At 40.4% G+C, this 72,089-nt stretch overlaps 1 protein-coding gene, 2 long non-coding RNA genes and 1 pseudogene across 5 annotated transcripts; 1 reads left to right on the top strand and 3 right to left on the bottom strand.

The window, feature by feature from the left end:
- The first annotated feature begins 41,102 nt into the window (after window positions 1-41,102).
- LOC131227263 (uncharacterized) lies at window positions 41,103-44,283 on the top strand. Its single transcript, XR_009162144.1, has 3 exons — window positions 41,103-41,567; window positions 43,248-43,515; window positions 43,662-44,283. It is a non-coding gene; the product is annotated as an uncharacterized LOC131227263 (long non-coding RNA).
- A 3,964-nt stretch (window positions 44,284-48,247) lies between these two features.
- On the bottom strand, window positions 48,248-52,482 carry LOC131227877 (uncharacterized). Of its 3 annotated transcripts, none has more exons than XR_009162559.1 (7): window positions 52,139-52,482; window positions 50,762-52,050; window positions 50,442-50,497; window positions 49,976-50,037; window positions 49,703-49,763; window positions 48,892-48,972; window positions 48,248-48,797 (listed from the first exon to the last, which is right to left on the bottom strand). It is a non-coding gene; the product is annotated as an uncharacterized LOC131227877 (long non-coding RNA). The 3 variants fall into 3 exon arrangements; XR_009162560.1 differs by having other exon boundaries at window positions 50,762-50,834; XR_009162558.1 differs by having other exon boundaries at window positions 50,762-52,482.
- Window positions 52,483-61,847: 9,365 nt separating this feature from the next.
- LOC131226854 (putative disease resistance protein RGA1) lies at window positions 61,848-63,602 on the bottom strand. The gene has a single exon (XM_058222571.1). The coding sequence runs from the start codon at window positions 63,600-63,602 to the stop codon at window positions 61,848-61,850; it is 1,755 nt and encodes a 584-aa protein (XP_058078554.1).
- Window positions 63,603-63,633: 31 nt separating this feature from the next.
- On the bottom strand, window positions 63,634-64,909 carry LOC131226853 (putative disease resistance protein RGA3; annotated as a pseudogene).
- Between the last annotated feature and the right edge of the window lie 7,180 nt (window positions 64,910-72,089).

Here is a 72,089-nt window from a genome sequence, read left to right as displayed (position 1 = left end):
TTTTTTGCATCAACAATCGTTATTTAAGAAATAAATAATTGTAGTAAAACTCTAATATTTATGTTGTAAATATTACTATTACAGGAAATTTATAATACCATATACACCTCATGCAAAACGAGAATAAACTACTCTTTGAGTTTCAAATTGGCTTGAATAAAACATCCTCTTATTGACCCATGAATCATTAAGGACTAGATTGGAAAATCAAGAATCTGACTTATCTGATCATGGCCAAACTTCTTGGACCACCCAAAAGTCTGGAACGTGTATTATTCTGATAAAACCACCTCCAACAAATCCAAAATGTCTTAAAAATCCAGATTTATCATATAAATAATATCTTTAGCAAGACTCAAAAGTGATTAAAGATTTATCATATGAATAATGTCTTTAGCAAGGCATAACAGCAGGCCCCCAGTTGAGGGGATGACAGATAGTGACGAACATTGGAAAGCCAACCTCCAGGTTTTTAGAAGAGAAGTGCGGGAAGAGATCGCAGACATGAAGCAAGGCCGTGATGCACATCCAAAAAGGCCCGAGGCAAAAGCATCTCCATTCATAGAGGAGATAATATAGGCTCGGTTACCAGAACGATTCCGTCTTCTGTAGATTACGCCCTTCACCGGCAAGACTGATCCTACCAAGCACATCGAATCCTTTCGGACATATATGGAGTTGCACGATGCCTCGGATGCTGTAATGTGCCGAGCTTTCTCCCTCACATTAGCTGACGTAGCTCGGCTTTGGTTCAAACAGTTGAAACCAAAGTCTATAAACTCGTTCACAGAGCTCAGCGATGCCTTCCTCACTAATTTCATTGGTGGGAAGAAAAAGTTGAAGCTTCCTGCGCACCTGAACAAGATAATTCAAAAGGAGGGAGAGCTACTAAAATATTATATCAAACGCTTCAATTTTGAGTCGCTCCAAGTCCAAAAATATTCAGACGAAACAGCACTCAACTCAATCATGCAAGGCGTCAGAGATAACCGTTTCTCACATCCTTGGACAAGAACCCGCCTACTACTTTGGCTGAATTCATGGCCCGGTCAGATAAGTATGCGGATGCTGAAGAAACCCAGATCATGCGTGAAGCCGCCCAAAATGTAAAAGTCCTAGTCAAAGAGTCAGCAAAAAAAGAAGTTGACTCAGTCAGTGGAAAGGATCGTAAAGAAGATCGGGCACGTGATGAGCACAGGTCGGGTAAACGACCTGACCTCAAATTTTCGACGTATACCCCGTTTAATAAACCACAAGAGAAGGTTTTGATGGAAATTAAGGGCGAAGGGTTTGTCAACTGGCCAGATAGACTCCGGAGCAATCCGAATCGACGGAGCAAGAATAAGTACTGCCATTACCATCGCAATCATGGGCATAATACGAGTGATTGCTATCACTTGAAAGAAGAAATTGAGAGACTCATCTGAGAAGGCCGTCTCAGAGAACACGTCAAAAGAACCGGTATGATGGAAGAACATCCGGGTGACAACCGACCCACGGAGGAAATCCAAACTATTGTCGGTGGTCCCTGAGGCGGGGGCGATTCAAACAATGCTCGGAAAAATCATGCAAGGAGTATCAGTCGACCTGAATTTGAGATCCTGATCTTAACTCGGCCTTCAAAAGAGAGAAACAAAGGAGAAGTACTGCATATCTTTTATCGATGAAGACGCTCGGGACATTCACCATCCTCATGATGACGCCTTAGTCGTCACCCTCACTATAGCAAACCGCAAGGTGTTCCGTATCCTCCTTGATATAGGATTGTCCACGGATGTGCTGTTTACTCAAGCATTCGACAAAATGGGCATCGAACGGTTGGCGTTATGACCAGTTCACACCCCATTGATCGGATTCTCGGGTGGACAAACCCTTCCTGAAAGGAGTCATCTCACTGCCACTCACTGCCGAAAATTCCCCACATCAGGCGATAGTAATGGTTGACTTTCTAATAGTTGACCAACCATCGGTCTACAACGCCATCCTCGGTTGACCCTCTCTATGTCTCTTCTAAGTTGTAGTGTCGACATACCATCTCTCCATGAAATTCCCGACCGAGTTAGGAATAAGAGTCATCAAAGGTGATCAATAGGATGCAAGGTGCTGCTATGCGACGGCCGTGAAAGGTCTAGCCGAGGTAACCACGATCGAATCATTGGACCCTCGGGCCAAGACCTAAAAACGAGGCCAACCGGTAGAGAATCTGATTTCAATACCTTTGGTCAGGACAGACGAGTCCAAAACGGTTCGGATTGGCTCGTCTCTGCAGTCGTCTCTGAAAGACAAGCTGGTATTCCTACTATGATGATACGCCGACGTGTTTGCATGGAGTAATGAAGATATGCTTGGGATCGATCCCTCGGTGATGACTCACGCCTCAATATCGACCCACGTACCAACTGATCCGACATAAGTGACGACCACTCGACTCCAAAAGGTACGCCATCATTGAAGAAGAGGTCAACAAGCTCCTTAAGGCTAAATTCATCGAGGAGATCTACTATCCGGAGTGGGTAGCCAATGTTGTCCTCGTGAAGAAAGCCAATGGGAAGTGGCGAGTCTGTATTGACTATACCAACTTAAACAAAGCCTGCCCAAAGGACAACTTTTCTCTTCCAAGGATCGATCAGCTGGTGGACAGCACAACGGGACATGAACTTCTTAGTTTTATGGATGTTTATTCTTGATACAATCAAATAGTAATGCATCAATCTGATAAATCTAAGACTACCTTTGTCACCAACAAAGGACTTTATTGTTACCGTGTGATGCCATTTAGTCTAAAGAATACAGGAGCGACGTACCAACGATTGGTAAATAAAATGTTCGCTCGACAAATCGGCCGAACCATGGAAGTGTATATTGATGATATGCTCGTCAAAAGTATACATGCGGTCGACCATATTGTCGACCTAGAAGAGATGTTTCTTATCCTTCGCAAATACCAGATGAAGTTGAACCCGAGCAAGTGTGCCTTCGGCATAAGCTTAGGTAAGTTTCTTGGATTCTTAGTCAGCTAGCGAGGGATTGAAGCAAATCTGAAAAAAATCAAAGCATTGCTCGACATGAAATTCCAAAAAATGATCAAGGACATACAAAGGCTGACTGGACGAGTAGCCGCACTCAATCGCTTCCTTTCCCTAGCTACCGATAAGTGCCTCCCGTTCTTCAAACAACTAAAGGGTCGAAAAACGGTAGAATGGACGGAAGAGTGTGAAGCCACGTTCCAACAGTTAAAGTCATACTTCAGATCTCCACCTGTCTTATCGAAACCCGAGCCTGGGGAAGCTTTTCTATTGTAGCTGGCGATTTCCGACGCAGCCGTAAGCTCGGGTTTGATACGTGAGCATGAAGGAAAGCAGTTGTCAGTGTATTACATTGGCAAAGTGTTATTACCGGTAGAAACAAGATATCCACCTGTAGAGAAGGTGGCCCTGGTTTTAGTTGTCTCCGCACGACGACTTCGGCCATACTTTAAAGCTCACATTATCGTCGTTATGACCGACCTCCCACTGCGTCAGACCCTTCAAAAATCGAAAGCTTCTGGCCGACTAACGAAGTGGGCAATCGAGCTTAGTAAATTCGACATTTAATACAAGCTAAGGATAGCAATTAAAGGACAGGCTGTGGCAGACTTCATAGCTGAAGTTACACGGCAAGCTGATTCACTTACCGAGTTTATAGATGAACCAACCAACCAGTCGACTGCTTCTCCCGAGTCATTGCCTGACTCAACCCCCTGGAGGCTTTATGTCGATGGCTCATCTAACTCTAAGGCAAGTGGGGCAGGAGTTGTCATGGAAACTCCTGATCAAACCTATATGCAATATGCCTTAGGAGTTGAATTTTAAGCCTCGAATAATACAACAGAATACGAATCCTTGTTGCTCGGCCTCCAATTAGCAGACAGCTTGGGTGTTACTCATCTCAACGTATTTAGCGACTCGCAGCTGGTCGTCAATCAGGTCACCAGCGTGTATCAAACACGTAAAGAGCAGCTGAAAGCCTACTTGAAGAAAGCTAAAGAGTTAATCGATGGTTTTCAACTATGTATCGTCACTCGGATCTCTCGAACAGAAAATGTCAAAGTCGACCTATTAGCGCAACTTGCCTCTATCGATGAAGATGATATACCTAAGTCCGTTCCAATCGAGTACGTCGCTAAGCCAAGTATTGGTGACTCGCTTAACTCGACTATACACTCAATCGATTTGGAACCCACTTTCAAGCTCACACTATCATCGTCGTGCCGAGGCCCGACGGTTGAAGATCCGAGCCTCTCGTTATACCATACTCAATGGGGTACTGTACAAAAAAGAATTTTTTTACTCCTTTGTTACGCTGCCTAAATCATGATCAGGCTAATTACGCACTACGAGAAATCCATGAAGGGATTTACGAAAATCACTGGGGAGGACGATCGCTTACACATAAGGTCTTACGGCAGGGGTATTACTGGCTGATAGTTTAGCACGATGCTCGCAAGCTCGTCTAGAGTTGCAACAAATGCCAATGATTCACGGCCGTTTCGAAATAGCCACCCGAAGAGCTGACCCCTATGGCTGGTCATTAGCCCTTCGCATAGTGGGGAATCGACATCATCGAGCCACTCCCTTTGGGGAAAGGCCAAACCAAATTTACCGTTATTGCAGTGGATTACTTCACGAAGTGGGCAGAAGCCAAGCCATTGGCTAAGATAACCGAATAAAAAATCACAAATTTTGTCTGAAAAAATATCATCTGCTGGTTCGGCATACTTCAGACCATCATTACTGACAACGGAAAGCAATTTGACAACATACAGTATCGAGAAATGTGCGACAATCTCGAAATAAAGAATGTCTACTCATCTCGTCATCATCCTCTAACAAATGGACAGGTTGAGGCAGTCAACAAAATCATCAAACAGCATCTCCGAACCAAACTTGACCAAGCTAAGGGAGCATGTGACGAAGAACTTTCTCAAATGCTATGGGCATATCGAACTACCGCCCGAACGACCACGACAGAGACGCCCTTCTCCCTTGCATATGGATCGGAAGCCATCACACCAATCGAGATTGGACTACCTTCAGCCCGGGGTAGCTCATTCAATGAACAAGACAACGAAGAACTGCTAGCTCTCGGACTTGACTTCTTGGAAAAATAAAGGGAAAGAGCTTGGCTGCAGATGATGGCTTGGCAACGACAGATATCTCGGTTCTACAATGCCCGAGTTAAGGTTAGACGTTTCCGAGTAGGAGACATGGTCCTTCGAAAAATGTTCATAAACACTAAGGAAGTTGATGCGGGCACATTGGGACCCCATTGGGAAGGACTCTATGTAGTCTCGAGCATCATCCGACCTGGAACGTATCGGTTGGAGGATCTAACCGGGCAGTTACTTCCCCATCCTTGGAATGCCGAGCATCTAAAAATCTATTATCCCTAAGTCAGCGGTTGAGCAATTGAAAAAATTCGATCAAGCAAAGAATAAGAAACATGTAAACTGAGTCAAATGAATAAGAAAACTGAGTATATTCATTCATCAGTATGAGTTTTACATCACATTAGTTTCTACTTTAGAATTACATGGATGAAATAACAAAGATAAAAAGAATCGGCCGCGACGTGTGATGTCCCCTCTCGATTGCAGATGCTCTCGAGCCCACTTTGAAGCTTGGTGTGCTTGAAGTGCTTGACAAGCTTTGCAATCCAAATGAAGCTCCAAGGTCCATCAGGAGCTAACATAGGAGGTAGCTCGGACTCAGCTGCTGCCGCCACTTGGAGCAACCTCTGACGCCGCCTCAGGGATAGTCTCAGAAGCGACCTCAGGATCAGTCACAGCATTAGCAAATCCCGCTGCCTCGGTCTCCGGACCTTCAGACCCAGAGGCATTTTCATCAAATCCTGAAAGGTCAAGGTAAGGGAAAGATTGCTTCATCAGTTTGATACATTTGATGTAACCATCCTGATACAAGCGATCCCGCTCCTCCAAATACTCGCGGGACTCAAGAAAGGCCTTTATGGCCTGGACTTTGGCTTATTTGAAGAAAGCCCCATTTCCGAAGAACACAGGGCCTGGCGACTCCGCTGACTCTCTTCCCATGCCTCTTGTAATTGCCAGGCCAAACGAGCACCCTCGACCCTAGCCTCCTCAACGGCCTTCCTGATAAGCCCCAAGTCGCCAGTCATTATATTGAGCTGGGTCATGGCAACAGCGAGTTGTGCTTCCGCCTCCGCTGCCCGTTTCTGAGCATTGGCCAGATCTGAGCTAGCCCTAAGCACACAAGGAGCGAACTGCAAAAGGAAAACGTAAGGTTAGATTAAGCTCGATGAAATCGACAGGACAAGTACAAAATTCAAGTGTTACCTCGAAAAGTATCTTCGCCATATGAGAGAGAGTCCGCCTCTGGGGAGCTTTGAAGAGGGCAGCGAACTCTTTTCGCTCCAATGGGAAATTGCCCAGGGGACCATGTCCAACACGGCCTGTAAGAAGAACCACTGCCAATCCTTCAAGTGGGATACCACCCCCACCTCCACGGCCTCCATTACCACCAGGTGTGCCCCCACCCCCACCTCAGCCCGGCCTTCCTGGTGGGCCACCTCGTCCACCACCCCCACCAGGAAGTCTACTAAAAGGGCCAGGTGCTGGCGAAAAAGTTCACAGGGCTCCTGAACTGGTTGAATTCTATCAGTCTTTGATGAAGCGCGAAGCAAAGAAGGAAACCCTCATCTTAGAAGGTGGACGAAGGAAGGGTCGAGCCTCAGCCATCTCTGCATCAAAAGCAAGACGAGTTAAACAAAATTCGAAGGGAATGCGACAAGAAAACCAAAAGGTACCTGTCAAGGCCGAATCCAAACCCGAGTCAAAAAGACGCTCTAGCTGGAGAAGTCTCTTCCAAGACCGCTACTTCGGACTCAACGCCTTCAGATCCTTGATCCGAGTTAAAGTGCCTGCTCCTAGTTTAGGCCTTTATTCGGGAATATCTGTGAAACGCATTCAGTCAGACTCAAAGACGTAACAGTGTGAGAAGATAAAGCAAAAAGATATGCCAAGTCACCTGCTTGGGAGAACACCCGAGGAACGCGAGATATGATGGGCCATGGCTTGGCAGTCTCCTAGCGAGCACACGCCCAGAACCATCTATCTCTATAGTGCTTGTTAGAGGTAGGTGGATCGGTTATCAAAGGTCCGCCCTTGTTACGCCAAGCACATAAAAAGTATTAACCGGGCTGCTGCGGGTTCGGCCGTACTTAAAACAGATGGAGAAATTTATCGATAGTCAGTGGGGCTGTTCTGTCTCAGTCCACAGCACCGAGCATTTGAATAAGTTCCTACACCCATTCGGAACTATCTGCCCAGGTACAATCCGGAGTCGAGAAAGCAGATCCCGAGCAATTCCTTGGAGGGGCAGATGCAAGCCGCACTGCAAAGTGATTTGAAAAATTGCGACCATCCCAGCAGGAGGATGGTCGGGTAACTCACTCGAAAGAGGAAGGCGAAGAGTGACCGAGTCCGGGACATGATATCCCGCCCTAATCCTATTCAGATCCACCTCAGTTAAAACCGAGAGAACCGGACCCTTCTGCTCATCATTGGCCTCCCCTCCCTCGGCCGCCGACTCAGTAGCCTTTGCCGATCTCCGGGTGGAGACTGATTTACTGGCCCCTTCGGTCTCCTCATCCTCTTCCTCCTCAGGAGGATTAGGTCTGTCAGGGGGTAGTCGCCGGTGACGCCCCTCCACGAGAGGGACCCGCAGAAATAGGGCGCTTCGCCAAGAACCCAGCCACCCTTAGAGTGCTGGAAAGCAGCATTGGCGCCTGTGGCCATCTCCTCCAGCAACGAAGGTGATTCCGAGACGTCCCATAGACGCCTCGCTTCACCCTCGTCATCGAAAACTCCCTCCCGAGGGCTTGAGGAGCTGTGCATTACCATTGAAATTGAAAATGAAAGGGAGGGAGAGAGTTTGAAACTCACCGAAGATAGCGAGAAGAACCAAAAAAGAGGCGAACGTGGAAGCAGAAATCAGAGAGGAAGGATGAAAATAACGAAAAATGAGAGAGCAGTGAAAACGAAAATCGGGAGGAGAAGAATGCGTACGAAAATGGGAGAGGAGCGTCCCGCTCCTCCTTTTATAGCCCTGTCATGTGGCAAGGGCATTTAAGGAGGAGTCGAATCGACTGCCTTTTCGACTCCCCCCCGACACGTAGCACATGTAGGATGACGCAGACGTTGCCTTCGCCACGCATCCAGCGCTCATAAGCTGAAAGAACACTCTGACGGCTTCTCACTCGTGCGGCCTTAATCAACGAACCGACACATGTTCTAGATGACGCATGACTTCTGCGTGCATTAAATATTTCATCATAACGTCGGCCCTAGTTCAAACCGACTAAAAAACTCTTTACTCCTTAGCCTTAATATGGTTAACCCAAGGAGTGAGGGGGCTTCATCCTGCAACAAAAATATAATTAAAATACTCCATTAAACATTATTATATACGTAAACTCAGGTACTAATTGGGGTCTGATATGTAATATTCGACCCTCATCACTCGGATTGTAAGAAATGAATCCTGACCGAGACTTACAAAGTCATGAGCCACAAGGTGGAGTATATAAGATGCATAAAGTTGACTCGATAAACGAGGCAGCAACATCCAGAAAGGTCGATTAAGGCCCGAAGCTCAGAAGCCACCTGACCGACCATAAAACCGACTCATATTTAGGTCAGTTATAGAGTTGGCTATCGGATTAAGAGAAGATATTGATTACGGATTGGTTCCATTTCATCCGACAAAAGGCAAACAGTTTCATCCTTGTAGCTATCTGAGACTCACTCATCACTAGAGTTGGTCAAGACCGAGCCAAGCAAGGAAAAGACGGTGTAAATGAAAACACCGTTCCGAAAATATAGTAAAAGGATCCCCGATCCCGAAGATCACGAGATCGGATGGAAACCAAAAACGGATTGATACCGAATCTCCGAAATATCAGGAGAAGAATCCCTGCATGACAGGACCCTCTCATTCCTATAAATACATGAGACCTTCAAGGTGAAAGGTACACAAAAACTATTCCAAACAACCCTCTCACACGATCTTATCCCTGACTTTAGCATCGGATGGTCCCCAGCTCTAACCAGGGTCTCCTTTGTCTCCTTCTTGTACAGGTGATAGGACGGAGGAGGACACGCCAGTTTTTTTGCATCAACAATGAGCACTATAGATTTCCGCGAAATGAAGCTGGGTCGCACCATATGAACGGTCACGATAATGAACACGTTTGCCCGAGTGGCACGTGAGGCGCGATTCGCTTTCAGTCCTTTCACGGATTTCCCATTACCAAACCAGCCGGACAGAGTCATGGAGAGGGAAAGGACTTTGTTTTGACTCTAGCGACAAAGGAATAACCGTGTGTCGCTGCCGGCTCGGGGCCCATATGATTCGATGGTCCGGTGATTTCAGCCGTCCGTATTATTCTCTTTACTAACATAAACAACCTATCTTCACACAATCACGTTTTAGTGATGATACCAGCCATTGATTTCTACAGTTGAATCAGAACCATCCAAAAATTTCTAATCTAAGCATCATCAAAAGTACATCCATTCGTCATAATCTTCTCACAATGGCCCATATAATATAAGATTCCATGGACGGTTCCATGTGGATCTCAGTAGACAGCGACACACCCTGGATACTTAGTCGCACTTTGGTGCACACGTAAACACAGCTTTACTCACCTTGAGATCCGAGTTGTACGAACGGCTCAAATGAGATGAATATTACACGTCTACAATGATGTATTTATTGAGATCAACATTACATGGGCCACAGTGATGTATTTATTATATCCATCATGCATATCCATTCGCAGGTGAGCATTTCCCATATATATATATATATCATATATTCTTATCTTAACTATTTACATCAATCCAAGTTGTCCAAATCGTGGGTCCCTTTGTATATGGAGCAAAGTCCCAAAAATCTATGACAAAAACCTTTTCCAAAAATCATGGCCGTTCAAGTTACCTGTCAAAGCCCTTCTCATGGAGTATATGGAGCAGAGTCAAAAAATCAAGGCCGTCCAAATCTTGGGTCTGAAACTGGCCCGAACTTAGCCCGATTGCTAACTGGGCCGGGTTCGGGTCTACGTGGATCTCAGTAGATGGTGACGCACCCTGGACACTGAGTCACAGCATAGGCAAAAGAGAGGTCGCATCTCTATAATCACACTCCAACCAAAGTGTAGTGTACCAACTTTCTTAGCTGCACGCCTACACTTTCGTGGACACGTAAACACAACTTTCTACACCTCGGTATCCGAGTTGTACGAACGGCTCAAATAATGTTTTTATTGAGATCAACATTACATGCGGCATAATCATTCTTCGTGATCACTTTAGAGCATTTAAAAATTAGATAAATCATACTTAAAACTCAAACCGATAATAGCAGCGAAGGTAATGGTTTTCGCAGTTAAAAAATTCGATCATATTATATCCGTTTTGGGTCAGGAAAACCGTGGATTACATGGAGCCAAATTGGGTTCGGGTCAGCATGCAGCTAGGCATATCTGAGCCGACCAGTGGATCCGGCCCGATCCGACTCATTTTGAACCGAACCGATGGCCTATATGGGTGCGGCCTGAGTAGGGTCAATCTGTTCCAACCTACTATCGCATCGAGTTCGGATAAATGTTAATTCGGACGAATCGGATCTGATCAGATTCAATCCGGTCCGGTCATATAGTATGAAGTTAAAACAAAGTCATTCGATGTTTGCATCACCAGCCGTTGTGAAATAAATAGCTGTGGTTAAAATAGAGCCATGGGATGTTTGTATCATTAGTACTACTTTTTTCAGTGGTACAGTCTACTTGAGCTTCGGATTTTCATAAATTTAGGTTTAACCCTTAAAATAAGGTGAAAAAAGAAATGGACGGTGTGGATCAACCACATACATTCACGGTTGGCCCACGTTCATTCAAGGTCTATCACGCGCTAACTATAATGACGCGTGGCTGGATAAACTTCAAATTGAAGGCAACTGTCACACGCAAGCTGCTCGTTGATAAGTGACAGGTTGAGTAGCCAGCGACACTACTTAATGAAGTGACGCCACAAGGTTCTGTGGGACGTAGTATGATGTATGTGTTGTATCCACACCGTCCATCAATTTGTAGAGATCATTTTAGGCCATGAGACAAAGAATGAGTCAGATCTAGATTTGGAGTGGACCCCACCACAGAAAACAGTGGGAAGAGTGACTCCTACCGTTGAAACCTTCCTAAGGTCCACTATGATGTTTATCTGAGATCCAACGTGTTCACAAGTTAAGACAGACATGAAAGAAGGGAAAACACAAATTTAAGTTTAATCGAAAACTTTTGTGGGCCTTCGAAAATTTTAATGGCGGACGTCACTCTCTCTAAAGTTTTCTGTGGTGCGGTCCATTTGAGCTTTGGATGTGACTCATTCTTTTGCTCCTGCCCTAAATTGATATGTCCAAATGAATGGACTGTGCGGATACAACACATATATCATGGCGGGTCCCACAGAACTTCGTCACGTCACTTCAGTAGGGAGTCTAGCTACTCAACCTATCAGTAGCTAATCCGCGTCCCACACACAAGCTACACAGGTGACAGGCTGTAGTAGATACGTGTCATGCAAAGACGAGAGCATATGCGCCTCGAGTGGAATTGGCGCAGATGAATCCCATCCCACCTAATCCCTTCTAATCCCACTGCCCAAACAGACCCTTAGTAATGTTAAAAATACATGAATGACGTGGAAGATGGCATATTTGTAACACACTTTCCTGTACAAAATTTAGAAGATTTTAATGGTAAGATTTCCAATCTCAATTGTTTCCCACGGTGCAGCACACTTGACCGTTGAATCGTTCTGATCTTTGCGTATCAATCCAAATATAAGGTGGGGCATCTACAGACAGTGTGGATCTTATCCATATAAAATTATAAAGTACAAAGTTACAAAAGGTAACGTTCCATCTTTACCAAAGTTACCCTGCCTTGTTCGAATATAAATTTACTACTGGGTGTAGAAAACGCAGGCTTTCACAGGAGACCACAGAAGTAATAGGCTTTCACGGACTTTCCAAATCTTTCTAAAGTGTTTGGGGGAGAAATGATCTGGTGGTCTATAGGTGTATGGAAATTTTTCCATGATCGTAGTTGCGTTTGTTCTTTTTGAAACTGTGTCACCGATCAGAACTGTACATCATGACAAATCCTTTCATAAAATGCTTCTTTTAAAAGATGATATTGATTGGATGATCCAAACCGTCTACAGAGTGGCAAGAAAACATGGATGGAAATGATTGTAAATAGAAGATAGGCCCGATCAAAGGTAGTTAGAACCATCTGATTGTTGTGATTTTTTCAAAGTAGTATAATAATAAGAGTGGACTAAACCTATTGGACAGATGGATAGGAGACATGGATGCTAAAAAATTCCAAATCAACAATGTGCATGGAACAATTCGATACACTTGGATGCACGGCACATAACTCTGGTAGGTGTGGATAGTATAGGTAGCCTTAGGTGTAGTTAGGGGGAGGATTAGGTGTTATACGCACCGTGTGAGGCTAACCTCAATGAATATATCATATATCTAGGCCGTTCAACCGTTTTTAAAGACTATTTTAGAATGTGATACCAAAATATAAGAAGATTCTGAGGTAGACCACACCACTGGAAGCAGTGGTGAAGGAACGATAATTAAAAATATTTTGTGGTGACATAAGTTTTGGAAAAAAGCTTATCCCTGTATTTTCCTTACATCCATGGTAGGCACTAGAAAGTTTTTAATGGTTGGAGCACAATTAGGACCGTTTCCTATTATGTGGTCTACCTAAGATTTAGATCAGCTTAATTTTTGGCACTCCAGCCTAAAATGGGTTGAAAAATGGATAAACGGTGTGGATATATATATATATATATATATATATATATATATATAAGGTGGGCCCGATGGGTCAAGGTAACACTAACACTTACCTTGAAGCGGATCGGCTGGTGCGCGAAGACGAGCGCTGACGCTCCTTGAACTCCCAGTTATACGAACGGTTCAAAAGAAATCAAAGTAACATGGCCCACAGTTATGTATTTATTATATCCACAACGTTCATCCATATTTCGAGATCATTTCGGAGCATTATCAAAAAAAGAAAAAAATATATCCAATGATCAACTGGACCACACCACAAAGAGTAGCGGAAAATTGATTTTCACCGTTAAAACTTTTGTAGGGCCCATCATAACATTTATTTTCCATCCAATCTATGAAGAGGAAAAACAAATTTCATAATGATCCAAAACTTGTATGACCCCTGAAAGGGTTTCAAAGGTAGATGTTCAAAGCAGAATGGTAATGGTGAAAGTTACGGTCAGAGATTTAGCTACGGATTATAACCGTAGCCATAGAGGAAAAGTCCATAGCCATAAGGGACTATCCGGGTTGGGGCTCATCGAATTAGCAGCCCCCACGCCAATTGCTTGCCTATTCGGCGAGGCCACGCCCATCTGGCGGCCACTATAGCTATGGATTATAACTGTATCCATAGACGGACTGCCGTGACAATAGTCTACGCAATTATTTTTTATTTTATTTTATTTTTACATGGACAACTTTATTCTACCTATAATTTTCTCAAACATATATTTATATAAATATGGATATATAAGCATATAAAAAAATTTTCCTCTCTTTTTTTCATTTCTTTCCTTATTCATTTAAAAAGTATATCTTCTAAACCAAAATTAGTTACTCGATGAACCCTATATGATTTTGGGGTAGGAGAAGCTACTTTAGCCAACCAACCTGATAATTTTCCAAGATTCCATCAGGTCGATGACCATGAAATGCATGGAAATGACCGTGAAGTACATGGAAATGACCGTGAAGTGAAGGGAATTGACCGTGAAATGCATGGAAATGACCGTGAAATAAAACGGAATCACCGAAAATGACTGTGAAATGCATGGAAATGACTGTGAAGTAAAGGGAGTTGACCATGAAATGCATGGAAATGATTGTGAAGTGAAACAGAATCGCAGGAAATGACCGTGAAATGAAACGGAATCGCCGGAAATGACTGTGAAGGAGAATTCCCTTTCATTTCGCAGTCATTTGCATGCATTTCACGGTCAATTCCCTTCACTTCACGGTCATTTCCATGTATTTCACAGTCAATTCACTTCACTTCACGGTCATTTCCATGCATTTCACGGTCAATCCTGGCGATTCCGTTTCATTTCACGGTCATTTCCATGTATTTCACGATCATTTCCATGCATTTCCTGGCGATTCCCAAGACCTCAACCCGAGCCCAACCTAAGTTTTTTCAGGTTGGTGTTTGTATGGCCCAACCCCAAGACCAAACCCAATACATCATGCCCAAGCCCAACCTAATGTCGGGTTGATCACAGGTTGGTCGAGTTGAACCCGCGCAACTTCAGCCCTAATTTTATATATGATACGTCAAGTAATTAATTTTAGTTTAGAAGATATTCTTGTTATATGAATAAAGAAAGAAATGAAAAAAAGGAGATAATTTATTTTTTTATGCTTATATATACATATTTATATAAATATGTATTAGAGAAAAATATAGGTAGAATAAAATTCTCCATGCAAAAATATATATATATACACACACACACACACACACACACACATAGGTAGAATGAAATGCATGGAAATGACCGTGAAATGAAACAAAATCGCCAGGATTGACCGTGAAAGCATGGAAATGACCATGAAGTAAAGGGAAATGACTGTGAAATGAAACGGAATCACCGGGATTGATCGTGAAATGCATGAAAATGACCGTGAAGTGAAGCGAATTGACCGTGAAATGCATGGAAATGACCGCGATGAATCAAACGTGAAGCGAATCGACCGTGAAATGTGTGGAAATGACCGTGAATCAAAACGGAATCAGGATTGATCGTGAAATGCATGGAAATGACTATCATTCGATGACGATTCCATTCAATTCCGTTCAATGATTCCATTTGATTCCATTTGATGTTGATTCCATTCGATTCCATTTTATGATGATTCCATGCATTTCACGGTCAATTCGCTTCACTTCATGGTCATTTCCATGCATGTCACGGTCATTTCCGGTGAATCCGTTTAGATTCACGGTCATTTCCATGCACTTCATGGTCAATTCCCTTCACTTCACAGCTATTTTCATGCATTTTACGGTCAATTCGCTTCACTTCAGGGTCATTTTCATACATTTTACGGTCATTTTCAGCGATTCCGTTTAGATTCACGGTCATTTCCATGCACTTCACGGTCAATTCCCTTCACTTCACGGTCATTTCCACGCATTTCACGGTCAATTCACTTCACTTCACAGTCATTTCCATGCATTTCACGGTCATTTCCGGTGATTCCGTTTAGATTCACGGTCATTTCCATGCACTTCACGGTCAATTCCCTTCACTTCACGGCCATTTCCATGCATTTCACGGTCATTTCGCTTCACATCACGGTCGTTTCCATGCATTTCATGGTCATTTCCAGCGATTCCGTTTAGATTCACGGTCATTTCGATGCACTTCACGGTCAATTCCCTTCACTTCACGGTCATTTCCACGCATTTCACGGTCAATTCGCTTCACTTCATGGTCATTTCCAAGCATTTCACGGTCATTTCCACACATTTCGCTGTATTTAACTCTTGCATGGTTCCCCAGGCAACTGTCGGAATCGCGTGAGATCGGCCATAGTTATCTCCCTCTTTCTAGAGAAGAATTGAGCATGGAACTTCTCTTATAATTCCTACCAACTATGTATTGAATCTGGCAATAAGTTTGAATACCATGTGAAGGTCGCAGCAGTCAATGAGTGACCGAACAACTGTAACTTATCATAGTCACTGTTAGCTAACTTACCACATTGCATGGTAAATCAGCTGACGTATTCAATAGTCGACTGACCGGGTTCACCAAAAAAATAAAGCGAAATCTGGTCGATAATTCTTCAGCAATAGATGTTGCCGATCTACCCACTTAATGTATGGTTTATGATACATAGAGATAATGTTGCGGCCCAACACTTGGCCAACAACTTCTTGAATGAGTTATATTATCTGGTCCCGATCGACTTGCTAAGGTTCTATGACTGGCAGTTGATCTGGCGCAAATCGATTAAGATTATCTTGAAATTTAGGGCCCTGCATCGGATTGAATTCAGTTGGAAGTCAATGATTTCAGTTTTTAGGTATGAAATCCTTAACCTCCCATTCAGGTCGCCTGACTTCCATAGGAGGTGGCACAATCCTGACCTCCAGAAGAGGAATCAGTTGTAGGTTATGTTATAACGGTGGCATAGGTGGCAATGAGACTACATTACTGACCGAGCTTCCGTTATGCTGCGACGCTGGCGGCGTTTGTTCTGTTATCACGGCCAATAATCATTGCATAGCTTCAGTCTAGTTGTTCATGTAACGATTGGTGCTCTCAGCCTGGATACGGAATTTCTTCGCTTGGGCCCTTACATATTCATGCATCATCAGGGTGTTCATTTGAACATCCTGAAGCACAACAAATAACTCGTCCAGGAGTACGGCTCGATATGTGGATGGTCCAACCTGATCTCTGATCGGGTTAACATTCAAATTAAATGCCTCTCTGGGTGCTTGGACCTAAACATTATCACCTGGAGGTGATGTGGTTGGCATTGAGGGTTTAGCCCTGGCAATTCAGGCACTTCTTCTCTACATTTTTGGCAACAATCAGACCGGTACTTAATAGACAAGGTTCGATTGAGCGTGCCAGAAAATTATTCGATGCTGTTTTCTTACATAGTGTATGCGAGTGTGCCTGAATTGGATTTACGACTCCAATTCGAACCAAACAACAATGACCCCAAGCGTCGAGGTAGGCAGACATGTAGTGTATGACTGAGATCTGGAGAGATCGGTCGCCTATTCAGCCATTCGCTCAATGTGTAAATTGGATCAGGCAATTTCAGAGGGTGGAGTTCGTCTTTTGATAATGGGTTACTCTTTTGCCTTCCGTACGAAAGGACTTTTCAATATCAATTATTTAAAGTAAGAAAGAAATCCTATAGTCGATCGCGAAGAGCAGTTGAAGAACTCATTTCCGATAAATGAACTGAATCCATCACATGAGTGTGAACCCAAATTACAACTAAATTTACCAGCTACTTGATTAATGCTATGGATTACACTACGGAATGTAAACAGAAAGCTCGGAAAGTAAATGATTACACTAAAGAATGTAATTTACTTGACGGAGAAGTAAACGATTACACTATGGAATGTAAATTGACAGGATAATTGAATGGATAATTGAAAGATAATGTTTTGTTTGATTGGTTTGGAATGAGATGAATTATTTTACTGCAATCTTCTTCTATCTATATCTCTAATCCAACCATTCTGGATCCTTCCCATGTTCTGACGGTTATCATAACTATTCTTCATTACTTGGCTTCTAGATGCTTCTCATGTTCTGTTCCCTTTAAGTTATCCTTATGCCAACTGTCAAACGACTGTGCAAATTCGATCGTTTAGCACCTGTCGTTTAATCATCAAAGCTCAGTCTCCTCTCCTCCCGACTGTTTTAATAACACTTAGTCGTAATTGATATGTTGCGACTCCACTTTTCAAGGCATAACCATACATATCTGCAGGAAATCCTCTGACTGCCCCATGCATATTCATACAGATCACACATAAATGACTCTGAATCCAAAGGGATGAACCTTGTACGTATTCTGAAAGTAACTAGAACTAGAACTAGAAGAACGTGTAATCTAAATCAGGAAAATTTAAGAGAATAATGGTGAATTGTTAAATTAAAACTTATAAAATTTAAAGGTGGGAAACGAGGGTGCCAAGGATCCACTTGTAGATATCAGGGAGATCTATGCTTGATTCATAAACACCACTGGAATTAGAGTCCCATCTTCATCCAATTGGAAGATATTACATTAAAATCCAAAGTTGAACATTCTTTGATCTAGTTTTTAAGAGATGATAGGTATGAGAATTAGAATTGATTCCATCACAAAACCATGCCCATGAGACAAGGCAAACAACAGAATTTACCGATTCACAACCAATTTGAGAGAACTATGAAAGTTAGGAAGGATTCCATTATCCAACCATGCTCAGGAGACGATGGTGAACAATAGAGTTCCCAAGTTCACAATCCTTATAATGAAAAGAACATACTCCAAGCTATCCCAGATTCATTGTAATTTAAGTCACAATAAACCATTAAAAACTAAAAGTATATCTTATAATCAAACTAGAATTGACAGGGTTCATCAAAGCTATAAAATACCCCATCACGCTACAAGCTTCACCTCTTATCCCTAGCTAAGAGGTTTAACTAATCACGGTCATGCTAAAACTAGGAAAAACATGAAAGGAAAGAAGAAACACACAGATGAAGGAGAACACTCGTTGAAGTCGGCCACGATCTCGCCCTCTCTCTCGTCTCCTATGCTCCACAGTCCAAGAATAGTTGTTCTCCACATCCTCCCTCTCCTTTTATAGAGCAAGAAGGGCAAGGTCGGTGGCTAAAGTCGGTGTTCTCTTACGTAGCACCGTGCGCAAGAAAGAAACGCAAGAACCTACGTTTGGATTGAGTTTCAAGATGGCACACGGCCAAGAAACCTGTTTTAGCTCCATGGTTAGGGTAAAGACCCCCTAACCGATCTTTTGGACGGTTCAGATCATCCAACCGACCACAAACGGTGGTCCACAACACCCCGCAACTCCGGACGCATCCGGACATACGTAAACCTTACGCAGATGCGCTGACATGTTCGGTGGGCCCCACAGAGATGTTTTCAGCAAAATCCACCACTCTCATTAGATTCCTAGCAAAAAAACAGTCAGAAAGGAATGGTTTTGGTCGAGTTTTTGTGCGGTCCACTGTATCAAATCAACTTCCAGTCGAACGCTGTCTACTCGCTGGATGCCCTGCGCAAGAAGGGTCGGGTCAGCCTGACTTTGATGGGCTACCCGACCGGTACACGTCCAGTGCACCCGGATTGTGTGCACGCCATGTTCAGGTGGGGTCCATCATGATACATGTTGGAAATCCGCTCCGTCCATCCATTTTGTCACTCATTTAAGGGGTTTAGACTAAAATTGAAGCATATCCAAATATCAAGGTGGGGTCCCTTGTGATGTTTATGAGAAATCCGCTCCGTCCATCCATTTTGCCACCTCATTTAAGGGGTTGAGACAAAAAGTGAAGCATATCCAGATATCAGGTAGGCCGTATATCAGTGTTTTATAGGACAATCTGTCCGTTGGACCACTTCAACAAGGATCCAATAGTTGAAATTCAACGTGTATGGTTAATTTAGGGTCCTCATGCCAGACGTAAAGTTTTGAACCAAACGGATGGTGGAAATCCTGTGATCTTGTATTCTGGACAACTTTCAGGCCTCTTTATCTTCATGACTTGGGTTCAAGATGCTTCCCACGTTCCGTTCCTTTTGTTCCTCCTTTATCCACCTGTCAAGCGACCATGCAAACTCGATCTCTTACCACCTATCATTTAATCGTTAAGGCTTGATCGCTAGTCCTCTCAACTGCTTTAATGGCGTTTAGTCATAATTGATATGTTGTGGCTCCTCTTTCTAAGAAATAACCATACATATCTGCAAGAAATCCTTAACTGCACCATGTGTATCCGTATAGATCACACATAAATGACCCTGATTGGTCGAAATAGTGCTCGGTTGGAACAGGTATGAGATGATTTTCCTTCTTGCATTCATCAATCCAATCGTTCATCTTTGCATATTGTGATGGACTCCACCTTGGATATCAATGCATGTCATTTCATTACACTAACTACGAACAAAATGAAAGGACGACATGGATGACAAATATTCATGAAGGTGGTGCCCACACAGGATGAATCCCCCATTGTTTCCATTAGGGAGTCAGACTGATGGATGACATACTTTTCTTTTCTCCTAATGAGGGTAACGCAACTATTCCATTATTCATCTTTTCTGATATGGTATGAGCTCTGAGTTTTAAATCCATCTTCCCCATGCACTTCGTTTTATTCAAGATTAACATATTATCTGTAGGATCTACTCAATTCATTTGAATGATTTATTTTTTGGTAACACGAAATACTTGTCCTTAACTGAAGAAGATGGATTTGAAATCCAACCATTGTAACCCCATCAGAAGAGCGAAGTCTTTTTTATCCATGTAAAATCTAAACTTGACAATTGCAATATCAGATACAATGGAGCAAAAAAAACTCAGCTGACATTTTTACATGCAAAGCAAAATATCTAGTGAGAGTGTTATCCCATACCTGGAAAGATTTTTCAAGGAACAATGAGAAAGGTTGAGTTTTGTCATTACCGAACGTTTCTACCGCAATAACACCCAAAAAAGAGGACATGCAACCAAAGAAAATGAGAATTTTTTAGAAATACCTATTGGCTTTACTAAGCCTTAGGGACTATACACACACCACAAATGGAAAGAGAATACTAAAACGCTATTTGTATTGAATTATCTAGTTGCTTACTTACATTCAACGTGCAACACCACAACCCTTTATATAGATCTTTGCTACTTGTAAAAAGATCAAAATGCCCTCATTCTAGATGAGTCCATGTGAGACAATGGCAATAACATTAACTACATTTTACAAAGCCAAAAAAAAAAAAAAAAAAAACCTATTTCCAAATCATTGGAAAACCAACAGCCACAATTCTTAGCTACCAGGGAGAATAGATCTAGATGAATCTAGAAAGTGACAAGGAGGATAGATCTACTGGATGAATCTCGAAAATATCCGGGTGTGTGAATCTGCTGGATCAGTTTGGTTTGGACGTTCCAACACTCCCCTTCAAACCAAAAGTGACTTCATTCCCAGCATCGACCTTAGTCGTCTAAATGCATTTATCGATAATACCTTGGTGAAAATATATGTTACTTGTTCAGTAGTATGACAGTACTCTAATTTCATCATTTTCTGCTTTAATCTCTTAGGAAGTGATACCTAGTATCAATGTGCTTGCTCCCTCTATGTTGCACCGGATTTTTGGCAAGTTCAATTGCTGACTTGTTATCCACATATATAACTATGGATTCCTCTTGTGGATGTTTCAGCTCCTTTAGTAGGTTCTTCAACTATATTGCTTCACAGATTGTGGACGATGCTGCCACATACTTTGTTTCATATGTTAACAAAGCGACCACACTTTGCTTCTTTAAGTTCCATGTGAAGGCAGTCGACCTGAGATAGAATGCATATCCCATGGCGATTTTTCTTTCACCTTGGTCACCTCCCCAATCACTGTCTGAGTATCCATAAAATTTTGCTTCATCGCTATATGAATATAATAGGCTAAATTCCATGGTTCCTTTCATGTACCTGAGGATTCTCTTAGCAGCGAGCCAATAGGATTCTTTTGATGCTTCTATGTACCTGCTTAGAATTTTAACACTGTAGACAATATCCGGCCTTGTGATTATGAAGTATCTGAGACTTCTAATCACACTCTTGAATAAAGTTGAGTCCATGTTTCTTCCTTCTCTTTCTTTTGTCAACTTCAAGCCCATTGCTACTGGCGTATTTACAGCATTGCAATTAGTCATCTTGAACTTTTTAAGAAGTTCCTTTGCATACTTCTTCTAAGATATATAGATGTCGTCGGCTTGTTGCCTCACCTCGATGCCGAGCAAAAAGGACATAAGTCTTGCATCAGTCATTTTAAATTCCTAGAACATGGCATACTTGAATTCTTGGAACATTTATTGGTTGTTTCCTGTGAACAGCATATCATCAACATATATGCATACTATGAGGATGTCACCGTGAGCATTCTTTTTCATGTAGACTACATTCTCATATGGGCATTGGGCGAAGCCATTTTCTTAAAGATAGTTGTTGATACGTGCATTCCAGGCACATGGATCTTACTTTAACCCATAGAGAGCTTTCTTCAGCCAATACACTTTGTGTTCCTCCCCTTGCACAACAAAACCTTCATGTTGATCAACATAGATCTCTTCAAGTACTCCATTTAGGAATGTGAATTTCAAATCAAGTTAGTAGATTTTCCAACTGCGATGGGATGCAAGTGAGATTATCATTCTCACAGTGTCAAGTCGAGTAATAGGATCAAAAACTTCTTCATAGTCCACACCATACTTTTGTTTGTAGCCTTTTGCTATAAGCCTTGCCTTGTAGTGATCAATCTCACCATTGGCTGTACATTTGATCTTGTACACCCATTTGACACCAATACTCCTTTGGCCTTTGGGAAGAATAGTCAAATCCCATGTATGATTCTTTTTTATGGCATGAATCTCTTCTTCCATGGCAGTTCTCCAGCATTCTTCTTTTAAGGCTTCTTAAAATGTAAGAGCCTCATGGTCTAATAAAATAATAATCATAGAGCGCATTCTCCGTTCCTGTAACGCCCTGAAAATTGAGAGTTGTGCATATACTCGACTCCCAAGTTCTCGGGTATTACTTATAATCAATTTTATTATTTTATGATTAATCAAATTTAAATGCACAGCATGTAATTACTTGAAACATGAATCACAATTCACAGCTAGTCTACTTTAATGGAAAAGGCTAAATGTTTACAAGTCTAAAAATTATAACTATGCGTCGCACAAGGTGTTGCCCAACAAAAGTACAAAAAAATGGTATATTCAAAAGAATGATTTACCAAGTCCCTTACTTAGCGATCCAAGTCCGCCCGCAAAACTAGGGTGAGCCGCCCATTAACTAGAAATAGGACAACTCGTCCTCCACATCCAGATTCGCACCGCCATGCTCCTCGTACTCTTTATCACCTGCATCTACTGAAGAGTCTGGTTGGTGTTTTAAAACACCATCCCAGAGTGGGAGTAAGTGATCAACTCAGTGGGTGCTGATAGTCCTAAGTTGTAACAAGCATCAATTATATTATGAACTTAATGAAAGGAAATCATTCACAAACACCTAACTAATCTTATTAATGCATATGCATGACAGATGATATGATGCATGCCCTCGCCACAACACTCCCTCAAGCGGCACTGTCTCACGATCGCATATGACAACACTCCCTCAATGCGACCTCAACTGCCAAGTCGCCAACCTATCTAGTGCGATGCGATGATAGTGTTAGCTAAGTTCTTAGTTAATTCCATTCATCCAGCAGGTTGAAAAAACTGATACACCCCGCATATTCAATACCCTCAACTAGTTGCGATGCCAAGACCCCTCAACGTGTCAGGCCAGGGCTCCACGATCCGTGATCCCGTCGGGTTCCCCATCCCCGACTTCAAGCACATGGGAAGTGCTAAGAAAAAGGGTCGCTCGTGGTCATTATGGGAAGGATCGTCACCCCAGCGTAGGCCGACAGCTCAGGCACAGTGTCCCATTTCACCATATCCAGCTCACGAGTTGGTGGATCAGCCTCAAGCGGTTATCAATGAGCGATAATGGTTGAAGGGTGTTTTAGGTTTCATACATATGTGAGCAAACAGGGTTAACTGACAAGGTTGGTCAGTAAGTAGACTAGACCGCACGAGTTCAGGCAAGCACTTGACAGACGACATCGGGTACGAGTGACCCATGTAGTCTAACTACTGTCGCCCACACGCACCCGCTTAAATCCATGGGTTTAGCCTCAGGATAGTCCTACCAACGGGACCGCCTTCACTCTCCTCATATTCCTGACCAACCCAAGGGTTTGATGGTAATGTGTAGAATGTCAACTGATAGAGTTATTAACTAGCACAAGTAATAGCATGCATTCATATTTTCCAACATAAATCCAAATTTTTTTACAAGAAAATGCTAACAGTGTCATGAATAAAGGTACAAGTGTTGTGTGGGTTAGTGAGGAAGGCAAGCATTTCATATATCTCCTAATACCAAAAATATACACAAGGGTTAGCGTATCAAAACATGTTATAGGGAAAACATCACACATGAATCGAGCAAGGAATATACAAGCAATCATCATTAGCATACCCAATCATAGTTGAGAAATGACAAGCATTCCATCATCAATCCACATTGATTTAGGGAGGATTTAAAGTGTAAGGTTTTATTTAGGTTTTTACTAAATTATCCAAATACATCACCCAACAAGGAAAATCATTAGTTTCATATTAAAATTGGTGCTAAGCTACCTAAGAACAATAGTCCGCACCTTAAGAGGAGATTTTCATTCTTTGAGATCTTAGGGTTTGGGGATTTGGGTAAACTGCCAATTCCTAAATCAATATCAAGAAAGACAATATTAATGCCTAGAAATCTACACTAGGTTGCTCTATTGAAGGAAAAATATACCATTCTTACCTCCGCTTCTTAGCATGGGTGGGTTTGGTGAAGGTTTTGTAGTAGTCACCGATTTGGTTGAGGAAATACCAACCCTAAAAGCATCAAGATTTTCCTCACCCACACAAACACTCTCTCCCTTCTTCTCTTCTTCCTTTCTTCTTTCTCCCTTTTCTCTCTTCTCTCTTTCCTTTCTTTAGGGCAAATTCGTATTGAGAGAGGGGTGCCCAAAAGAAGCCCCTTTTATAATGCCAATTTGGTGTAAATGGCCCCAAGTGTTGGGTTTTTACTATACTAGCCCCATGGGAGGGTCTTTTTAACCTCTAGGGCCCACTACGGGGTGTACATATTAATATACACCGTAGGATAGTTAGCCCTAATGATGATCTACGTATGGATATGATCGGTCTGCCATTTAGATGTGTCAATTAACAAACATAATTAGAAGTCTGTTTAACGGTCACCGATGGTCGATCGGGGCCACGGCTATACAGATATGAGCAGAAAAATATCCTTACTCTACATGTGAAGTTTGGTCGCAAACCGACGGTCCAAAATCCTCAATTTTTTTATGAGAGTGGACGACCCAATTCACTTAAGTTTCTGCTTATTCCTTTAGGGTATTTGCATTTCTCATGAACTCGTCCTTCGACTCAAGTTGAGCGGTTCTAAGTAGTACCTAGGTCTGACTTCCGCGATAGACGTCAAGCCCAGTAAGACGGACATTATTCTATAGTTTTGGTACTAGTGGCCCACTAACGAGCGATGTAGAGCTTGTTCGAAAAATCGGAGCATTTTTGGAATGAATTTGGTAGTGAGATTTTTCATGGGCAATGATTAGGGTTTAGATTAACTACGTTCATAGTGTGGCCTATTTATAACTAGTAAAAGTGGAGATTTGGTCATGATTACTCTAAACCATCGGTTTTAGACTAAAAGAGTAATGAGGTTTATTTGATCTATTAGTCAAGATCCGGGCCTTATTTGAATCGGCCTCGGTTAGATATTTAATTTAGTTGTGCTTGTCTTGATTAATTAGCGATGGGTCGATTAGATTTGGGCCCTATGTAAGTGAATCATGGGGCTAAACTTGATGTTCAAGTGATCGGGCGGATTCGTTGGCTTCCTACGATTGATTAAACGGACTTGTGCGGTTCTTTACTGGTACCACCCCTGTATAAACTAACATTGAATACTAATGGTCATTAATTAATATTATAAGTTAATTAAATAAAAAATTGATGGATTTTTGGAAATCCAAAACAGTGAAAAAAATCCAAGATGTTACAATTGGCCTTTGGGAAGAATAGTCAAATCCCATGTATGATTCTTTTTTATGGCATGAATCTCTTCTTCCATGGCAGTTCTCCAGCATTCTTCTTTTAAGGCTTCTTAAAATGTAAGAGCCTCATGATCTACATACATGCAGAATAGATTGACCTCTTTTGTTTGCTCATAGATATCGCTTAGACTCCTTATTTTGATAGTAGCCATGGGTGAAGGAGAGTTGGATGAAGTAGGGTTAGCCAAATTTTGAATTGATAAAGTACTTTTAGGAGAGATGGAATGTACTCTTGGACTTTTGTGCATTGCTAATGAACTAGCTCGAGTGGGTGTTATAACTGTATGCTCCTGACTTTCATGTGTCTTCTACCTTGATTTGATTTTCTTTCATTGTTCCTTCAATATCATTCCATTTTCATGCTTCTTTCTCGCTGAAGATTACATCTGTACTCATACTACTTTATTGGTTAGTGGATTATAGAGCTTAAAGGCCTTGGATTCTTCAATGTATCTGATGAAGATACATTTCTCACCACGATCATCGAGCTTTTTTCATCTTGCCTCTAGAACTTAAGTCTCGGCAACACACTCAAAGATTTTTAGGTGCGCCATACTCAGTTTGTAGCCTCTCCATGCCTCCTGTGGTGTAATGTACTTGACACTCTTGGTAGGGCACGATTGAGCAAGTAGGCTATACATGCAATTGCCTCTATCCAGAAACTCTTTGGCAGGCCTTTCTCTTTCAACATGGTCTTTGTCATGTCGAGAATGGTGAGAATTTTTCATTTCGCAATTCCATTCTACTGTGGCGTGTAGGTTGCAATATTTTGCTACTTGATGCCTTGTTCCCTGCAATAGTCTTGAGATGCATTTGAGGTGCACTCCCACCTCTGTCAGATCTGAGAACTTTGATTTTATAGTCACTTTCAACTTCAACATGAGCTTTGAAACTTTTAAAAATACCAAAGGTGGTCGATTTCTCTTTGATGCAATACACCTACAGCTTTCTACTAAAATCGTCAATGAATATAATAAAGTATTTATTACCTTCAAGAGAGGGTGTCTAAAGTGGGCCACAGATATTAGCGTGAACTAATTGCAATGATTCCTTTGCTCTTCAGGACACTCCACTTGAAAAAGAGTTCCTCTGTTGCTTTCCAAGTGTGCATGCCTCACACACATATTTTGGAGTTTCAATAGTAGGCAAATCACGTACCATGCTTGATGAGGACAATAGTTTAAGGCCATAGAAATGGAGATGCCCAAGGTAAAGATGTCATCTCCATGAATCATTCTTCATAGGTCCATAGAGGCACTTTTCAAGTCTTGTGTTAATATGGAGAGGAAACATCCGATTCTTCTCCATTTGGACTTGAGCAATTAATCTCCCGTGTGTATCTCTTATTTACAGAGAATAGTTCTCCATGTGTATGACGTACCCATTTTTTAGGATTTGTCTAATGTTGAGAATGTTACTTTTTATGTTGGGCACATAATACACATTGGAGATAAAATTATGCACACCATTCTTCTAATAAATTTTAATTTTTCATTTACCTTTCACAGAGACTTTAGATGAATCACTAAAGCTCACATTGCCTTGAACTCCTTCCATGAGTTCCACGAATAGTTCTTTGTTGTCGCACATATGGTTGCTTGCACTAGTATCAAGATACCATACGTCCGGTTGGTCACATGCCTCTTCTTATGCAAGAAGAAGTACGAAGTCTTCTTTTTCATAATTCAATGCTTCCATATAGTTAGATCATTCATCTTGATCCACTTTGCTCCAACACTATGATGCATAGTGGCTGAATATCTTATAATTGTGGCATTGAATGTTCTTCGTGTTTCAACAACCATGCATGGATTGACCATTACGTAACGCCCTGGATTTTGGGGATAGAGTAAATACTCGGCTCCCGGATTCCCAGATGCCACTCATGCCTTATGGATTCTTTTGGGTATGCATATCTTGATTGTTTCATAAGAAATAAAGAAGTTTAAGTGGACCATGCAGCATAAACCACGACTAATTACTAAACTTAAAGTGCAACTACCAACATGGAACATGTCTAGCAAAATGAGATAATATCTATAAACATACGGGACCGTGTCCCGTCAAAATATAAATATAATCCAAAATATACAAAATCCCTGCTCTAGGTCCCATCGCTAATCTTAAGGCGGTCTACGAGGATTCACCAAAGTCTGTAAGTAAGATAACTCCTCCTCGTCCACGCTCGCCCCATCAAGCGCATCAAGCTCCGTAACTCCTGCATCTAAGACAGGTTCTGGTTGGTGTTTCAAAACACCATCCTAGAGTGGGAGTGAGTGATTAACTCAATGAGTACCATTAGCTATAAGTTACACATATTATCAATTCCATAGACAAATTCAGTGAAAAACAACCAAGCACACAGCTCCTAACTACTCTTGCTAATGCATATGCATGATATTATGATATGGTACATGGCTTCGCCATCCAACACTCCCTTAATGCAACCTCGACTGCCGAGTCACCATCCTAACTAATGTGATGTAATGGTGAGCATGTTAGCCTTGTTTTTAGTTACATTCATTCGTCCAACATTTTGGAAAACTGGGACACCCTAACAGATCAATGCCCTATCCTGATCACGCGGCTCAGGTGGTCATGGCGGTCTTGCGCTTGTGATCCTTGACCCGGTTGGGTTTGTCAATCCCATTTTATACAAACGAAGGTAATTTTGTAAGATAGAAATCTTGCTTGCGGTCACTATGGGGAGGCTCGTCGCCCCAGCGTAGGTCAACAGCTCGAGCATAGTGTCATATTCCACTATGCCTAGCTCCCAATATTTGTGGATTATATTATAATGGTTATCAGTGGGCGCAATATGGACGGAGGGTGCCTCAGGTTCAAATAGGCGTGAGCATACATGGTTAACAAATATGGTCGGTCAGCTAGTGGGCCAATTTGCCCCCTCTAGACGAATTACGGAACGTATGACATTGGGAGCAAGCGTCCCACGTAGTCCAACTACTGCCGACTATCCGTATTTCGACTAACTAGCTTAAATTGGACCTTGGACGGCCCTACCGAAGGGGCTGCCTATATTGATTCGAAAGTTGTTGGCCAACCGGCAAAAGGGGCAGTGTTTTTTTTAAATATAATAAAAAATATCACAATCTACTTCTAGTTGTGAGGAATTTAGACATGAGACATGCACAACATAAGATACAATCACTTTTCATCATAAAAGATCATGAATTTCTTGATTGCAAAGGAAATCTAAATAAGTCCTAAATTACTTAAAGCCATGGGAGATCGTGTACGATTCCTAATTGTAGAAAAATTGAACATACATGGAAGAAATTTAATAATTAACCTTCTCAATTTTTATGCATAGGGGACATGCAGCAGGATTTTCCCAATTTACTTCAGAATTGGGGATGTGTCATACTTAAAATTCTCATGGTAGACAGGAAATCAGACAATGCAAGCATTAAGGTGGTTAGAGTTAAACACTACTTCCCTAAGCAGAATTAATTAAGGATAATACTTAGTATATACCATTATACCCCTTGCAAACGACATACAAAGCAAAATTTACAACCACAATCACTAAATTCAGCCTAGGTTCGATAAACGACCACCTAAGGTTAATGGTTCGCACCTAAGAATGGTTGATGGCTTGCGGAGTCGCTCTTAGGGTGCCGATCTCACGAATTGGTGCGTCGGAGCCCTGTGCCGACGGAATTTGCATGTTAGGATACATGCAAGAGGCCTAAAGTGCTATAAATTGAAAGAGGGCTAGGAGTGTACCTTCCGATCATCGACAAGACTCTTCTATGGCAGTGGAGTCATGAGTTCTGGCATGGGGTTGTGGTAGGAGAGGAAAATTTTCCAATTTCCAGCTCCTTGGGGTTTTCTTTCTCTACTTCCTCTCTAGCCTCTCCTCTCTCTCCTCACTTATAGGAAAATTCGTCTGGGAGTGTGGGAAAGAGATTTTGAGACTTTTATAATCTGAAGTTTTGTCTAATTAGAAACTCTTGTTTTAACATATATACCCCTAATGGGTAGATTTCTGATCTCTGGGGCCATCCCAGTGGCCTCTTGGCCCATCTGTGTCATGGGGCATATGCCCCATATCAGATGAAGGGTTGTTTCGAGTTTGGTGGCAAACGGATGACTCGATTGGCTGCGGGGGCCTGATTTGCGATCAACGGTCACCCATGTTCAATCAGGGTCCCAGTTATATGGATATGAGCAAGAAAATATCCCTGGCTCATGGCCCGAGTTTGAATGTAATTCAACAGTCGGAAAGTCATAACTTACTGTTCTAGTGGTGGGGCCAATTGTTTGAATATTAGGTTTTAAGTTTTAGATTCTAGAGAGTCATGCCTTTTAAGTGCTGCCTTGATGGTCCAAGTCGCGCGGCTCAAGGTACCGTTTGGGTCTACCGTCCACGATGGACCTCGAGCCTAGTGAGGCCTACAGTTTCCTATAGTTTCGGACTTATTGGACTTCCTATGGGCAACATATGGTTATTTTTGTTTGTCGTAGTGCATCGTTGGAGAAATTGGTATTTCGGTCTATTCCCGACCTGAACACGCTCAACCTCATTTGCGTTCATGACCTAATTTGTCCTAATTCATTAACAGTGGTTTTCAACGTTGCTTATCCTTAGACATTTGGGGTCTCATACATGTGCACAATGTAACTGTCAAGTATGGTCCTATGACAAATCCGCTAGTGGACACCCTAGGACGCCATAATGTTTGTCCTAGGTGTTACATATAAGCTTATTTTAACCATCAAAGGTCAGTACGTGATGGCGTAGGCTAGTTATAAAAAAATAAGGATTTTTTTATAATCCAAAATAGCAAAAATTGTGTATGACAATTCTTTTGTTCATTTATAGTCATCTTAGACTTTAAAGTTTGTTCTAGCATCATAAATCCGGCATTCTTTTACATTCGTTGCTTATGAACTTACAACAATCCCATCAACTCTTCAATGGAGAGATTTTCTGAATCTTTTGATTTTTCAATGGCCACAACCACATGCTAGAGTTTGGTTATAAGGGATCGAAGCACTTTTTCAATGACATGAATGTGATCAACCTTTTCACCATTTCTTTTCAAGTTATTAACAATAACAATTAGTCCTGAAAAATAATTTGAGATGCTCTCACCTTCCTTCATGTGAGCGGCCTCAAACTTGGCTCTAAGTTTTGTAGCCGAACTCTCTTTACACCACACCCTTGAAGATGGTGCTTAGTGCCTCCCATGCTTGCTTCCTTGATGTCGCTTCAGCGATCCTTTCAAAGGTGGATTCATCTAACCCTTGATAGAGAAGAAGCAATGCCTTCTTATCATTTTATTCTTTTATCTTTGAGGGCGGCCTTTTGCTCGACGGACTAAGTGGCTTCTTGCTCCATAATGGGCTCTATGTACCTGTCGGTGACAATCTAAGATTTTTCAAGGAACAATGAGAAAGGTTGAGTTTTGTCATTACCGAACGTTTCTACCGCAATAACACCCAAAAAAGAGGACATGCAACCAAAGAAAATGAGAATTTTTTAGAAATACCTATTGGCTTTACTAAGCCTTAGGACTATACACACACCACAAAGAGAAAGAGAAAACTATCTGTATTGAATTATTTTACTGTTTACTAACATTCAACGCGCAACACCACAACCCTTTATATAGACTTTTGCTACTATGTAAAAAGACTAAAATGCCCTCATTCTAGATTAGTCTATGTGAGACAATGGCAATAACATTAACTAGATTTTGGGACTTATATAGTTGAAGTTTTGTCTAATTGGCTCCAGAAACTCTTGTTTTAACATATATACCCTTAGTGGGTAGATTTCTGGTCTTTGGGATCTGGATGAATCTAAAAATTACCAAGGAGAATGGATTTGGATGAATTTGGACTCCATTGGTTTGGTTTGGACGTTCCAACGATACCATGGATGTATGATCACCGTGATGAGAGATCGAGGAGTATTCAATGGGGATGGCCATTACCTAAAAGTTGCCGATCTACATCCCAATTTCGATCAGACCCAGAAGTGGGCGAGAGGATGGAGGAAGAACGAGGAAAATGATTGCCTAGTTTATAATGGGAGGGAGGTGTGTGTGTAGGAACGATGTTTATCGGTAGAACTTCAGATGGGAGAAGACATCCTATCGGCTCCTATCGGCTGCAAACGTACTTACGCAGGAGATAGAGATGGAGTGTTTTTGGATTCTTAACCCTTCCCGAAGATGCTTAAGGAAATCGTAAGTGAGAATGTTTGGCATCATGCAAGGAAAATTCAAACAAATGAATTTTTGAATAATTACCATTTTCCCCTCGTTTTGCAATTAAATTGAAAAAACAAACATGCTCTAAAAGGTCATCAGAGTCCGCATAAAACTTTTTAAAAAAAAGAAAAAGGAATGAGAAAACAAGGATAGGGAGCGGCACGACCAATTATGGAGGTGGGTTGGCCCTGGGGCCTGTTCCAGTCAAAATTCATAGGTCATGCATCTCGTAGTGATGATATATGGATAAAAAGTTATAGTTGATTTACGATCCACACTTTGAATAACAAATTCTCTCGATAAAACTTGACCTGGATCTGACGAACTCCATTCCTTTCCGTTATTGCTTCTTTCGGTCTATTTATGTCAACTCTACATCACAGTTTATATACTCGAGAGTTCTTGGATCCTTACGCACGGCAGGTTGTGAAAGAGGTATATGTGAGGAGGCTTTGCTTTTATTTATTTATTTGCCCTTTTTCATTTCTTTGTTTTTTTATTTTTTACTTCTTGCGTGCGCGCAGTGGCTTTGGGATATTATTATATGAGAAATGCTCACATCCAACCAGTTGAGAATTTCCGCCCAACAGTTCCAACCTTTGATGTTATTTTTTGTAAAATCCGACCCATGCAATGTGTTGGCCACACCATAAGGATTACCTTTTGAAAAAATCAGCCCATTCCACTCATGAGGTGGGCTACACCATAAAATAAAATGGATAAACGTTGATATAATAAATAAATACTTCCGTGGGCTACTAATAGGTGGATTAGGATGATCTTTTAATAAGGAGATCATCATTATCGGTCGAACCTTTTGGACGGATTGGATGTCGACAAATATGATGTAATGAAAAATATTCGTTAATTGGATAAAAAATCAACAGTCCAACCAGTTCGGCTGTGAGCAATCTCTAGTAGCAATGCTTTGTAGTTGCATCGGTTCACATGGACAGTCCAATCGATCAATCTGAACTGTCCATGAAGCCTATAACATATTTCCATGGTCTATGATGCAAATAAATAAATAAATAAATAAAAATATATAAATAAATAAATAGAAATCGCATTGATCTGCCCAACTCATAACACAGTGCAACACAACCTGGGCTGTGGATCCAAACACGCCCTAATAGAAGTGATTCTATAGAATCATAAGCATTTGATGATGTACTCCTAACAAATGGATCAACCTTTCATTTCTTTCTCTTTTTTTGCTTTTTTGTTTTTTTCTTTTTTTGAATGATTTTGACCGTCCAAATTGAAGACGATTGATCAAACTGTTATATTTGTCAGATCAGTGCCATGTTTGCATGGTAACCCATGAAATTTGCGTTGGACCTAATGAGAAGTCCAGATCAATGGAATAGACAGTCTAAGTGTCCCAAAGCAACCAGAAGCACTATAACTTGTACTGTTCTGATATCACTGGAACATTTCTCTAACTGATTAGATTTTGTTACTTTTAACCATCCATTTAATAACCACCACTTGGATGGTTAAGATCGTTTGAAAGTTGGCCAATAATCCATCCATTGAAGGCCTTACAATTTGGACGGTCTTGATTGAGATGCGTACGTTCCATTTCTTTAGTGGTTTAGCCAACATCAGTTAAAAATAGTGGTGGACCGTCTATGTAATCTTGTCTTATATTATATCACGGTGGTCTACGGTCCATTGCAATGAACCAATACTTAATTTATCGGCCATTACTTTTGGGCTCATCCTGGATGGACCATGATAACAAAAATATGCCAAGATCGTAATCGTCTAATCATGGCCTTCAAGCTGACTATGAAAATCGAAACGGTCAATGATGCAGATTCAAAGGACATGGATCACCCGATTAGAGTGCTTAATGCACGAAAGACTAACCATTGATGGGTCGGTCTGGGAGAGAGGGACACGGTTTGGCTAGTGATGCTGCCAGCAGCCAGGGGGCTAGTGGTTGGTGCTATGTGGACTGTACCATGATGTATGTGTTTTATCCACACCGTCCATCCATTTTGAAAGATAATTTTAGGGTTTGATCCCAAACACGAGGTAGATCTAAGTTGTGATAGCATACCTCGGACAACTGAATAAGTGGGTGAAGATCCACCCATCCATTAGGCACGCTCGCCCTCGGAACCGGAAATGGATTGCCAGTGGCCCCGGGAACATATATATATATATATATATATATATATATATATATATATATATATATATATATATATATATATATAAGCTTGATCCAAAACTTTTGTGGCCCCAAGAAGTTTTAACGGTGGGCGTTCAATCACTACTGCAGGGTTCACTTGAGATTTGGATCAACCTCAATTTTGTGATTATACTATAAAATGATATGGAAGAATGGGTGGATGGCATGGATGAAACAGAGTCTGATTGCGTAGCACACAGCCCCCCAATGTAGGTACTATTTGTTACTGTAAAAGCTATGTGGACCCATCATAATGTATGTGTTTTATCGACACCGCTCGTCCATTTTTCCAGCTCATTTTCAAGCATGAGATAAAAAATGAGGCAGATAAAATCTCAGGTGGACCACACCATAGTTAACAGCTGTGATTGAATGCAAACCATTAAAAACTTCCTACTGTAATGTTTATTAGTCATCTAACCTGTTGATTGGGTCACAAAGACCTCCATAAAGGAAAAGCACAAATATCAGCCTGATACAAAACTTTTTTAGCCTCTAAGAAGTCCTTAACGCTGGGCATTCAATCACCATTGTTTCCTATGGTGCTATCCACCTTCTGCTCATGCCCTAAAATGAGCCGAAAAAAATGGATGGATGGCATGGATAAAATACAAACATAGTGGTGGGGCCCAAAGATTTTCCAGTGACAGACAGTACAGACGTCTAACATAGCTTAGGTGGCCTAATACTTCCAATCTAAGCACTCATAAGGAAGCGTTTCACTAATAAATAGCAAACTAATAAAGTCATGTCTCTTTTAGCAGTTTGATATATTTTAAATATCTATAATTATTTTCAAAAAAATAAAAAAATAAAAAATAACACTTTTATCATTACAGCTACTTTATGGACACTTTGCTAGCGAAGATGTGCCACCATCCGCAAAGGATTATTCCAAAGCTGCATCTTTGCGTGTTGTTTTATATTATATTGCACGTGTTGGTTTATATTATATTGCACGTATTGTTTTTCAGAAAAACATTCAAACATGCCTCCCTCGGACGGTGGGGCCATCGTCGTGTCTGATGGCATATGCTCATCCATCCGTCTTTGTTAGTAAAAATGTATTAAGAAAAAGAAGGTAGAAAATTCAAACCATCAAACAAGATCCAAGCATATATGAGATCAATGCCAGGTTGTTAGTGAACTGCTTTCAAAATACAATAATTCTTAATCGTTTTGTGTGAATCAATGATGAAAGGATTGTGATAAGGACTTTGGTGTGCAGTTTTATAATTTTGCCAAACTATGTATTGTGAATAGAACCCATTTGGAATGCTTAAAAGAAAATGATAGAGAACTTAACAGGAAATTTTTATCTCTTGAAAAAGCAATGCAAGAGATGATTTATCCTTGAGTTTTACTGGATTTTATAAATAATGAAAGGCTCTGTTTCTGTAAAGAAATGTTTCTTTATAGTTGTTTCTATAACTATTCAAATTGGTTGTCTATTAATGAAGAGACGTGATTTAACTTAAATAGGCTGAATCAACCATTTTCTCATGGCTGATGACGAATGTTTGAATTCTGCCAGCTGTAACTTTCCAACCATCGAAACTTTATCACGATTGATTTTTGTCAATCAATCGAGGTAATGACTATTTTTTTATCAGTAGACTTCTGCCAGTCAATCATTAAAATGGTTGACCTTATGATTGACTTACTATAGCCGAATTAAAAATGGCTTAGCCTAGTCGCACAACAACTAAGACCGAATCGGGTCAATCCGCGCTAGGTCACATGGGAGCGCCACTCATGACACGATGCGCATGTGTGAAGTATAAAGTGTACCACTAGCACCTTTACAACTACACTACTTCACAGCTCATTGTGCATTCCAATACTCCGCACTAGAACACGCAAGTTAACCTTCTTCTCTCTAAACAACGTGAGGCTAAAGATTTTTAAAGAGTTTTACTTTTGTAAACAAAGTTTTTGAGGGAAAATAAAATTCAAACACTTTTGAATAAAGGTATAGAAAAGTGCATGTGCAATGATTTTAATATTTATATTATATTATTTAACCAATCCTAATTGAGATAAAATCTCTATAATCCCCAACTTTGTTAAATAAGTATAATAGAAATTCCTACCTAAACAAATATACTATTTTTATGCATAAAAAAATATATCTTTCCATTTAAAACATTTCCTTCATGTTAGTGTCTCAAGGTCCTACCGATATCTCTGGTAGCATAGGTTTAAAACCAGTTATTCCTTAATGAGAGAGTTAGAGAAACCACATACATAATCATGTATATGTATATGAGATTCCTAATTTTATACTCGCTTAGCATTTTTAATGGCCATGTACTTATCCTGTTTCATGAGCGATTCAAATGAAACTTTTACTCTCATGAAATGTAACATCACCTCTAAGCTCACATAACTAAAGTCCTTCTAGTGTTTTCGTTACATTTTAGACACAGAACCTTAAAATTGTACTTCATAATTAAGAATTCTACGACTCAACTTTTTATCTATAATGGTCAACGCTATCTATCTTGGATGAGGTTCTTATTAATTTCAGTTTTGAAACTTACCATGTATTAGTGACTTATTTTTACCCATTGAATCTAAGAACTAGTGATTTACCAGTGTTGATTGAGTTTCTATCACTGGTAGAAATTTTAATTAAGGAGTTTCAACCCATTCATGGATGTTGTCCATATCACTTCTCTTGTTAGAGGTTTTGTAAATTGATCAGCCAAGTTATTACTTCACATGAGTGATAGTAATGATTCCATCTTGAATCTATTGTCTCGCATAATCATGTCTTTGACTAATGCGTTTTGAATTTTCATTATATATGTCGTTATAAGGCTTCGTTATCATAATAAAGTGATAAAACTAGTATAAGTTTTGAACAAAATGATATTTTTAATAGAAGATTCCTTAGCCACTCAATTTATTTGTCTGTTGCAATTAAAGATATATATAAACTCATACTCATTTGTCAAGTGTATTATGTAAGCTTGTTTCTTGGATCCCCAAGAGACTACTGCACCTCTTATGGTGAATACTCATCCTATAGTGGACTTATTATCTCCTGTACTTAATATCCAACTCGTATCGGTATATCCTTCAAATATTGTCAAAAATTCTACGTAAAATAACTCCAATCCTTTGGTTTCTTTAAGTATACTCAGAATTCTACTTTTGACCTTCTATTATTTTATACTGGAATTACTTATAAACCTACTCAGTTTACTTGGTGTGAATACTATATTGAGTCCCGTAGACTGCATTGCATATATGAGACTACCTACTCTTGAATTGACTGACTTTTTTATGGGTTAAGTTTTTGTAATTGATTTGGATTAAGCAAAATCTAGGCATAGGTATGTCTTTTTCTGGGCTTATAGACAACAGAGTTTCTCTTTTGGATGGGCAAGCTAGCTTGGCTTGGCTTGTTGAGGTCCTACACTACCTCTTCGTTGTTTCTCTGTTGCCCTTAGACTGAAAGTTGAGTGTTGAATTTATAAGAAAAAAATTTCAGTTATCTATTGGCCGACGATGGACACTTGGCAAAATTTTGTCATCCAAGATCTCTCAAAGAGCATCAAATCTAAGGTTGGCCAAAGGGGGGTGCCAGGTGCCCGTCGGCCAGTAGCTGATCGACGATTTGCTTCCCTTTATTTTGGGCCAGCGCTAGTGTTCTCCTCTTTCACCTTTTGTTCCCATAACTTTCTTTGGCTTTAGTGACTTAGGATCAAGGATCCAGTTTGTTTATCTTCTTCGGGAGAGGTTTTTTGGCTCGTGTATCTTCATTTGGCAGACTTTCCAGGGTTTTTTTTAGCAGATAGGTGCAATTTTATCTAAATGCATTGGAACCGTGAGTTCTGGAGATGGTTACTTAGGTGCTCCTACCATGAGATTGCGAGTTGGCAATCTTTAGATCGGGTCCGATAACCTTGTTAGGGACAAGCCAGGGGTTTTACCTTTAAATTTGCTTGGGCGTCTAATAATGATTGCGGATGCTAGGTGCACTTTTACGAGGGTTTGCGAGTTGGTTCAATAGTAATGTCTTTATAATTTAAGTTAGATGTTTATATATATATATATACATATATTCTTGTGGGGCCAGGTAGGTTTTAATTTTGAACAATTAACATTATTAACCACCTTATTTCTTGTAGTGTGGTCCAGTTGCCTCATTTTTAGACTCATGCCCCAAAATTAGATGATAAAACGGATAGATGGTGTGGATCATACACATATATACAACACTTTGGGACCTATAGATGTTAACGGTACCCCATCCGTGTTGGATTTCATGCACTGTGACATTATTTTTTAGGTGTAATTAGGTTTGTATTTTAATCTTAAACAAATAACCTTAAAAACTCATTATTAACAATTTACCTCATTTATACATATAATTAAAAAAAAAAAAAAAGACACCCCGTAAAAGTCCGTGGACTAGTGTATTGGTTGGCACGCTTTCTACCAGTGCGGAAACCTGATCCTTGCAGCATAAAGGACCAGAAGAGACCCCGTGGACCCTGGTTGAGTTTTGGCATCACGCAGCTTGCGTTCATCAGCATTCCTGCCGTGGACCCTAGTTGAGTTTTGATATCATGCAGCTTGAGTTCATCAACACTCCTGCGATTTTTACGAGCAAGTGTTTTGACATCACGCAGCTTGCGTTCATCAGCACTCCCCCGTTGGAGGAAATGGATTGGCTACTCCCCTGCCACCAGCCAATCACTAGTGGTAGGGGCTCTGTGGGCCTCACCATGATGTATGTGTTTCATCCTTGCTGTCCATCCATTTTTCTAGATCATTTTATTGTATAAGAACAAAAATGAGGTATATCCCAATCTCAAGTGGATTTCATTACATGAAACAGTGTTGAATGAACATCAACCATAAAAAAAATAAAATTTGGGGGCCATAAAAGTTTTGGATCAAGCTGATCTTTGATGTTTCCCTTCATCTGGGTCTACATGACATGGTCAACAGATTAGATGTCAAATAAACAGTACAGTTGGCCTTTAGAGGATTTTAATGGTGGATATCCAATCACTGTTGTTTTCCTGTGGAGTGGTACACCGGAGATTTATATCCTTCTCCGTTTTTGGGATAAAGACTTAAAATGATCTTTAAAAATGTAATTGTTTTCCGGTGGTGGGGTACACCTGAGATTTATATCCCTCTCTTTTTTGGGATAAAGACCTAAAATGATCTTTAAAAATGGATGAACGGAATGGATGAAACAAATACATCATGGTGGGGACCAGCTAACGCAGGGTGTGCGATGAGGTGTCATTTAACAGGGGTACGCTGATTGCGGGCCTACCTTGTCGTATGCGCCTTACATCCACGCTGTCGGGCTTACCTTGATGTATGCGGCTAACATCCATGCTGTCCATCCGTTTTTACAGCTCATTTGAGGGTCTGATCCCAAAAATTAAGTAGATCAAAATCCTGGATAGACCACACAAGAGGAAACAGTGGTTATTGAATATTCATCATTAAAAACTTATAGGGGAATCCGGAATGTTTATTTTCATCTAATTTGTTGATAAAGTCACAAGTACCTAGATGCAGGGCGCCCAAAAATATCAGCTTGTTCCAATATTCGAGTCGCGTCGAGCTGGGTCAAGATCAAACTCGGCTCGAACTCCTTTCGAGCTCCAAAAATCAGCTCGACTCGGTTCGAACGTAACTTCTATCCGAGTTGAGTCGAGTGAGCGAGCAACGGAGCTAACTCTGCTCCTGTACAGCACTACCAACAAAGTGCGAACAAAGTATACATGCAGAAATTCTCTACCACGTAGCTCACAAATTCATCCATCCAATAGTTCAAATAGTCGGTGTCTCACACACCAGACACATTGAATTTGGACGGTTGAGGTTTTCCTAACATCAATGGGACCGTTGTAGACGGGACCCACAGCTTTCCCGAGTTCTACTTAGGGAATATATTGCATGTGTACGCAAGTAGCACATCGCAATAATAGTCTGCCAGCGTATAAAAACCGCTCTCACATGCGGTTCGAATTTCGAGCCAAGCTTTCGAATTACAATAATACCCTGACCTTTATAAAAAATAAGTAATTATTTATCGAAGACATTTCAGGAAAATCCCCATCGCAGGACGCGGATTAGAAACCGGCAGGTTGAGTAGCGAGACTCGCTATTGAAGTGACGTCACCACGTTTGTGAGACCCACCATGGTGTATGTGTTGTATCCCCACCATCCATCCATTTGTAGAGATCATTTTAGGGCATGAGACAAACAAAGAGTAAGATCCAAATCTAGAGTGGACCCCACCACAGAAAACAGTGGGAAGAGTGACGCCCACCGTTGAAAATTTCCTAAGGCCCACCATAATATTTATTTGAAATCCAACCTATTCACGAGTTAACACAGACATGAAAGAAGGGAACAAAAATATCATCTTGATCAAAAACTTTTGCGGCACGGTGGGTGTCACCCTCTCCCCTGTTTTCTGTGGTGAGGTCCACTCAAGATTTTTATCCAATTCATTTTTTGGTTCATGCCATAAATTTATATCTTCTATTGGTTGGACGGTGTGGATACAACACATACATCATTGTGGGTCCCACAGAACTTGGTGACGTCACTTCAGTAGTCTCACTACTCAACATGTCAGTAGCTAATCCGCGTCCTCACAAAGTGCACCAGAACCCGCTTCGAATCTCGCTCTACCCTTCGTTTCTGTTTCGGAATGTATTGCCACGAAAGCTCTTTCCCTAAACAAGAAATCTGTCTTGAGCAGACTTCTCTTACAAAGCAAAGCAGGCAAGAAAACCAAAACCATCTCCCAAAATGGGTAACTTCTTTCCTCTCCAGCAACAAAAGAAAGCTTAACCGCAACAGCAGCAGCAACAACAACAATGCTTACCACTACCAAGAACTCACCTTTCTGATACATCCCTCATAAACCCTCCAACATCCTCTCACACTAGAACCATCCTCTCAAAACCCTTATATGTCAACTCCTTCACTCTCGATAGGGAATTGGGCTGCGGACAGTTCGGGGTCACCTATCTTTGTACTGAGAAGTCTACCGGCCTTAAATACGCCTGCAATTCCTTCTCCAAGCGCAAGCTTGTCCACAAGAGCAATGTAGAGGGCGTGCGTCGAGAGATCCTCATCATGCAACATCTCACTGACCAGCCCAAACATTGTCGAATTCAAGGGCGCGTATGAGGACCACCAGAGCATCCATTTAATCATGGAGCTCTGCTCTGGCGGGAATCTCTCTGATCGGATCATTGCCAAGGGTAGTTACTCGGAGCGTGCCGCTGCTGCCATCGGCCGTTCCATCGTCAATGTGGTCTACGTCTGCCATTTTATGGGGGTGATGCATCGGGATATCAAGCCGGAGAATTTCTTGCTGGTCAGTAAGGAGGACGACTCGCCGCTCAAGTCGACAGGTTTTGGTCTCTCCGTTTTCATTGAGGAGGGTAAGATGCTGATTTGTATTAGTCTGCACTTAAAAAAAATAAAAAATCTTGGTTTTTCATTTCCTGTATTTCTAGCTTGTCAGATTAGGCTGCCCCTTTTTCTTATGTATGATCTAGCATGCATTTTCATGGAGCATACTGCATACATATATTTCAATCTGGACTGTTCAAATTGTTGTCCCCATACAGGATTGTACACAACTGAAATCTGCTCCGGTAGGATAATCTAATCCCCAAAAGAAAGAAGACTACCCTTGTGTATTCCATTTGTTCAATTCCATTTTGTAAACACATGAACATACTCAATTTATTTGTCAAAATAAATCACTTCTAAATAAAAAATAAAAAAAAAATCGAAAGATGCTATGGACACTCACAAGATGATATGTGTGCATGATTTACTTGCAGATTGATTGCAATGTTCTCCTCTTGTAGACACTCTTCAAAAGACTATCCTTGTGGATTTCATTTTGAGAGCATATAATCATACTTAGTTTCTTTGTCAATGATCCAAAGCATTTAAGTATTGTCCCACTCTATGAGACTCACTTTTATTGAATCAAAGCTATCTAGGAGATAACTAATTGATGATGTCACTAGAATGCATTGATCTCATGACCACCTTTGATGTGTCATCTAGCACAAGTGGCTTTTCTCGATGGTTAGATTTGATGGTAAGACGGTAAACTATGGCGCCAGAATAGGCAATTAAGGTGAAAAGAAGCTTTTTGGATATTTCTTTGAGGTTTTGGCTTACACAGAGGAGACTTTGCCAATTGTCAAAATGTTATGTTTTCTAAAGGGTAGCATGGTAATATCACTGCTCACAGTATTAGTTTGGGTAGTTCTATAAGGGGGTGTTTGATTTTTGATTTCCCCTAGTAAATACACGGAATTACCTGATTATTGCGTACTACACCTGTTTGAAAGTTGACAGGAATTACGTTTCGAACATCGGTCCATACAAACTTGTTATTACTGATTTAAATATGTGGGACCCACCATGATATATATGAGTTATCCACACCATTCATCCTTTTAAAAAATACATTTTAAGGCATGAGCCCAAAACTAAGGAAAATAAAAAGCTCAAGTTGACCACACCCGAGGAAACAGGGATCATTAAAACATCAATGGTTGAAAGTTGTTTTCTCCCTAGGGCCCACAGTGATGTTTATTTGTCATCCAACCCGTTAATAAGGTCACACAGTCATGGATAAAGTGGAAACAAAAATATCAGTTTGATCCAAAACTTCCAGGGTCTTCAAGAAGCTTTCAATGGTAGGAGTTTAATTCCCATTGTTTCTAGTAGTGTGGTCCACTTGATCTTTGGATCTAGATATTTTTTTGTCTCATGCCCTAAAATGACTTGGATAAAGGGATGGACGGTGTGGATAATACAAAAACATCAAGGTGGGCCCCACAATTTAACCTTTTTTTTTCCATCGGGTGACGTGAGAAGTGCTATAAATGAAATGTGGCGGTCAAATCACTTTGGAAAATCAACCGGAAACACATTGGTATATAATTATTACCCATTTACCTAGAATTACCTCTGTAATTCGAAAATCAAACAGACCCTAAATGTTAGAGAATATATTTTGTATTTTCAGTGCTCCCTTGGGTGTTGGGACATCATATTTTTCTGTATCCTCTCTGAAACTATATGTGCTTAGTTAGCCTTGTAAAGAGCAATCAGAAGCTCAGATGGAGTTGCAGAGGGAATTGGCTCAGAAAGAAAAGAATAATTGTCCTATTTTGGCACTGAGGTGCTAGAGAGGTGGTGGTTGATCATCTTTGAAGACTTCTCTCTTTCTTCTTGCAGATATATACCTAAAGAGGTTTTTCTATGCACTCATAAGGAACATGAAAAAGGACCGTCTTCTGTGATAGGAAGGAGAAATGCCTCACCAAATGAAGGGGCAAGTTCAATATCCCTTGAATTGAGGTATTGTACATTCTTAAAACTTGTGACATCCTTTAAGATGTACTTCCTCTTCGTTTCAAGTGAATAACACTTCGACACCTTTTCTCTTCATGCATACCCAAAGAAAATACATTTAAAAGATTGATATCCTAACTTATCACTGTCAGGTCCCAATGCATGAACAAAGCACAAACACCCAAACACTTTAGGAGGAATTTTGAACAAAGGAGAATTGAGCTTTAAGATATGAAGGGGGTTAACTATTGCCAAGTGAAGGTGAAGGCAACCTATTGATTGCATACGTGGTAGTTAGAATTGCCTCATCCTAGAAGGCCTTTGGAACCTTCATCTCTATTAACATGGATCAAGTGAATGTCTGATTCCTGTATCTAGCGACTCCATTATATTGAGGTGCGTGAGGACAAGAAGTTTGGTATTTAATGTCACGATCATAGAGTTAACTATAGATCTCATGACCAGTGTTCGAAACATCTCTAATATTATCTTTATCTCCAGCTCAACGATACTGATAACACAGGTAGCGATACTGATAACACTAGTAGTATTGGAAATTTCAGGTATTAGCAATGTATCGCTAAGTATCGTCAATGTGTCAATATTACAAATGTAATCGCCAATATTTTCAACTATGTAAGTTCTAGGTGTCGCTTGTATTGCCAATGCATCAATATCACCAATGTATTCCCAATATTTTCGACTATGTAAATTCTAGGTAATGATTGTATCATAAGTGTATCGACGATATTTTAATAATATCGCCAACGTATTAATATCATCAAAAATTTTTTATTAAACAAAATTATTTCAAATTTTTTTTCCATGGGCGCATGGTTGTATGTAGTGTTCAATTTGTCATTGATAATATTAATAATATCTTGATATTATCGATATCACAACATGCAATATTAAGACCACAATATTCTTTCATTTCCTTTCCAATTGTTGATGATTTCTTGATGAAATATCATGTGTTATTGATATTTTGCAATATCGATGGATGTTTGGATGGTTAAATAAGCCGGATGAAATAGTTGAACTAATTTCTTACAACAACACATGCTTTTAAGGCCCCATTAAATGGAAACTTATTATATATGCATTCTTTTTGCAAATTTTTTTTATTTCTAAACATGTAAATTTGTACATTTTAACATCTCATGAAGTTTTGCTGAAAAACCACTGTTTTTCTCATGTTTCCCCGCATTTCCTGTTATCAACGATATTATCGGCGATATCGATATTGTTTCCGTATCTCTGGCCAGCGAAACTTGTAGCGATACCAATACTTTGAACATTGCTCATGACATGTATTCCTTAGAATTATCAACTTGGGAAACCTCAATTTGAGTCTCAAATTGTCTGAATCATTTTGGCAAACACTTTTAGAATTGATTGTACCTCACTTCTGTTCCACAAAAGATATATCAAAGTAAAACGGGAATAATCATAAATGAAATGAAATGAAATATTTACAACCAAAGGCATAAGTACTTGGAGTAGGAAGTAACACTCTTATCACTAGAAGAATAGATGGTTCCATAGTGTTTTAAAAATTAATAATTATCACATTGAAGGTGAACATTCCTGCTAAGTTATTTGGAAACAAAACTTTGAGTGACTTGACCGGCATATGATCCATGTGTGTATTCCAAAGTTGTACATGTTCATTATTATGTAAACCCTGACCCTGAAAAAGTAGGTACACCACTTGAGCACATCCACCATGAATCCTTCTCTTAGTCCGTGGATCTTGAACAATACAATGGGAAGGGAAAAAAGTAATGCAACAGTTTAGTTGCTCGGTTAAGGCACTCACAAAAAGCAAATTAGTAGGAAAATATGGAACATGAAGAACAAAAAGTAACTCTAAAGAAGAATTGAGCCAATAAGATCCCTTCCCAGGCTCCCAGAAACTCTGAAATAGGATCCATTAACCAATTTAATATAATGGGGAAAGTAGGAATATGAAAGAAAATTACATTCTTGTCCAGTCATGTGATCAGTGGTGCTAGTATCAAAGTTCCATGACCAAAGGGATAAGATGCGCAGACCTAGACACATGAATAGCAGATACACCAGATGGGTCACTCGTAGCAACGTCCCCACATTCATGGGTATATTAGCAACATCCCCAAATCTACTAAATGACACGTGGGATGGCCTATCATGGATTTGAAGTGTTCATTCATTCATACAACTAGATCAAGCCATATTGCAAAAATCATACCAATCGGATGATCCTAAACATCTGATCAATGGCATGAAAAATGGACTATCAGGATTGAGCAGAGAATCAAAATAGGTCCAATCATCATTTTGGAAACATCACTTTGGTTTGATGACTGTTAACCATGTGATCTATGGCTCGTAAACAATAGATGGTTGTAAAAAAACAAAAAGAAAAAAAGAAAATGGCCCCATTGGTTAAGATCATCTGATTAGCATGATTCTTTTGCCATTGTCTGTTCACAATCCTGATTATGATTGTCCATCCCACATGTCATTTAAAATCTTTGGGGATGTAGGGACATTGGCAAAACCCCTCGGTAGAGAATTGTCTTGCCTCAAAATGGGGCAGGGACGCCCTGATGTCATAAAAAAAGAAAAGAAAATCTCATGGAAGCATTTCGTCTTGAAGATGGTATTTCAGCATGCTCCTATTGACTAGGTTTGATTAGTGACTTTGGACCCAGGAATGGCTCTTAGACCCTTAATCACTTCCTCCTTTTTGAATGTTTTGGACATCACTTAACCATCCTCTCTGTGCATGTGTGCATTATGAGTTGTTTGAAGAGGAGGTTTGCTTGCCCGACACAGACCTTTATGCACAACATACATGCCAACCTCGCGATTGTGTGGAACATCTGAATGGTGCATAAGGTGGCCCCCACCATGAATATGACACATGGTTAACAGTCATCAAACCAAAGTGATACATGTACGTTGAATGTGGACCATTGGTATGTTTCCTTAAAACTGTCTATTCTTTTCTTATAGGGGAGGCTGACATGCTGATTCTGGTGTATGATCATCTTCACACTGACTCGTTTCAAAAAAAAAAAAAAACACCTTCACACACTGGGGACACCTGATTTGAGTACTTATGTTTCCATACACTTGCTAGGTTGGTAGGTGTGCTGTGTCCAATGGTTTGTGTGGAGAGGGGAGCATGTAGGGCTGGTAACCTCTTTATTGAGCCGTGATAATAACAATTTGTGAAGCTGTGGAAATTTTTTATGATGTCTTGGAAAGAATATTGGCAGTTAATACCACTGGAAATTCAAGATCCATCATTTAGCTTGAGGTGTTCAGTGCATTAAGACAAGCTAGAATCATATTCTCCTATGTCCTAATAAATGCATCGGATGGTCTTTTAGAGGATGCTGACCCAATTAGTTGGGATATGGCTTAGACGATGATGATGGTCTTTTAGAGGGTGGTCTTTTTTTAGGAGACCTTGTTAGTCGTACGGTGAAATTGTCATATACCAAAATAATCTGAAATTGCATTTTTGTAGGCAGTTTATAGTATCGGAATATCACCACACCAAACATTCTTATGTTGTAGAAATGGCTAGTTAATTTATCGAATCTCTCACGACAACCTGAAATACTGTGTATAGGCCAGTGCATATTTACTTCCAATATTAAGGACGGTTTTGGATGAAGTTACATAGAGAGATGGGCCTTTCCAACATTTTAGTAGAATCCGACTCTCGCATCATTATAGAAGCGACTTCTAACTCTCTGTTCTCGGGATGTTGGAGCATTTGGACACATATGGGCATCATTCATAGCATGATACGACCACTAAATTTGCTCTTTTCTCACACATTTCGTGAAGGCAATTCGATTGTGGATACTCTGGCCAATTTAGCTAGCAATAAACAGGCCGACTCCCTTTATCACTCCAGAGCCGATCTCCCAAGATACATTAGAGGCTCCCTAGTGCTTGATAGTGCCGGTATGGATTATATCAGGAGCTCCAGAGCAAGGCAGGGAGTGGGTTGGGAGCTTTGCAAGCTTCGCAGCAAGGTTCAACCTCTCATCCTTCATGATCCCCTGTCTCCCCCTTCTCATCCTCAAGAAGCACCCCTTTTGTCTATCCAATTATCTTTTCTTTTTCTTTTTTTCCTTTCTTTTTTTTCCAACTGCCTACCTTGGCAATACCATACGGTGAAATTGTCATATACCAAAATAATCTGAAATTGCATTTTTGTAGGCAGTTTATAGTATCGGAATATCACCACACCAAACATTCTTATGTTGTAGAAATGGCTAGTTAATTTATCGAATCTCTCACGACAACCTGAAATACTGTGTATAGGCCAGTGCATAAAATCCAACCTGAACTATGTAATCATCTTCAATTTTCCAGACTAGAACTGATGTACCTTTGAATGCACTGTTAATTGGTGGCTGGTAGGCACTGGCATACATGTATGTCAGTTTATGCCACAACTTGATCCTGGGCCCTATTGTGTATCAAGCATGGCCCAAAAGTCAAACCAATCAGATGAGCATACATATATAATTTCCCTGTTTTATTTGGGTCACTGACCACTTTCCTGTTAACCATCCATTTTATGGCCACTGGCTGGCCTGACCATTCAACCATTAGCTGTCATCTATGTTGGGTTGCACAATTTAGATGGTATTAACATTCATATGTCACACGTACGATGGATGAATCACTACCAGTTAACAAGGCGTTTCAGAGTAACAGTCTTCAACATTCAGCAACCGGGCGATGAAAAAAATCAGCCAATAGTCCACATTCAAGAGAAAATCAGAAAGCTAGGATTCTCCTATCTGTGTGCTTCTTGTACAACACCTGTAAATGGTAGGTGTGTGCAGATGTGTAGTCTTGATAATTTGACTATGTAGCTTTTAAGTCAAGTAGCTCAGATTCTACCATCAGTTTGTCTTCTATACAATCATCCACAACAGAAGGGGTAAGCAGTTGGGTGGTGGTCCTGATCATCTGACCATGCAGTCAAGTCGGCCCCATTCATGAATGGGCTGAGCCACAGACCCTCAATTGCAGAGAAGACGACCTTTACTTTGACTAGTACCCCCATTTCCCTCAAAGACTTGAACATGAAAGGGATGAGAGGCACCGCTTCTCTAATCCAAGATGTTGTATTGGACGGAAATTTGACTGAATCCATTTGTAGAATGGTATTTGTTGAAAGGGGCAAAATTGTAGCCAGGTTTTCAATAGGGAGATTGGAGATCAAGATTCGACTTGTATTTGAAATTTCCACCAAGTATGTGGCATCTCTGCAACAGAACAGTAACTTGGATTAAAATTTTACTCTATAACCTTGTATGGACTAATTATTATCCATATACATTAAGGAAACAATGCATGTACCATTGAGCCATCGGAAAGTTGAGATCTTCACTTAAGCACCCGTATGATGCCATGATTAGGCAACTGCAGACAGTGATCTCCCTGTAGAGTGTAGACATTGCTAAATGTTTTCAGAAGTATTTCTACTAATATTACTGTTTGAGGTACTATAAAATCCAAACCTATAAATCCTAAAGCCTAGATAGGAAGAAATGATGCATATCTTTGTATATATAGACTGTTCTCTATTTTAGATAGAGAGAATTTAAAAAATGGGCATGCAAAGGCTCGCAAATATATCATCAATCTACATCATTATCTCAGTCATTCTCCCAGTAAGTTGGGGTTGACTTTAAATGGTAGATTGTCAAAGAATGGTCTACGGTTGGCCACCCAACGGGCATTGGCTACCCTTTTCTAAGCACTTTGGTTTTGAAAATAAATGATATCATTTTCATATGAAAAACCGGAAACAGAAATTTTGGCAAAAAAAGCTGGATTTTAGCATACAACTGATTGTAGGTGATCCGTCCTTTTGAATTTAGCTGATGTTTACGCTGTACACATGCCCTTAAGATAGAGTACAAGTATTAAACCATATGTCCAATAGTATTTTATCTCTTTAAATACAATGTATCAGTCTAAGTCCTTTTATAACTGATCCCAGCCATATAATCTCTCAGTTCCTTGGATGAAGGACTAGTTACAGAGATAATATGGAAAAAGCTACTGCCTATGGGGCTTATACTACATTAGAAATAGCATACACATCTTAAAAATAGAAAAGATAGAATTAGCTAGTATTTTTATTTGAATAAAAAAAAATCACTACATATTCTTCCACTGCTCCAACTTGGGCTGCATTATTGACACTTCCTGGTATGGTCCAACAGCTGCCAAAAAAAAATAATTCTAAATTTAAAAATGTAATATTTTGCCTAGTTCTAGTATTCTATTCTCTTGCCAAGTTGATAAGTCATTAAAAACATTTCATGCTCAGAAAAATATTTAGGCCAAATGTGTCAGCTTCTATGCATGCAGTACAAACACAAACAGTGCAAGAGCTTTTAACTCCTAGGAACTCCAGCTATAAACAAAACACCACCTCAATCTACACTTCACATCACTGAACATTCCTTGCAACCGTTGTAACCGATTTCCCAATTCCTGCATAGAAATTTTACATTCGCAGTTAAGAGGAGTGCTTCTTGTACTTACACTTCTGCAGAGGACAAACAGAAAGGCCCTCACATGTGTTCACGTGGCATACGTGATACATGTATCAGATCCATTCCATTCATCAGGTCTACCTCTTGGCGAAAGTGTCCTTGTGGAGAAACAGTGACTCCATTAATAAGGTGGATAGGTGGGCCACCTGTGTACCATTGGTTATCCATATTTTAAGTATCCTTTTTCTCAAAACAAGTGTGGCTCACCTGATGAATGGACAGTCCTGATCCTAGGTGAAGACATTCATCATGAGGTCCATGTGATGAATGGCTTGGGTCAGCAGCATATGTTTCAACTTTTTGTGAGACACTTGTATTGAATGTCTGCAGATGTAACTCTACCTTTCATTGAAAAAACATTTTACATCAATCTTGTGATCCTGCCTTATGAATGATTTCTGGAGAAATTGACAGTCAAGAGATACAGACAGACACAAAATTAGGTTAGGAATCATAAGAGAATATAAGAAGCAAGGGGACCATATCAAAACACAACAACACATAAGTACTCCCGATGGTAAACAAAGCACAATCTCAATCTTACTTTTATAATTTTGTTATTCCTGTTGCTAGGACATGAAAATATTTCAGTATGCATTTCATTGGAGAAATAAATGATGAGTAATTATGTTGCTTGTTGCAAACAAGATAAAACAAATCACCTTTTTGCTCTTCTCGGCCACTTATCACTGAATATCTTTCAAGGACTACTCAAATTACTGAAAGAAGACTAGCCTAGAAGAGAAAAGCATCCCATTAGAACAGATCTTACAAATCTTAAAGAATCCAGGATTTAAAGAGGGGCAAATAATGTAAACAAACAAGAATATTGCAACAATAGACACAAAAGGTTAAACAGAATTGAATCAACATTGAACTGAACTCAGCAAATTTCATAGTATGAACAAAAGGTTAAACAGAGATATCCACAACCAAACAATAAATACAATGGCTGATCAATTCCTTAACATAAACATCACACATAAAACCGGTTTGATTACTTGTAATAAGCATAACAGTTATACTGCAGATCTGTTTTACATACATTGGCTTTCTAACTGAACACATGGATAAAGCTACAAACAGCTAGTAAAGTGTCCATTACTTCCCAAAAGCTATTCATGAAGCCTAGCTAGCTGATGAACTCACAAGCGATGAGGAACATCTATGCTCAATTTGAAGAATCCCTTTTGAAGACAAAATTGCCCACCCTTAACAAACAAGAGACCTATTGACTCATTTTCAATTTGGAGCTTGCCCTTATGTCTAAGGGTCCACTGCTTGACTGGGCCTGCACAACTCATGGGTGTATGTGTATTATCTGGTATGTCAATCTTATAAGTCCTGTGGTTGACAGTCAACTGTATAAATATCAAATCAATAGGACAATCCTATCTTTCTCAGTAACAGCCTTCAAGGAAACAGGTGATGAAAACATTGAGCCAATAGTCTACACTCAGCAGAGAAAATCAGACAGGTAGGATTCTCCAATCCACTTGTTTTGTGTACAATCACCCACAAGTGATAGATGTGAGCAGACGTGTTGTCTTCATAATCTGACTATGCAGCTTAATTAGGCAGCTCAAGTGAGTCTTCTGTACAAAAATCCTCAACGGTAGGGGCAAGCAGATGGGTGCTGGTCTTGATCATTTGACCATGCAGTCAAGTGGGCCTCATCCATGAATGAACTGAGTCATAGGCACTCAATTGCAAAGAAGACAACCTTTACTTTGACTTGTATCCCCCTTTTCCCTCAGAGACTTGAACATGGATGAGAGGCACCAGGTCTAGCTTCTCTAATCCAAGCTGTTGTATTGAATGGAAGTTTGCTCAGATCCGTTAATAGAACAGTACTTGTTGGAAGGAGAAAAATTGTATCCCGTTTGTCAATGGTGAATTGGAGTTGGAGGTTCAACCTGTATCTGAAAATTCCACCAAGTAGTTGGCATCTCTGCAACATAACAGTAACTTGGATTAATTTTTTTTTTCTCTCTAAAACTAGTTATTATCCACATGCATTAAGAAAACCATGCATGTACCATTGAGCCATCAGAAAGTCGATATCTTCACTTAAGCTTCCGTATGTTGCCATGAATAGGTATCTGCAGACAAGGATGCCCCTGTAGACATGGCCAAACATTTTCAGAAATATTTCCACTAATATTACTGTTTTAGGTACTATAAAATCCAAACCCATAGATCCTATAGCCTCAATGGGAAGGAATGATACATAGCTTTGTATACAGAGATTGTTCTCCATTTTGTATAGAGAATCTAAAAGATGGACATGCAAAGGCCCACGAGTATATTATCACCATCATCATCTTAGCCTTTCTCCCAGTAAGTTGGGGTTGGCTTTAAATGGTTGATTGGCAAAGAAGGGTCCATGATCAGCATCACCCTAATCATCCATGTCAAAGGAAATATCAATCTACACAGCAGATTTACAGCTTTACAGATTTACAGATTTACAGCTTTACAGATTTACAGATTTACAGCAGATTTACAGCTAATATCTACAGCAGATTTACAGCTAATAGCAGATTTACAGCTAATATCTACAGCTTTGACTGATATGACAGTTATACAGATTTATTCCTTCCTTAATTAGGATATATTAGCTGTACAGTATATTTAGATAGATGTATATATGGTAGGGGCTGAAGATCAGCTTGTATTTCTTCCCTAAATAGCTTGTAATTTACCTATATAATGGGCAATTGTCAATGAAGAAAGGCAGACTTTTTCAAAAGGACTCTAAACTGTCATGGTATCAGAGCTATAGCTCTAAATTTCCATTTGTCTCGTGCTCTCAAGTTTCTTAGTCTCGGTTATTCTTGTTCTAGTTCTGTTGACCTCATGTCTTCCGATAAGTCTGATGTTTCTTTGATTCGTTTCAATGGCAAGAACTACTCTGCTTGGGCGTTTCATTTCAGGATTTTCGTCAAAGGTAAGGAGCTGTGGGGACATGTTGATGGCAGTAACCTAGCTCCTGACAAAGACAAAGACAAAGACCGACACGCCAAGTGGGAAGTCAAGGACGCACAAGTTATGGCATGGATTTTGGGATCCGTTGAACCCAACATCATCTTGAACCTTCGATCTTCTCAGATTGCAGCTCAGATGTGGACATACCTGAAGAAGGTCTACAGTCAACAAAACACTGCTCGTCGTTTCCAGCTTGAACATGAATTGGCCACTCTCCAACAGGATAGTCTTTCTATCTCTGATTTTTACTCTAGATTCACTAATCTTTGGGCTGAATACACTGATATAGTTTATGCTGACTTACCATCCGAAGGTCTTAGTTCTATTCAATCTGTCCATGAAACTACTCAGAGGGATCAATTTCTAATGAAACTAAGGTCTGAATTTGAAGGCACCAGATCCAATCTTATGAACCGAGAATCTGTCCCCTCCTTGGATACATGCCTAAATGATCTTCTTCGCGAGGAACAGCGCCTTCTTACTCAAACCACCATGGAACAACGACGATCTACATCTGTTCCTGTAGCCTATGCAGCACAAGGCAGGCCACGAAGCAGGGATATGAGCACTGTTCAGTGCTTCTGTTGCAAGGGATTTGGTCATTATGCTGCAAACTGTCCTCGAAAATTCTGCAACTATTGCAAAAAGGATGGCCATATCATCAAGGAATGTCCAACTCGACCCCCCAAGAAATCGGAGACAGCATATACTGTCTCAGTTGGCTCTTCTAGTGCGGGTAGTTTGGTGAATACAACACAAAGTGCTCCTGCTCCTGCTCCCGTTTCAGTCCAACCCGTGACCCCTGACATGATTCAACAAATGATCATTTCTGCATTTTCAGCTTTAAGACTCTCAGGTAAACCCTTCACTACATCATCTCCTTGGTACTTTGATTCCGAGGCTTCCCATCATATGACAAACAATGCTGCTTCTCTTACCAATGTAAACAAATATTTTGAAAATCTCAAAATTCATACTGCTGATGGCAATCATTTACCTATCACGGCCACTGGTGATGTTTCCTCCTCTCTCACTGATGTCTTCGTATCTCCCGGTCTTACCACCAATCTTGTGTCCGTCGGTCAGTTAGTTGATAATGATTGTAAAGTAGAGTTTTCTAAATCTGGTTGTGTTGTGCAGGATCAACAGTCAGGGCGGATGATCGCGAGGGGGCCTAAAGTGGGACGTCTTTTTCCTCTTCAATTTCCTTTGTCTTCTTTTTCTTTGCCTTTTGTCGCTTGTAATTCTGCTCATGTTGATTACCGAGCGTGGCATAAATGTCTCGGACATCCAAACTCTAATGTACTTCATGCTTTATTGAAATCTGGTTTTCTTGGGAATAATGAAACACCATCTCTTAGTGTTGTTCAGTTTGATTGCAATTCTTGCAGACTTGGCAAAAGTAAAACTCTACCATTTCCTTTTCACACACCGCATGTTGTCAAACCTTTCGATCTGATACATAGTGATGTGTGGGGTATGGCACCAGTCACTTCGCATGCTAATTACAAATACTTTGTCACTTTTATTGACGACTATAGTCGTTTCACATGGATTTATTTCCTTCATTCCAAAGACAAAGTATTTTCTATTTTTAAGATTTTTCATGCATATATTCAGACACAATTTTCGGCCCATGTCAAAATCCTTCGTTCTGACAATGGGGGTGAGTATATGTCTCATTTGTTTCAGGACTTCCTACAGAATCATGGCATCATCTCTCAACGGTCTTGCCCTTCGACACCTCAACAAAATGGAGTGGCTAAAAGGAAGAACCGTCACCTTCTTGATGTGGTTCGCACTCTTCTGTTAGAATCTTCCACGCCCTCTCGATTTTGGTGTGAAGCTCTTTCCACTGCTGTCCATCTCATTAACAGATTGCCTTCTCCCACATTGAACCATGACTCACCTTTCACCAGGTTATTTGGTCACCCTCCAACTTATTCTAACCTTCGTACCTTTGGTTGTGTCTGTTATGTTCATCTTCCTGCACATGAACGCACAAAACTTACGGCTCAGTCAATTAAATGTGCTTTTCTAGGATATTCAGTACAACAGAAAGGTTTTCTTTGCTATGATCCAAATCTGTGTCGCATTCGAGTTTCTAGAAATGTGATTTTTTTCGAAAATCAATATTTCTTTTCTACCCATCAGGATCATGTTTCTCCTTCATTTTCTGTTTTGCCTATGTTTCCTAACTCTCTTGCAGATCCAGTCCCTTCTAAACCTCTCCTAGTGTATCGACGACGCTCCACCGCCACTTCCCACCAACCTTCAGCACCTCCTGAGCCCCCTCAAGCTTCTTCCCCGACTGTTGTGTTTTAGCACCTGCACCTCCCTCTCTCCGACTCAGTACTCGGGTTCGTAGACCCCCAGATAGGTTTGGTTTCTCTTCTCCTTCATCCTTCACAGCCACTTTGTCGTCTATTTCTCTTCCTTCATCTTATAAACAGGCAATGGAGCATGAGTGTTGGCGAAAAACAATTGAAACCGAACTTCTCGCACTTGAAGAAAACCAAACATGGGATGTTGTTCCATGTCCCTCCTCCGTGAAACCCCTTGGCAGTAAGTTCGTGTTTTCTATCAAGCTTAATTCCGATGGGTCCATAGATCGTTACAAAGCTCGGTTAGTGGCACTTGGCAACAAACAAGAATATGGTCTCGACTATGATGAGACCTTTGCACCGGTCGCCAAAATGACCATTGTCCGAACTATACTCGCTCTTGCTGCATCCCAATCCTGGCCCTTACATCAAATGGATGTTAAGAACGCATTTCTCCACGGTGATCTCAAGGAAGACGTTTACTTGAAACTTCCCTCTGGTATGCCCACTTCCTCACCTACTGATGTTTGCAAACTGAAACGTTCTTTGTATGGTTTGAAGCAGGCACCAAGAGTATGGTTTGAGAAGTTTCGATCCACTTTGCTTAGTTTTTCTTTCACTCAAAGTCAGTATGACTCCTCTCTTTTTCTACAAAGGACATCCACAGGTATCGTCGTCCTCCTTGTTTATGTGGACGATATCGTCATCACTGGCTCTGACTTGGAGGCAATCTCTGCGGTTCAGACTTTGTTGAATTCTACATTTCACATGAAAGATCTTGGCCAGCTCACCTATTTCTTGGGTTTAGAGGTGCATCATCGGCCGCACGGTCTCCTCTTGCATCAACACAAGTATAGTCAAGATCTGGTTCAGCTAGCCGGTCTCACCAACGCTACTTCGGTTGACACCCCCATGGAACTTAATGTGAAATATCGACGTGACGAAGGGGAGCTTCTTGAGGATCCTACTACCTATCGGAAGTTGGTTGGTAGTCTTATCTAACCATTACCCGACCAGACATCTCTTATGCTGTTCATACCGTCAGCAAATTCATGCAAGCACCGAGGCATCTCCATCTATCTGCAGTCCGCCGCATAATTCGCTACATTCTTGGGACACCTACTCGTGGCTTATTCTTCCCTTCCGGTTCTTCACTTCAGCTACAAGCCTATAGTGACGTTGACTGGGCTGGCTGCCTAGACACCAGGAAATCTACTACCGGCTGGTGTATGTTTCTTGGTGATGCCCTTATCTCTTGGAAATGCAAGAAGCAGGACCACGTCTCCAAATCATCTACTGAGGCCGAGTACCGAGCCATGTCTGCAGCATGCTCCGAGATCATTTGGCTGCGTGGTCTCCTCACAGAGCTCAGTTTCATTCCCGTACATCCTACTCCACTCCATGCTGACAACACTAGTGCCATCCAAATTGCCGCAAACCCAGTCTATCACGAACGCACCAAGCACATCGAGGTTGACTGTCACTCAATCAGGGAAGCCTATGATCATCAAGTCATCACTCTTCCACATATCTCCACAACTTTGCAGATCGCCGATATCTTCACAAAATCCATGCCACGTCAGCGCCATCATTTTCTCGTTAGCAAATTGATGCTTGTCGATTTACCAGCATCAATTTGAGGGGGGATGTCAAAGGAAATATCAATCTACACAGCAGATTTACAGATTTACAGCTTTACAGATTTATAGATTTACAGATTTACAGCTTTGCAGATTTACAGATTCTGACTAATATCTACGACTTTGGTGATATGTGATTATCTGATTTATTCCTTCCTTAATTAGGATATATTAGCTGTACAGTATATTTAGATAGATGTATATATGGTAGGGGTTGAAGATCAGCTTGTATTTCGTCCCTAAATAGCTTGTAATCTACCTATATAATGGGCAATTGTCAATGAAGAAAGGCAGACTTTTTCAAAAGCTCTCCAAAAGGCATCCACCACCCTTTTCTAAGAACTTTTCTTTTGAAAATATGATATTATTTTTATAGGCAAATCTGGAAACTAAAATTTTTGTAAAAAAAGCTGGGTTGCAGCATACAACTGATTGTAATGACATTGAAAGTTGTTTTATTATATGGTACCTCATATGGGGTCAATATGGAATGAAGAGCTCCTATTAAAAATGCATGCTGATAGACACCAACCATTATCGCCAGGTCGGTGTGTGTGTGTGTGTGTTTTTTGTTTTTGTGTGTGTGTGGAGGAGAGTGCGATATTCCGTCACCACAGTTTTTACCAAAAAGTTAAGAAACTTCTCTCTACCATGGTATTTAATAATGAGTGTCAATCAAAGTATGTTTTTATTAACATATAATCCCTCTTGGTTCCAAACACCATATGCATAAGAAATAGGAAAATGTATTCCAATAGTAAAACTATGACCCAAACAAAAAGTACATAAATACTGCTAGATGTGAGAAGAAAATTGAGTGTCAACGGTGTTGAGCACTGAATTTTCTAGAATATACAGTGTCTTATTACACACACACGCACACACACACACACACACACACACACACACACACACACACATATATATATATAGAGAGAGAGAGATAGGTGAAAATAATAAAAATGAGACGAAATCCTGAAAACTAATGATGTCTGGATATATGATTAGTAGATACAAAAAGTCTAAAACTATGACATAGAAAAAACTTGCCTATAACTAGTCAAGATTGCAGTTTCCGTTCTAAGCATTCGTAAAATAGATGTAGGAAGAAGAAATTACCTGCGTCCAACGAAGATGGTAAGCTTTCTAATGAGTAAACATGAGAAAAAAGATATCTGTTTCACATAGAATTGATAGTTGACTTTGTTCAAGATTTCGTTCATCATTTAGGAATGTATTCTGCCTATCACCCGCAATCTCCAATCTCTCTATCTTAATCTTGTTCTTCCCCATCTCAACACTCTTTCTAGTAACATAATTACTCTCTATTACTCAGACATCTCACATGAGCACATATTACCTAATTCACACTTTATGAAAGCAGGATAATTGCAGAGATGCTCTTTAAATTGAGGGTTCTGGATTACTGAAAATGTAAAAGAACGAGAACAAAGGGAATGCTTCTTATGAAATCAGGTTGCAAGAAACAAAATCCAATTCTTGATTTGATAAAAGAAGTTAGTGAATGGGTTTTGTTCTTGTTGAAATCACATGTCGAACATCAATTGATAGGAATAACAAATAAAGAATAAATTCCCATTATTGAAAATGTGATAAGACTGAGGTGGGCTTTATCAAATGCAAAAACAACAACAAGGAAGGCAATAAATTCTACCGGATTGGGTCTGCGAAAGAAAATTCACAATTCACAATTCCAGTAGTATGAAAATCCGATTGCCTACAAAAGAAAGTATGAAATCCCAAATAACTGTTCTCATAAATAATCACTATCTCCTAAAAGAATGAATAAGGCAGACAATGAATTCAATTTAATCAGGTCACAATACATAAGACCAATTGACAATTCCAGAGGACAAGTGTTTTTTTTTTTACACATGCACTCACACCCCACCCACACCCCTACACTCAAACCACAATGGAATTTCACCACAATGGGTACTCAAATCCATGATCTCATGTTGAGACTCTTGTGAGTCTACCACCGAGACATGAGAGAGGACCCTCAAAGGACAAGTATGATGGGCTGTTTTCTTTTCAATAATTAATCCAAAATGGAACTGAAAAACAATTCTAAAGAGAATTTTGGAAAAATTCCAAGACACCCTTAGATGATTTGTACCTCGAAAATTGGTATTTTCACTCATGTGGGTCACAATGTATAAAGTAAATTGGCCATTCAAACAACTTTTTCTACGCGGCCATTCATCTTATATGTTGGTGGCCTGATTTTAGAGAAGTTCTAAGAGTGGAACATGTGCCTGCATGTGGATGGCAGGGCTTCCATTTGAAATTAGCAAACCCCAATATTTTCCTCTGCAAGAAAGTCAACAATACAATTAAAAGAACTACTGGGATTCTACACATGAGATTTCTCAGAAGCAAGAGCACAACCTTAATTCATTCAAGATAGAGCTCAGCTTCAAAGTGGGACTGCACTTCCTAGTGGCCTAAGAGATAGCATTATAGAGTCTCTGTTTGTTATCAATTCACGAAAATCTCCTCATTTGTTCTAATAGCCAAGAACTTCGCTCTGTTCGAGGACCCCTTCCCCATTAGCTTGAAAAGACAAATTGGATCTTGTTTTTGCCATCCTTAAGCATGCCTCTAATCCTGAACTTCTGTCAGCATTAAGAAACGATCATATAACAATTTAAGAAATCATCCCGAGAACTGATCACCTACAGGCAAGGTATGACACCTTATGGTGTTGTATCCCACCAGCATAGTACATACTGCTTGTGTATAACAGCAGTACTACGAAAATGGTAGTCATCACCATGAAGATCACCTGGCACAAAAATCAGGCCAGTCTGCTCATCAGGTGGGCCATACCATTGGAATCAATGGACAGATGACAGCCTTACTCAACAGACAGGTTTGACCCACCTATTGATCTGATCAGCCTAATTTTTTAGAAGGGGGGCATATATTTTTTCATAGTACTGATTTCCTACACAAGTGGCATGTTGGCAGGAAAACTGTTATGGTACAAGAAGTTGCGATACCACTGCTGGTAGTTGATCAATTCTCAATCATCCTCCCAACACTGTTCAATAGGCTGTGATGATCAAAACCAAAGTTTCTTACAAGAGAATGCAACAAGCACTGGAATCCGTCTAAGAAATATATCAGAAAAAAAGAAAAAAGAAAAAAAAAGAATTCAAAATGAAGTAAAAAAGAAGAGAGAAGTTGAGTATTAATCTAGGAGGTCCTATAACATATGTACATTGTCAGTTCTTGATGCCCTGTGAATCTCCATTGCACTCCTGAATTAGAATTAATTGAAATGATAATAAGCCTCCAAATAATAACTTAGACATTTTTCTTGCAGAGTTCCTAAAAAGCTCTGATCTTGGATTTTATGGAACGATGTGTAGTTCATAGCGAATACGTCACTTCACCACCCTTTGGGTTGTTTGTTTGCCAAATTCCTATGTGTAGGTGTTTGTTTAAAAAAGATTTATGGCTTATATATATAAGGTCAAATACACTAGTTAGATGCATGTGTTATATCCATGCCATCCATTCATTTTTTTCATATCATATTAGTCATGAACTCAAAAATAGAGTAGATCCAAAGCTCAAGTGGACCACAACAAAGGAAGCAGTGGGTGGGAGTAATCACACCACCATAGAACCCACTATTTTCTGTTGTGTTGGTTACTCCCACTGCTTCCTTTGGTGTGGTCCACTTGAGCTTTTGATTTACCTCATTTTTGGGCTCATTTCCTAAAATGATATGATATAATGAATGGACGGTGTAGATATAACACATACATCATGGTGGGGCTCACAGAGTTTTTGCTTCTACGAGGTGGAGCGAGATAAAATTCATCTTCCGCGAATATTTCAAACAGCCTCCTCGCGTATCAATACGCTTTTACCCAGTTCAAAACTAGTACACGGAGCCAAACAGGATGCAAGTAGTTGGGCCATTTTAGCCGCCACAAGTACTTTCTGCTACAGAATAGTTAAGGAAAATAGAAAATCATGCTTTTGCGGTAAAAATTGGGAAATTAAAATGCAAAGATGGATAGGTTTAATTGAGAAGTGCGATACTTACAGAGGGAGGGAAGAGGAATGAAGGAAGGAAGGAGAGCGTTGATGCTATCTCCTCTTCAACCCCAACAGATGACCACACCCTTTGCCTCCTCTCGCGGATTCGGATTCGGATTCGGATTTGGGATATCTAATCTGGATATCTGGGATGTGTGCTATGTAGTGCCAATCCTCGCCTTTCTCCTTCTCGCATCGCTTCTCTAATTGGGGACAGCCTTTGATTTCTAGAGTTTGGAGGTTTGTTAGGAGTTGCAACCCGGATGGCAAACACCCCAATTTATCACAACGGTAAATGTCCAAATATTGAAGCGAGGAGAGGTTTCCTATCCACTCCGGCAGAGCCGTTAAGACTTTTCAAACCCCAAATACTTAGGTCTTCCAGTGTTGTGACATGTTTTAGCCCTTCCGGCAAACATGTCAACTTATCACAGTCCCAGATGTTAAGATATCGAAGGGACATTAGGTGTTGCATATCCTCTGGTAAAGAAGCCAGCTCCGGACATTTATTAATGTACAAGGATTGAAAGGCAGTGAGGTGTTGCAGGCCCCCCATCAAACTCGTTAGGCTTTTACAACCATGAATGGCAAGATCTTTAAGAGAGCTCAAGCCTTGTAGTCTCAAGCACGTTAGACCTTTGCAGTCTTGAATATGTAGCTTCTGAAGAGAGGTGAGGTTTTGTAACTCCTCTGGCAATGATACCAGCTCATCACAATCATCAACAGAGAGACTCTAGAGCAGCAAGGTTTCCAAGCTCCCCCGACACAGACTCAAGCTTTGGGCATCTCCAAAATTTCAAAGACTCTAGAGCAGCAAGGTTTCCAAGCTCCCCCGACACAGACTCAAGCTTTGGACATCTCCAAAATTTCAAAGACTCTAGAGCAGCAAGGTTTCCAAGCTCCCCCGACACAGACTCAAGCTTTGGGCATCTCCAAAATTTCAAAGACTCTAGAGCAGCAAGGTTTCCAAGCTCCCCCGACACAGACTCAAGCTTTGGACATCTCCTAATGTCTAGGGTCAAGAGACGGGTATGATTTGGGAACAACCCACCTGACAACGACCTTAGCTCCTTGAAATTTTCAATCATCGAGTACGAAAGCGAGGTTAGGTTTGCCACTGAACCTAACAACATCTCATTACTATCAGTCAATGTCAATTCTTTCAGAGACTGAAGGCATGGAAGTGTTGTTAACTTTGGGCATCTGAAGACAGATAATCGGTTAAGGCAGGGGAGTACTTCTCTTCCGTTGAATCCTGACCACTCCTCTAAATTAGGCATATCTTCCAACCTGAGTTCTTCCAGTGACGGGAATCCCTCTGCAACATTGTCCCCATAGAAATGGTTGCCAATAGATTTCACAGCATGCATTCCCACTATCTCAAGAACCTTAAGCAATGGTAATTGGCCAAGCTGGGGGAGCTGTTCGCATCTTCTGCAATTGAACAGTGAGATTTCAACCAGATTCGAGAGCAATGAAGAACTCATCCAAATAGGAAATCTGACACCCACGTACCCTTCAACCTCCAACCTTTTGAGATTCGGATGTGGTTGGAGACCTTCAAGGGTTTCCTCAACATTTCCTGCCAACTTAAGATCAATATCTTGACCCCATGAACCCCATGAAAAGTGTAACTTTTGAAGGTTTGGCTTCTCCTTCAAGTTAGCTTCCTGTGCATCTGCTCTACACATCACGTTCTCGAGGTTTCGAATAATCAAGCTTCCTCGAAGGTTTAGGTCTTGCAGCTCTTTTATACCACATCCTCTATCCTTACCAATGATGAATATTGGCAAGGTCTGAAGGAACTTTAATTCTCCCATATTAGCTGGCATATGGGTCAATTTATAATTATACCCATCTATTTCAAGATGTCTTAAGCTAGTCATTTTGCTCATGTCCCTGGGTAACTCTGCAAGATTATAACACCACAAGAGTCTCAAGGTTTGCAGATGGGGAAGGCTGCAGATGGATTCAGGAAGGGCTGCTATTTCAGTATAAGACAAGTCGAGGTATCTTAGTTGTTTCAACTTGCCGATTGAAACCAACAACTCCTTAGTAACATTGGCTTTGCTTAAATCTAACACGCGTAAGCACGTAAAATGTACGAAATGATTACGAGGGATGCTGAAACTCTCTCCTTCAAGCAGCAGTAGTGTTCGCAAATGGTTTACTTTCTTTAAGGCCTTTGGGAATGTTCGGACCTTCCAGCTATACCCACACTCCAAGGACAAACAGCGAGATTTATTTTCGATGCTCTCTGCATTATCGACCTGCACAATCGAGCATTCAGTCCCTGCAACAAAGCGTGCAAGATCATGCATGAGGTCATGCATCTTGCAGCATACTATATTCCCATCATCGTCTTTCTCAACATCTTGAAAGAAGGACCGCCGTAATAGATTATTGAAATACTCTCCACCGATGTTTTCCATGTGGTTGCTTCCGAATGATGATTGAATGAAACCTTCGGCCATCCAAAGTTGGATAAGTTTATCCTTTTTGATTTTATAATCTTTTGGAAATATTGAACAGTATGCAAAGCATTTGGCATTGCTTCAAATGAGATGGCAGATGATAATAACTCAACCTTAGAGCAGGTAAAATGGGATTATTTTCTAATTGTATATTCCAAATTTCACTTTCTTTGACAAACAACCACTGGCTTTCCTCTGTTTTAAGGTACATCAAGCTTCCGAGTGCTTTCGCTGCCAAAGGAACACCCCCGCACTTCTTCACAATTTCCTTTCCAAGCATTACTAGGTTTGGATGTTCTCGTCTTCCATGCCCAAACGCCCGTTGCCTGAACAGAGACCAACAATCATCATCTGATAATGTTGGCAAACAGTGTGAAGGGAGAGTGCCCATGAGTAGAGCAACATTTTCAATACGGGTAGTTACTATGATTTTACTACCCTTGGCACCTCTGAGAGATTTTTTCAGTGAATTCCACTTCTCAGGATTTTCCTCCCACACATCATCCAACACGAGTAAAAACTTCTTCCCACTTAGCTTTTCTTGGAGGCCACGCTGCAGTGATTCCATGCATTCGAGATGACATTTGCTACTGGTTGCTAATTCAATGATTAATTTTATTACCCTCATCACATCGAAATTGTCCGACACAAACCCACATCCTTAGCTCGAAATGCTCTTCTACCATCTTGTCATTGTAAGCAAATTGTGCGAGTGTAGTCTTCCCAAGGCCCCCCATACCGACTATGGGGATGATCGAGACATCTTCTTGAGTACCAACGTGAATCAACGACTCTACAATCTTCTTCTTATCTTCATCTCTGCCAAAAACGTCCGACTCAATCAAAGAGTCTGTTTGCAGTCTCTCTTCAATATTGACTCCGTCTCTCAAATGGAACTTCCTCTCCTCTGCAATTGCACATAATCTCTCCCCAATCTCCTTTATCCTACTCCCCATCTTCAGGCGAAATACAAGTGAGTTCGGAAGAGAAAAGAAGTTGCGCACCCTATTCATCATAGCAGGCCGTGTCCTCACTTTCTGCCGAAAAGCTTCTGTTAAGAACTCATCTATCAAGTCATCTGCATCATAGGCCACGCCCTTTAGCTTCAGTAGCCAATCCCTCAGCGCCTTGCTCTGCACTTGCTGCTTGTCTGCATCTCGAAGTACTGCTTTGATTGTCAACAATGTGCTCTCCAGCTTCCTCAATTCTTTCTTGACACCCCCTGCTGTTTGAAACTGTTGCAGAAGTAGAGAATTCAAGTTCCCCACCATTGTCTCAACAAGAGTGGAGAGAAATACTTCTGCCATCTTTTCTTGGTACTGCGAAAATGTCAAAGAACTGAAAACGGTAATAAATATGGAATGGAAAATAATCAAACTGTGGACCTATATGCTATTTTCCATCAAGTAAGAGAAAAATGAATAAAAATGCAAACATAAAGAAAGTCAATGGAAAGCACCAAGATGCCAATGCTGTGGCGTTAATAACATCAATGTGATTAGCCAATTTCCTTGAGATTAATTGCTCATATTTCAATAGGAAAGTAAGCTCTCGGGCTAGAATACCTCAAATTGTGTTCACTGCAATCTCCACCATAGATATGTATGGTGACCATGATTGTAACTGGTCACTTGATGGGACCCATTTGGTCTCTTTTTTTTTTTTTTTGCTATGGGTTTTAGTGATGGGATACAATTCGAGGTACCACTAGATGGACTGAGGATTACCACATGATGTCAGGTACCAGAACAGGGAGAATACAACATTTCCGCTAGATTCATTGCTTAAATTCAAAGGTTTAAAATACACATGTATGAAAGGAACAAATGATCTCTTTGGGCAGGGAATCATCCGGCACAATCAGGACCAATTCAGGTGGGCCCGTATCTAAAAATCTATTCATGCCGAGCAGCTAATGACCTTGCAAGTGACGAAGGAATTCCATGTTTGATTCAAAGAAATCCTTCTCAGAAGAAGAAACTGGTTATGAGAAGAGATTGGTCAACCTTGACATAGATTTTAGAGATTTTTGCGTTCAGCCACCTCCCTTTTGGGCCATAAGCCCAAAATGGCCCAATTTTAAACTCTTTCTGAAAAAACAGCTGCCTTTTCCATATATGACTTTTGACTAACAGAACGTTGCCTGTCCAAATAGAAAATCGGATCCATGCAGTCTACGGATGAAACAACACTAGCCCACCATTGAAACATTTATGCCCACCATGATATTTTTGAGAAATCCACCCCGCCCCCCATTTTCTTTAGCTTATTAAACTCAATTTCCCACTCTGATAGAAATCCGTCCCGTGCACTAGTTTTTCCAACTTATTTTAGTTGGTGGGCCCAACATGATGAAGATCCAAAATTAAAATGGACTACATGGCTTGAAACAGTGGCATTGAACACCCAATGTTATAATGGAGGAGTTTCAAAAATTCATGTAGTCCACCATGATGTTTTTGAGAAATCCCACCTATTCACCATTTTTGTTATCTTATTTTAGAGGGTGAGCTCAAATATGAGACAATCCAACACTCAAGTGGACTGCTCGAGGCAAAACAATGGTATTTAAAAACTATTTAGAGGAGCTCCAAAAATTCATGTGGCCAGCATAATGTTTTTAAGAAATCTAGCCACTCTAACAATTTCACCATCTCATTAGGGGATGGGCCCAAATATGAGGCATATCTAACACTCAACAACCACATGACTTGAAACAATGGTATTGGACTCCCACTGTTGAAACCACACCGGTGCACCTTTTGAAACATAAATTTCTCACCCTGATGGGACTCAGATTGGGTACTACCCCCACCAGGATATATGTGTTTTATCTACTCTTTCCATCTATTTTGACCGATCATTTTAGAGTATGAGCGCAAAAAGGAGGCATTTCGAAGGCTCAAGTGAACCACACTACATGAAGCAAGGGGATTCAACACCTGCTGTTGAAAACTTGTTGGGGACTACAAAAGTTTTGTATCAAACTAATATTTATGTTTTCCCTTCATCTAGATCTATGTGACCTTATGAATATGTTGGATGGCAAATAAACATCATGGTAGGCGTCATTGTCACCATTACTTCTTGTAGTGTGGTCCACTTGAGCATTTGATTTGCATACTTTTTGGGATCTTGCCCTAAAATGATCCGGCAAAATGGATCTAACACATACTTCATAGTGGGCCCCATAGAGCACCCAAGAGGACGGTCCATCTCTAGCTAGGTCCTAGTGGGAATCGCACCCAATATGCATCCACTTTGATGTTTTTGAGAAATACGCCCTCCTGGCCATTTTTGTTCGCTCATTTTAGGTATAGGCCCAATTATGAGGCCCAATAATCTTTTGAAATATCTACCCCACCAATCATTTATCCATATGATTTCAGGGGTGGGAATGACCTTATGGCCGGTTTGGATGGCATATAAACAACGTGGTGGGCCATGGGAAGATATCAGTTGTGGCCATTCAATCTCCACTGTTTTCTTCAATGTGGCCCACCAAAGATTTGGATCTGCTTCATTTTTGGGCACACCCACTAACATTAGTTGTTAAAAAAAATGGATGGTTGGGTTGAATTTCTCAAACTGTATCATGGTGAGCCCTACCTCCATCACGGGGTCAGGCAATTTAGATGGCATATAAATATCACAGTGGATCCAAAAAGGTTTCAACACCAGGCATTGCGCTATTTCATCCTATGTGGCTCACTGAGTTTTGAATTTGCCTCATTTTTAGGCCACCTCTTATTATGGGCTGGAAAAACAGATGGATGGGGTGGATATCTCAAAAACATCATGATGAGTACTAGGTAGGTTTCAATGGTGGGCCTCATTATCCCCACTGTTTTCATTAGTGTGGTTGACTTGAGCTTTGGAACAGCCTTATTTTTGGGCTCATGCCCTAAAATGAGCTGGTAAAACAGATGGACTGTATGTATAAAACACATACATCATATGGCCCATAGATTTGTGGCACAGTACTACCGAGTAATCCAGTTAACATTCATGCATGATGCATGCATTAGTAATGAGTTTTAATTGAATGGCAGCCCTTGAAATGCTCAGGCCCACCATGATGTTTAAGACAATTTCACCCCATTCTGCCATGTCATTTTAGGGGGCGGGACAAAAAATGAGGCAGATCCAAAATTGAAGTATGCCACAAGGCAGGAAGGCGCGAACACCGGCCGTTCAATCATTTGTGGAGCCTACTGTGGGGCCATAGAAGTTTTGGATCAGGACAGTATTTTTGCATTTTCCGTTCATCCATATGGGAATGACCTTATGACCATTTTGGATGGCATATAAACATCACAATAAACCCTTGGAAAGTTACAATGGTACATATTTTCCTCTTTACTATTGCCTGCCGTGTGGCCAACTTGAGTTTTGGATTTCCATCATTTTTGGGCTCACACACTAAAATGATATGGCGAAATTGATGGCTGGTACCGTGGATTTCTTACAAACAGTGGGCCTCATTTTAAGGCTCACAAACTAAGGAGGCTAGTGTGCACAGTTCCGAATGCTTTTAAATGGGAGACTAACGGTTGATGATGGAGATTAACAGTGAAAACAGTAGATGGTTCTATAAAATATAATTTAAAAATAGGAGGTTTTCTTCTGCAGCACAAAAGACTGCGACCAATAGAAAAATCCCTAGATTTTAAGAGGCCTATTAGCTCCTTTTATTCTTATTCTTTTTTTATTTTTATTTTTATGGACCTGATGTAGGATGAGGATCAAGCATGTTCTTAACTGATGTAGAGCGGGTTGTGGGCACTTTTATGTCCAAGATGGATTAGAGAAGGCTCGATCAAATGCAGAAGTCATCAAGACCGTCAGAACCTTAAAACAGGCATATCTCACAAACCGGAATGAATTACTCGACGTACCATATATGATTTTGGGGCAGGACGAGCTACTTTAGCCTACCATATATGAGTTACTTTAGCCCACGCCGAATTTGCGAGATTCCATCATATTGACAACCGAATTCCATATTTAATTCCGTTTTTACTATAAATAATAAGTTTTAGTTTGATTATAACTCTTCATCTGTTGGGCTTTAGGAGCTGTGTCCAACATGAAAAGTTCTTAGAATAATTAGGAGAATAACGTGGTTAAGCCACATAGGATACTTAATAAAAAAGTAAATTTACTATTTACAATAAGTTACGAATTTTAGGGGGTTTTAGTTATAGTTTGCTTATGATTTCTCTCCAATTGCTTGGTATCCGTATTTAAAGGGTCGTGAACTCGTTTATTTTATTAATTAATTAAATTTCGAATTTATTAGAATTTATTTCTATTTTCTTGCTTTCTTTTCTCGTGGATTCGAAAAATCTCTGTGAGGAGTTCAGAGAAGCTCTATGGATTCAGAGTAGTTATCCTTGAGGAAGACGGTGATCGACCTCCTCACGTCCATCCTGTTGAGGGTCAAATATTGTATATTATCTCCTATTTATATCTTGGTTTTATGAACATGATAATGTTTAATGTTCTATTTTACTCATGTTTGTGTTGCAAGGTAAATTTAAGAGCTTGGATTGAAAAGGGTGCTAAAAGCATGGATTTGATGCTCAAGAATCACCAAGGCAAGGGATGGATCTTAGAAGGCCAAGATTGAAGAATTCATATACTAAAGATCCAAGAAAACTAAGTGAAGAATGAAGAGAATCAAATATTTGAAGTGAAAACAAACATATTCCTGAAAGTGTCCTGAAGAAGCATATTCTGGACCTCTGGATCATTATGTGAAATTGTGCAGAGTGAAGTCTATTTTGAAAAACTGCGTAAATTTAAGGCTGTTTCTAGATTTTTTTAAGTCGGTGCGAAGGGAGGTGCTACAAAACTATAAATAGGAGTCCTTAGGACGTCCTTATGAATCATCTAGGATTTGAGGAGTGGAGCAAAAATGTGGACAAGCCGTTGCCAAGAGTTTTTCTTACTTTTCCTTAATTGTTTTTATGTTTTTATTAAGAGATTCTACTTTAATCATGTCTATGGTTGGCTAAACCTCTTAGTTAGAGCTAGGAGGTGAAACTTGTAGCGTGATGAGATGTTTCTATTGCTTTGATTTATGTTTATAATGAACTTATTTTGATTTTAGTTTGATATTTAAGGAATACTTTCAGTTTTTAATGGTTTATTGTGACTTAAATTACAGTATATCTACAATAGCTTTAAGTATCTTCTTTGCATGTTTAAAGATTATGGGATTGGTAAATCTTGTTGTTTGTCATTGTCTCATGGGCATGGTTTGGTGATGGAATCCCTACTAATTATCATAATTCTCTTCTTTTGAGAATTAGGTCAAAGGAAATTCAGATTGATCTTAATTGCTATATCTTCCAACTGGATAAGATAAGACTCTGATTTCAGTTGTGTCCTTGAATCAAGTAATAGATTTCTCTCATCTCCACAAGTGGATCTTTAGAAATCCTAGTTCCTACCTTTGAATTCTTAGTTTTAATCGCTTTAATCACAATTACTCTCTCAATCACTTTAGAATTAGTTTTACATATTTTTCTAGTTCTACTTCTAGTTGTTTTCAGAATACTCACGAGATTAGTTCATGTGGATTCAACCTCGGTCTTACCGAGATTATTACTATATCGCGACCCTACACTTGGGGTTATGAACACCCCATTATGAATTTAAGGTCTAGATGACCCCTACATGTTGAGCATCAAATACACATCATGGTGGTGTCCATGGAGAATGGCCCCATCATGGATTTACATACGTGAATCTTGGTGGGCCATTGGCCACACCTTGGGTCCTAAATTGGATCCATACCATCAATGTTAAAGACAGATTGAAGCATGTGTGATCATGCTGTCCTTAAAGCGTTATTCGCCCCTTCTCAAAGTAATGGACACTGCTGATAAGTTGCATGCAATTTACCTTTTAGGATATGATGAGCCTGTGTATGGTTTTACATTTAGCAAGCACGAAGAAACTGCTAATGGAACTTTGCATACATAGTTTGCCGGCAGATTAAAAAACTTAAAGAAAAATTCCAAATCAAAGAAAAATTCAGAAAAGAAATTGCTAGCTTAGACTAATACACTAGTCTGTTTCTTGAGAACTTGCTGGTGCAGGTTCGTATTGAATCTTAGTGGCTTAATTAGAGAATTGTTAAGCTTTACTAGTTCATATGAGAGAATAATTCAAGTGGTTGATGATGGTAAAATGAACCATCCAAGCTTTGTTTATATACGCTAGCGTAGCTGGACGTTTTGGTCCATGGTCATAACTCCAAATGACCGTTTCTGACTGTTGCTGAGAAACTAGCCGTTATTTAGCAGTTTCTAACCATTTTAGAAATGGGAAAACCAGCTGCATGCTAGCCGTTTAGACTTAGTGGCTAACCATTTATGATTGTTGAGCTAGCCACATCTAGCAGTTTCTGCATGGTTCGGTTTATTACTACATCAGATTACACCATGCCTCTTAAACGGTTAATTTTAGCCCCCATGTAAGGTAGACAAGTCTCTCCCAGACCTCTTACCCGCAAAAGTCTAACCACCTGACCCATGGCCATTGTCACATCTATCTTACGCTGGTTCTCGAGGAATTGACCCATTTGCGACTAGGGCGAAGTGCAAAGTGTGCCACCAGGGCCTTTACAGCCACACTACACCCTACCTATTAAGACAAACTCATTTCCGATATGAGACTATTCCCAAAACACTAAAAATTGAATTTTTACAAACTTCTTTATATATATATATATATATATATATATATGAGATATGCTCACACACAACTAGTTGGACCGTCCAACTAGTTCTCTGAATTAATGCAAATTAATATTAATGAATGATGCCCATACAAAAGATACTTTAAAGAGGAAAAGGAGTTACTAGCTTGGGATGGCTCCACCACGGTGTTCATGTAAAATCCACCTCAACCATTAGCTAAGTTACCTAATGCTACACCCAGGGCTCTTAATTAAATCAGCCCCATCAGTGGTTCAGACCACAATGCTTACCCTGAAAATTGTTTCCCTTGGCATGGCCTCACTTGAATCATTTATGAGCCTTCATTTTAGTCATCAGGCCTAGAATCTGGTATGGAATCCAATGGTTGGAATGGATTTCTGGTGAGCCTGGTAACAATCAAGGGTGGACGTCTCTCCCAACTGTTTCTATTAATATGGCCCACTTGAATTACATATCAGCCTGATTTTTTGGCTCTGCACCTTGCACATGATTACACATCCAATGATCGGAGTAGATTTAGTGGTATGCATCACGGTACGCCCTGTGGAAATATAAAGGGTGGACCTTTTGGACGGTTGATTCCCAAAAACGTCCGACATTTCCGAGATTGGTGGGGGAGTGGATCAGTGTTATCTGGTAACAAAGCAGTGGGGTGCTTAACTGACCGTGTGGCCCACCTCCATGTATGCGCTGTATATCCACTCCATCTAACTGTTTTTACACATCATTCCAGTGTATGATCTTAAAAATGATG

This window comes from Magnolia sinica, chromosome 15 (genome assembly GCF_029962835.1).
Source record: "Magnolia sinica isolate HGM2019 chromosome 15, MsV1, whole genome shotgun sequence".
Classification (NCBI taxonomy): Eukaryota; Viridiplantae; Streptophyta; class Magnoliopsida; order Magnoliales; family Magnoliaceae; genus Magnolia; species Magnolia sinica.
This window is presented reverse-complemented; position numbering and strand designations above follow the sequence as displayed.

Coding starts and splice junctions, on each gene's coding strand:
- LOC131226854 (XM_058222571.1), bottom strand. CDS start 63,602: ATGGCCGAAGGTTTCATTCAATCATCATTCGGAAGCAACCACATGGAA.